Here is a 62244-nt window from a genome sequence, read left to right as displayed (position 1 = left end):
CGGAGCAAGTAAGCCTTGGTCGTGGGGGGAAACTGAGGCAGGGCGGGGGGCGGCACCTGCGGCAGGGATCTGAGAGCAGGCTGCTATCCAGGTTGGAGGGCCATCTCTGGTGTCCCGGTCCTCATGACCACAGTGTCTGTGTGTGTGTGTGGGGGGGCGGGGGGGGGGCTGGTGCACATGGTCCATTTCCCTAAGATAAGACTAGCTTCTCTTTTGATGGTACTTCACAGTTTACTTGAAATGGTATCATTTACTTTTAAGGTATTTTAAAATTTAGGTATAATTTCCATATAACAACATGCACAGATTTTAAGGACACAGTTCAGTAAGTTTTGACAAATGTATATACCTATGTTGCTATCAAAACAAGCAAAATATTTCCTCTACCTTAGAAATCCCCCTTCTACCCTTTCCAAGTCAATCTTCAGTTATCATTTGCCCCCCTCTCAACAAAAAACCAGAGGTTTTTATTTCTATCACCATAGATTAATTTTGCCTGTTCTAGAATTTCACAAAAATGGAATATTACAGATGTACTCTTGTGTCTGGCTTTCTTTTGCTGACTGACCATAATATTTTTGAAATGCATTCATGTTATTTAATCGTCAAAGCCAGTTATAGATTGTATTTGCCTGCACCCATTTAACAGATGAGAAGACTGAGGCTCAGAAAATGTAGGGATTTGGAGCACTGTCACTCGGCTAGTGAATTGCTGCCCTGGGACTGGATTGAAGTGATGGACATGCTGAGTGTAATGGTTTTCACTGCATCACAGCCAACACCTAGAAATCGTTTCAATGTGTGCCTTCCAGGGTCTTGCTAGTCGGTGTGGTCCATGGACCAGCAGCATTGGTGTCCCCCCCCCAGTGGTTCGAAGTTTAAGAAGTTAAACACTGAAGTTTCAGAAGCCCTGGTCCGGGGCATGATTCCACCTTTCGACAGACTGAACAATGTGTTAAAACGAGCTATTAAAAAGAAAAGGATACTCAGCAATTTGTCAACATTTTTCCAAGTTCTAAATGCGTGTGCTCTTAGACTGAGCAGAGTCATTTCCATCAAGGAATTTACTACGATAGCCCAGCAGGTGTCAAGGGGCACGCCTACCAGGATATTCACTGCGGTGGGATCTGCAGTGGCAAAAGCCTGGAACCAACCTACATGCTGATTAATAATGGGAGACAGGTTACACAGTTGTGCTTTGTTCATACAATGGGATACTATGCAATTGTAAAAGAACAAGAATAGTGTGTTATTAGCATTTATTTAAGAAAGGGGTGAAGAGTAGAGGTTTTCTGCTTGCACAAGGAAAAAGAGGACACAAGCACACACAAACAAGCTAATGACACTGGGGCGAATGTCGGACTTTTACTAGGTGTTCTAGTTATTGTCTTTCAGTATCTGACGACAGTATAAATTGTTTTGATAAGTTCACCCTCCCTCATAGTAATGGACATACTAAGCTGCCGGCTGGTTGGTTTCTGATATGTAGGGTAACTATTCATATATCCCTTATGCATTATTCAAGCACCAGGGGGTCTTGCTTCCTTAGGACGACTGACAGAAGATAGAGACCTTCACCCCAATTAAAAATAATTATTAACAAATAGAAAGGGGAGGGAAATGTTAGGCCTATAGGGCAATACAATCCTTAACAGCCACTTGCACGCTTCCCACCAGAGGAGAACAAAAAACCAGGAAAAGCTTGTTGGACACCAGGAGTCAGACCATACAAGGGATGAAAACGGTCCTGAAGGCACCTGATCATACACCTGCATCCCACCCCATTATGAGCTCACCAGCTCAGCCCCCGACCCACTGACAACAAAAGCTTCCCATATAAGGGAAACTCCCGCTCCTGGGTGCTGCCATCATCCACCCAGTGTCCCCTTGGCTTGGTGCTGTGCAGCCCTTCCTTTTGGATATATGACCCCCCACTGTGTTCCTTAAATAAATTCAATTTTCTGTAATCACTGTAGGAGATGGCTATTTAGCCTACCTGTGGGCATCATCCACCATGTTCACCTTTTAAGTTCCACATTCTCAGTCTGAGTCTTGGGTAGGTTATTCACTGCTGTGTACTGAGCATATTTATCAGGTCAAATAATTGATTTCATTTCAATCAGTCGTTCTGGTTTTTTAAAAATATTTTTTATTGGTTTCAGAGAGGAAGGCAGAGAGACAGGGGGGGGGGGACATCAATAATGAGAGAGAATAGAGAGAGAGAGAGAGGAGAGAGAAACATCAATGATGAGAGAGAATCATCGATTGGCTGCTTCCTGCATGTCCCCTACTGGGGGGTCGAACCCTTAATATGGACATGTGCCCTGACCAGGAATCAAACTGTGACTCCTGGTTCATAGGTCAATGCTCAACCACTGAGCCACGCCAGACAGGCAGTCCCTCTTGGGTTTTATTTGTTTGTGGTTTTTTTTTTTTTTAATTTTGATCCAGAGGCTTGGAGAGGGTCCTTGGGTGGCAGGACTTGAACTCAGGTTTTCTTGCCCTGAGTCCATATGCTTTCTAGAACATTGTCTTGGAGAGAAGTTACTCTTGGACTCCTATGGAGTGAGGTCCAGTAATAAGACCTAGACCTCATTCAAATGAAGATCATGTTCTCTAGAGCAAAGAGAAGTGTACGCTGGTTCAAACACCCAGCTCCATGGGCCAGCAGGATCCCCTTGATCCCCAAATGGTCACCACATAGACCACAGTCTACTGTGACTCCCTTGAGCCCTCAGTGAACAAATGATCATATTGAGTTTTCCTGATTTCACTTGGTTCTGGTTATGTCTGCATCATGGAGCAGTTCCTTCAGATTCTGTGATTTCTTCAATAATTCCCCTTAATTTATTCCCTCTCATTGCCCTGTTGGAGAAGTTTTGATATTCTGGCTGGGGTAGTGGGAGTTTAAAATTATTATAAAAATCATAACCATCCACATGCATTTGTATACACACACTAAGTTTGGTTTCACATTCCAGAGGGGACTTGATGGTTAGCCAAAGCAGATAAAAATAATGCAGGCATGCGAAGGAATATGCAGCCTTGTTAGGCATATTTTTTATTTGGATAGTTGAATAATTTCAAAATCAGTTCTTTCACATGTCAAACAAAGACTAAATATAATAAAATGAAATAAAAACAAATGAAACCATCAAAATACAATGGTGAACATAGTCAATTATCCAAACTGCTGAAAACCAAAACAGTTGTATAAAACAATTGGATAATTAAAGCCAGTGTATTTTCATTTTATGAATTCACTTATATATTCACTTATATGAATATATATAAATATATCTTGAATTTCTTATCTTGAATTTTTATAATGAAGATAGTTGTCTTTAATATAATATCTAGACTTTTCTATAGCATGAAAGTCACATTAATATGTTGTTTATCCAACCTGTTTTTAAGCTATAGAAATTCTTAAGATGTTTTTAGCAGGAAAAAGCAATGAGAAAATTAGATTTTTGTTAACAGTTTTATTCTCAAAGTTAATTAACCATTAAAAAATAATTTCCGACTCCATTACAGCCACACACAAAAGAAACTGCTAAATGTTGACGTCTTGGCGTGAAATGTAAAACTTGTGCAACCGTGTTTTAATTAGATTTCATGCCTCTCTTAGTTTGGAGTCTCCTAGGAGCGGAGCCTGAGACAGGGACTTGAGGGCAAGTAGCTTATTTGGGAGGTGACCTCAGGGAGCACAGGTTGGGGAGTGAGGAAAGGCAGAAAGGGAAGACAGCTAACACAGAGTGCATTATTCAGCAAGATCCCACCATGGCAACTGGGACTAACCTGTGGGGTGGAGAACACACCTCACTTGTCCCAGCTGAGGGAAAGAGCTGGGGTGTTTATGCACCCACTCACCTTCCTGCCGGGGTCACCCTCTGGCCCATCCAGCCTGTAGGTTGGGGAGTGAGGAAAGGCAGAAAGGGAAGACAGCTAACACAGAGTGCATTATTCAGCAAGATCCCACCATGGCAACTGGGACTAACCTGTGGGGTGGAGAACACACCTCACTTGTCCCAGCTGAGGGAAAGAGCTGGGGTGTTTATGCACCCACTCACCTTCCTGCCAGGGTCACCCTCTGGCCAATCCAGCCTGCTCACTGGCTCAGAGCAGGTCTTTGGTATCAGGGATGATGCCACAAGGATTGCCCTGCCCTATAGGTAGACCATAAAACGTTATTTCTGGTGACAACTCTTATTTTGTGCAAGGCCCCTCATTTAAATTCTTTAAGGATGAGGTAAAAGTTTCCTGTGTGCCCACAGGGTCTTGATTGCCTTTAGCTCAAAATAATTCACATGCCAGAATGGCACATTTTGGGGAACCTTTTAGTGGTAAGAATACGTCTTTCTTTCAGGGTTTTGTGAGGGTTAAATGGCATAATCCAGAGACACCGACACATGTTGGTAAATACCAGAGTGTAGGAAATCTACACAAGGTCAGGTCAATGGCGTTGTCAGGCAGGGCAGATTCCCAGGCTCTGTGCCACTGTTGGATTCCAGGTGTGCTGAGGTGTCATTCTTTCATCCTTGGTGGCTGGGAGGGACATGCTGGGGGACTGGGACTGGGCCTCCAGACGGGAAGACTCTTGGGCCATTTACTGCTCCCAGTTAGCCCAGGTGCGATGCCCATGTCAGCACTTCCTGTGTGTGGCAGGGTGTGAAAGAGGTTGGGAAGCAGTGGGCTTGGAGAGGCAGCATCAGCTTCTGCTTTAAAATTAGGGACCTCTTCTAAAAGAGAGGGCATAATACTCAGATCGGATTAAATGTAATGCTGATTGTGTGATCAACTCTGTGGAATCGTAGAAGCTGCTCAACTTTTACTTATGTGTGCAATTTGCAGGTATGAGAATGAATGTGAATGTCAAGTGCTGCTAAAAGAAACGCTTCAGCGGCTTAACAAGGTGAGCTGAGCACATCCTTGGGTTTGAGTAGATTAATGACAGGACTGAACTAAATGGCTGCGATGAGTGTTACCCACACTCCTCTTTGTGGTATTTCAAGGTTCACCTATTTCTTTTGCTGTCACTTTACTTCTTGACTTCGTAATTTCAACTAAATCTTTGTGTGAACTCACACGCCCAAACACATACTCCTCTACCACAGGATACAGGATCTTGAGAGAGAACCTGGCAGGTGAAGGCTGGACCTTCAGGTTCTCTATCCATTAAGATCGTCAAGTGGGAAGAAGGAGGTGAAATGGAAGAGTATAATTCACATCCTGTTGGCTGGTCATATCAATGATTTTGGTTGACAAATCTTTGAATGTGTACACATATTAGATCAATAAGGTTTTGGCTATCAACTGAGTCTCAATGCCCATTTCCTTTTGTTTCGGTAAAGGGATTCATCCCTGGGTGTGGCCATGGAAAATGGGAGTTTAGGAGGAGGCTGGGAAGAGGAGGAGTGAGGAGGAATGTGGAGGGGAGAGGGCAGAGTCAGGAAATGAGGCAGTGGGAAGAGAGAGGATGGAGAGTTGTCAACATGCCCAGCCCCTCTCTCCAGGCCAGTCTGAGGACCAGGAAGGAAAGTGACCGAAAAATTTTTGGAATGTTTTTTTGACATCCAGAATCAAAGTAGGTGTTTTTTTGTTTTTTTGTTTTGTTTTTGTTTTTTTGTAAACCTAATTAACTAGAAATCTTAACGAACTTGAATGCTCATTCTTTAGCAGTTTTGTGTGTGTGTGTGTGTGTGTGTGTGTGTGTGTGTGTGTGTGTGTGTTAATTAGGCTGCTCAGAGGTTGGATTTGGTGCTTGGTATAGATACAGACAGCAGGATTTTTAATGACCTTCTATGAGGGGGTTGGCAAGGCTGATTTCTCAAGGATTCATCAGATTCTAGTTATTCTTCCAGTGCCTTTCTCAGAAGTGGCCCAGATCAGTGAGTGGCTCTGAAACGTCTGTGTGCATTGGCAGCACCTGGAGTTCATGTTAAAATGCAGATTCCTGGGCCCAGCACCGAGGCCTTCTCACCCAGTAGGTCTGGGATCTGCCAAATATTTAACATTTCTAGTTATTTCTCAGGTGGCGTGGTCCAGGGACCACACTTTGAGAACCACTGACCTAGATCTAAAGCACACACCATATCAGGGTTGGAATGCTTCCCAAAACTAGATTATTGACCCAGAGTCTCTGTTCGGAAACATCTCGACGTTTCTGCTGGGGGAGCTTTGGAAAGGGCAGCTGACAGAATCCAAAGCACAATAAAAACACAAGCGTCTACACATTTCTGAGTTCCGGTACAAACAAAAGAAAACACTTCCAAACAAATTCTCAACATGCCAGCAATTGCATATTCCAGTGGCACCTCCTCACCTTTGGGAGTTTTCTGGGGCAATTTATCAGGTGATTGTCTTCCAAGGGGGAGAACGTGCTTGTGAAGCACCTGATTAATCTCTCCTTTATGGACAAATGTTGGCTGGGCGTTTTAAAGGGCTGGCTGATGGGACCTAAGAGTGGTGGTTTTGGCATGATCCTAAGAGGGAGGTAGGGGAAGAATGACTGTTGAGGTTGGGGTGGGGCAGAGTTCTCAAACATCTTAATTTAGACCAAAAATTCATCCATAATTGATACACAATTACTGGAGCTGAAGAACTGGAAGTTGGGTTTCAAGGACTATGTGCTATTGCTAATAAAGGGACCAAACACTCAATTTTAGAAATAGGAGGAACCCTAGAAATTATTGATTCTCAAACTATTTATTTATTTATATTTTTATTGATTTCAGAGAGGAAGGGAGAGGGAGAGATAGAAACATTAATGATGAGAGAGAATCATTGACTGGCTGCCTCCTACATGCCCCCTACTGGGGATGGAGTCCCAAACCTGGGCATGTGCTCTGACTGGCAATTGAACCATGACCTCCTGGTTCATATGTCGACGCTCAACCACTAAGCCACGTTGGCCAGCAATTCTCAAACTTTTTAAAGCCACATCCTTTAAACAAAATATTCAAGAGAAGCCAATGTATGGAGCCAAAGCAGAGATCTCTTTTAAGGACATGATGGTGGGACAGGCACCCCATCCACCTAGCAGCCCTCCTCCCCCAGAGCCCTTTCAAGCAACTCCATGGAACCTGAGGGCTCTGCCAAATGCAGCTTGGAAACTAGTCTGCCCCACAGATGGGAAGGCTGAGGCCAGACTGATCCAGTGGGTCATGCAGCTAGTTAATGAAAGTTAATAGAAGACAAGGGGACTAGAATCTGTCTTGGGCTTCTCTCTGCTTCTCAAGAGTTGAGTGCTGAGTTCTCATTTCACCCTCTGAGACTGAGGAACTCACCTCTGAACTGTTGCTATGGGGGGTGGGCCAGCTGAGGGACTCATTCATTTTCTCCTGTCCCTCAGTGGCCCAGGGTCGCTCCTGGGGTGCTAACACCCACACTTCTGGACTGTGCCTCCAGTCCATAGAGATACAGGACACCATCAGTGTGCTCAGCATATCTGTGTGACCTTGGGGGTGGCCCAGGGTGCCAGGGCTGGCTGACTGGCAGACCCTGAGTGATGGATGAATACATTACTCTGACACACATTTCTGTGAAAGAGAGGCTAAGGGACTGTTTTGCTTTAGGAGCAAACAGCCCTGTTCACCTGCCTCCTTAGGCTTTTATTGTAACCACAGCTTGAACTAAAATTAACCTCAAGATACAATCTGCAGGGTAAGTATCCTTGAGAAAGCACCTGTATCTGTAGTGTCTTTCATACAAGGACGTTTTGAAGTCTAAACATAAAGATTCTAGTAAAACCCCCCGGGGGGTCAGACTTGTTTGAAAAAGTCAAGGCAGGGGCTGCCACCTTCAGCAAGGTCCCCTAGAGGCCTCCGACCTTTCAGAGATCCTCCTTACAGACTTTCCAACCAAGTCCCATGCCTCCCCACACCAGGGGAGATGGATGGGGCACCAATATCAAGTGTGAAGGGGCCATCTTTACCCAGAGACACTGGCTTTGTGTCTGTCTCCTGGGAGACAGATTCCCTGGTTGTCTTTGGGAGGTGGAGAATGAGCCATGGACCCAAAGACCCTACTCCTGCCTATACTTGCCACAGAAAGGCTCGGGTCTGTGGTCCTTCCTTCCTTCTGTCTTGTCACCCACTGTTGGTGTTCCTGATACAAAGCAAGGGATTTCAGAGTCTTCAGAGGAAAGAATTAGGGATGAGGAAATTAGTGTATAGAGAGACTAGGGGATTCACCTTGGAGCAGAAACCAGGAGGACTCACTGAGGAAGAATGAGATGCTCCACTGTGCCTAAGATTAATTCTGGTGAGCTGTGTCGTCCAGCCTGGGAGTCACTGGCTAGGCATGGCTGGGAGCAACTGAAATGCAGATGACTCAAATTGCAATGTGTTATTCAAATTTTCTAAACACTGTTAGCAAACTAGGAATAAATGAGATTTCTCTTAATTTCATAATAGATATTTATCCCAGATGCAGAGCAAACATCATAACCAATGCTGAAAAACTAAAATATTGTCTTTCAAATCAGGAACAAGACAAGCATAACTGCTCTATGTTTTTATCCAACATTATATTGATGTCATGAGTTATTCAAAATGTTAAGAAAAATAAATTAAATGTATAAGGATAGTTAAGGAAATAATAAAGTTATCATTGTTCAAAATCTAATTTTCTACATAGAAAATCTAAGAGAATATACACATAAGCAATCAGAGCTCATAAGCATTTTCGACAACAAACCTGCTGGATATAAAATAAAAATTGGAAATAAAATGGCATTTCTGTAAAAAAAAATTGCAATGTGTTATAAGTATAAAATATACACCAGGTTTCAAAGACCTAGCCTAAGGGGAAGCATGTAAACTATCATTAATAACTTTTAAAAATATTGGTTACATGATGAAATGACAATATCTGGAGTATATTTGGTGAAAGAAAATGTTAAAATTACTTTTACCCATTTATTTTTATTTTATTTAATAGGGCTACTAGAAAGACTTTAAAATCATGCCTGAGGCTTGCTGTATTGGAATAACTTAGTGTTTACTTGCATAAGTCTATGCAAAAAGGAATGCTTTAAGATACATTGCTAATGATTGCTAATTAACTGATCTGATCTTGTAGAACTCTTTAGTTCTTTAAGATAAACTAAAAGGTTGGTTTTTTGTAGATAAAATAGCTTCAGAAGTTTGAGTTGGTTGAGGGTTGGCCACTCCCCTACAATCTTGCGACATTTCAGACCAGATTCACACAAGGCATATATTTTCATTTCTTTTCTTTTCTTTTCTTTTCTTTTCTTTTCTTTTCTTTTCTTTTCTTTTTTCTTTTCTTTTTCTTTTCTTTTCTTTCCTTTCCTTTTCTTTTCTTTTATTTTCTTTTGTTTTCTTTCTTTTCTTTTCTTTTCTAAAAATATTTTTATTGATTTCAGAGAGGAAGGGAGAGGGAGAGAGGTAGAAACATCCAATGATGAGAGACAGTCATTGATCAGCTGCCTCCTGCATGGCTCCTACTGGGGATTGAGCTTGCAACCCAGCATGTGCCCTGACCAGGAATCAAACCACGACCTCCTGGTTCATAGATTGATGCTCAGCCACTGAGCCATGCTGGCCAGTCTATTTCTTTCTTTCTTTTTTTTAAGTTTATTTTTTATTGTTGACATATATTTCTTAGTAACATTTATTTTGCTGCAGACCCCCAAAAGTTCATACAACCTGTTTTCTAGGTTCCATGAAGTCCTGGCTCTCTGATGTTTTAGGAACTAAGGCAACACTTTGCATGAAAAATTCATTCAAGGCAGGTAATCCAACAGGGTCAGAATCCTGGTATCCTTATTGTCAGCACCAGACATTCTCATATCTTCCTTCTCCAGTGGTCTTTTACAGGAACAATTAAGGAACCAGGGGTCTTTCCTAAGAGAGCAGACCAGAGGCCTTCCCAGAACCTAAGCCCATTAGTGCAATGGTGGGAGTGTCTCAGAATATCTTATCCCCGTGGTCAGCAAACTGCGGCTCTCGAGCCACATGCGGCTCTTTGGCCCCTTGAGTGTGGCTCTTCCTAAGCCTTAGGAGTACCCTAATTAAGTTAATAACAATGTACCTACCTATATAGTTTAAGTTTAAAAAATTTGGCTCTCAAAAGAAATTTCAATTGTTGTACTGCTGATATTTGGCTCTGTTGACTAATGAGTTTGCCAACCACTGTCTTAACCAGTCCACATACCTGACTCTCTTAACCCTGTTCATGCAAGAGTGGAGAGTGTCTTAAATATTTTAGCCAAACCACACATCTTCCTTTATTAATGAGAGCCCATTGCTGACATGCATCATGCTTTTTTAACAAGTCATTAATAAGTCAGTAAAAATTCACTTAGCGAGGCCCCAGGTATTGGCAGGCGTGCATGGCCGAGATGTCTTGAGGAGTCCAGGTAATGTTCACCTGTAATGTTGCACTGGACAACTGAAGTGTTTAAGTCAATTCCAGTTGTCATGGCACTATCTCATTAAGAGCCCAAACAGCTCTTCAACCTAGTTGGTTCATTTAAACAAGATCAATGAGAGAAAAATCGGTGAATTCTCAAAAAGTTTGGTGAGAACATTCAACCTCCTGTCATAAATGTTATTTCCAACTTTAAAGGAATGAATGCCGCTCACCACAGCAGTCATTGTAAAATGCATGCTGCATTAGGGATATGTAGCCTCAGGGAGGTGAGCAACAGACCTTGGGAGAAATGGTTAAATTGAAGGTTTCAGTGTTAAGCGAAAACTATTTCTTAGTCTTAGAAACTTAACTCACTGATGATGAGATATAGGACAAATATAGGTGTAACTTAAATTTTAAGGTTGTTGGTTGGTAAATATACCCTAACATTGTCTTTGATCTGTCTGGATCAAGGTTTTTCAGCCCCGGCACTAATGCCATTTTGGACTAGATGATTGTTGTGTGGGGCTGTCCTGTGTATGTAGGATATTTAGCAGCATCCCTGGCCTCTACCCACTAGATGCCAGTAGTAACATCCCACCACCCAAGTGGCGACAATAAAATGTCTTCAGACATTGCCAAATGTCCCCTTGAGGGTGAAAATCACTCCCATTGAGAACTTGAATGTGTACACATATTAGCTATTCCAGACCAGGTCCAATGGGCTAACCCTGTGGTCGGCAAACTGCGGCTCGTGAGCCACACGCGGCTCTTTGGCCCCTTGAGTGTGGCTCTTCCTAAGCCTTAGGAGTATCCTAATTGAGTTAATAACAATGTACCTACCTATATAGTTTAAGTTTAAAAAATTTGGCTCTCAAAAGAAATATCAATCCTTGTACTATTTATATTTGGTTCTGTTGACTAATGAGTTTGCCGACCACTGGGCTAACTCAATGCCTTGCTAGAAATGCAGAATCGTAGACCCCTCCCAGACCCACAAACAACAATCTGCGTTGTAGTAAAACTCCAAGGGGTCTGTGGGTACACGCACCTGGCCAATTCCACACCCATCTCTGTGCCCCACAGAGTCGGATGTGTGATGCTCTCTCATTGCAGGAAGCTGATGAAGCCTTACTGCGCAATCTGCACCTTCAGATTGAGGCCCAGTTTCTGCAGGACGATATCAGTGCAGCAAAGGACAGGTACAAAAAGGTAACCACAGCCCTTCTGATGCTCTTCTCCCAGGAAGTCCAGGGCACTCGTGGCTGAAAAGTGAGACTGCTAGACTGGGTTACTTTTGTGTGCATTGCTCCAGAATCAAGTGGGAGATGGGTTGGTTGCTAGACAGTTCTTAGTGAGCCAGACATGTGTAGAGGAGGAGGCAAAAGTGTGTGTGTGTGTGTTGGTTGGGGTGTTGGGAACTAGTACATTACAGTTCACAGAGAGATTTTACATAGATATGTCTTGGATAAACTACAGCCTATAAATTGTTTCAGCTCAGAAAATGCAATATATATGTTTTAACTCTTCTTCTGAGCCAATTAATCGAGGCATTCAGGGGCCTCCTCTCATGTAATGCTCTTCTCTGCCCCCTAACCCACCAGCTTCTTAAAGGCCCGACTTTGGGGGGGCCTTGATGAACTGGAAAAATCAAATCCTGGAGCTGTGTGATCATGGACAAGTAGCCTAACCTCTCTGAGCTTTTTTATCTTTAAAATGCAAATGACAGCCCTAGTGGATTTGGTTCCGTGGATAGAGCATCGGCCTGAGGACTGAAGGGTCCCGGATTTGATTCTGGTCAAGGGCCCCTACCTCTGTTACAGGCTTGATTCCTGGACCTGGTCCAGGTGAGTGCGGGAGGCAACCAATTGGTGTATCTCTCTCATATCGATGTTTCTCTCCCTTCCACTCTAAAAGTCAGTGGAGACATATCCTTGGATGAGGAAAACAACAACGAAAAAACAAAACAAAAAAACATGACAGTAATGGACTCTCCTTCCTACAAGGCTGTGTGGTTTACTCCGTGTAGCTGACCTGTGGCCATGACCCTGTGGGCTGACCTCTGCAGTGAGCTCTGGCCTCCCTCTAACTGCCAATAGCGGCAGCCCTGCCTCCCTACTTTCTACCGGCAGCAAGAGCTGCTCTGCCTCGTGGGAAGTGTTGGGAAATGAATGCCCTGGAGCAGCCTTAGCCAGTGATGGATGTGAGTTGCTGGATATGTCCCCAGCTATCTCTTACCTGCTGTTCTGCACCGGCCTCCAGAGATCCCCACTGGGCCTCAGCTCCCAGTGCTCATAGTGGTAACTTACCTGGTAAAACACCCCTTTTTGGCTGCCTTGCCCTTCCTATCTCACCTCCTCACTCTACTACTTACATTTTCTGGCATCTTTGTCTGAGTAAACTATTTGCACTCAGACCGTTTTCTTTCTTTTTAAAAAATATATTTTTATTGATTTCAGAGAAAGGGAGTGGGAGAGATAGAATCTTCAATGATGAGAGAGAATCATTCATCGGCTGCCCCCTGCACACCCCACATTGGGGGATCGAGCGTGAAACCTGGGCATGTGCCCTGACCGGGAATCAAACCATAACCTCCTGGTTCATCGGTCAGTTCTCAACCACTGGGCCACGCTGGTGGGGCTGCACTCAGACCGTTTTCTTAGGATCTGTTGATGTCAGCTTGAGTTGCTATAAAAAAATACCACAGATCGGGTGTCTTATAAACAACAGAAATTTATTTCTCACAGTTCTGGAGGCTGGGACACCAAGATTAGGGGGCCAGCCTGGTAAGATTCTGGTGAGGGCCCTCTTCCTGTCTTCTCCCTGTGTGCTCACCTGGCCCTTCCCAGGAGCATGTGCTTGAAGAGAGAGAGAGAAAGAGAGAACCAGCTCTCAAGCCTCTTCTTATGAGGGCACCAATCCCACCCCAGGGCCCCACCCTTATGACCACATCTAAATCTAATTATTTCTCAAAGGCCCAACCTCCAGATACCATCTTACTGGGGGTGAGGACTTCCACATGTGAATTGGGAGGGACACAACATTCAATGTATAATAGTCTTCTTCTGGGGAAACCCAAACTGAGGCTCCATGATAATGCAGGTGAAGCACCTGGTGTAACCTGGACCTTGGCCAGTGCTCAGCAAGCATTAGATCCTCTTCCTGCCTCAGTGTGTACCTGCTTCATCACAAAGGCAGTCCTGCTGCTGTGCACTGAAGGGATGTTCCCTCCCGTTGGCTTCCTCCAACTTTCCATCAGGCCCAGCCTGGTTCCTCCTCTTCTCCTGCCCTCCTGACTCTGCTGTACTTTTCTGGAATCCTGGGAGCAGTACCTGGGGGCAGTTTCTAAGCAGCTCAAAACATTCTTCAAGGCAATTTACAATAATTCTATATAATAAAAGCCTAATATGCTAAGTGTCTGGTTGTCTGGTTGGCTGTTCAACTAATCAAAGTGTAACATGCTAATGATATGCTAAGGCCGCTCAACCGCTCACTATGATGTGCACTGACCACCAGGGGGCATATGCTCTGACCAGTAGGTTAGCATGCTGCTGGGGTCCAGTTGATCGGGACTGAGTGAGACGGGCCAGACATGCCCTGGAGCCCTCCCACGGTCCCTCCCTGGCTGGCAAACCTCCCACATCTCTTCCCTCCCTGGCCCCAATTGTGCACTGGTGGGGTCCCTCTGCCTGGCCTGCACACCCTCGCAATCTGGGACCCCTTGGGGATGTTGGAGAGCCGGTTTCGGCCCCACGGTGGAACGACCGGTTGCTATGACACGCACTGACTACTAGGGGTGGACGCTCAATGCAGGAGCTGCCCCTTGGTGGTCAGTGCGCTCCCACAGAGGGAGCACTGCTCAGCCAGAAGCTGGGCTAATGGCTGGAGAGTGCAGTGGCAGTGGCAGTGGCAGGAGTCTCTACTGCCTCCGTGGCAGCACTAAGGATGTCCAACTGATGGCTTAGGCCCGCTTCATCAGTCAGACATCCCCTAGGGCTCCTGGACTGTGAGAGGGTGCAGGCTGGGCGGAGGGGAACCCCCACCCCCAGTGCACAAATTTTGTGCACCAGGCCTCTAGTAATAATAATGATAATAATAATAATGGTGAACGCTCACACTATGACACTTCTGTGCATTATCTCATTGGATCCCAACAACAGCCTCTTAAGATAGTGTCTTAGGTCAGGCTCCCTGTCAGCAGAGCCTAAGGTGGTGATTTTAAAAAAAATATATATTTATTGATTTTTTACAGAGAGGAAGGGAGAGGGATAGAGAGTTAGAAACATCGATGAGAGAGAAACATCGATCAGCTGCCTCTTGCATACCCCTGACGAGGGCCACAATGGGTTCTTAAACTGGACTGGAGGGCCGGAACAAAAGCATGGATGGAGTGTTTGTGTGAACTAATATAAATTCAAAGTAAACATCATTACATAAAAGGGTACGGTCTTTTTTTTTTTTTAGTTTTATTCATTTCAAACGGCCGGATCCGGCCCGCGGGCCGTAGTTTGCCCACGGCTGACCTAGGAGAAAGGGAGGGAGGAAGCGGAGCATAGGGGTGGGAACTGGGCTGGCCCCGGTTCAGCTGGAGCCTCAGTCTGATCCCACCTCTGGGTTGGGGGCTCTGGGTCATGAGTCTCACCCCACTAGGCTGTTCCCACCTGAGGTAAGAGGGCTGGTTTTTTCTACTCCTGTGCCATCTAGTCACTGGCCTGGGTTGGGTGGGACTGGATTGGGAGGAGTTGAGCTCCTTCCTGGACAAGATAACCATTGCCTGGAGGGGGCACAGCTGTGAGACGTGTCATCAGTCCTCACGCACGGAGCTGGGCACAGTGCTCTTCAGCTTGTGATCCCACTTTTATAGAAGAGCCTGAGTTTTAGGAGCTATTAATAGCTTGCCCGCGGCCACACGCAGCTAGCAAGTGATTTTGTCTGGGACCCACGACCAAATTCTGTCCTTTGAAGCAGTGCCCAGCTCTGGGGTCAGAAAGGGCCCTTTGTACGCTCTGGGGCTTGGTCCTCCTCTGCTTCCCCCCTTAGCCCTGTCTGCAGGGCCCTGTGAAGACAGCAGCAAAGCATGCACATAGCTGATGGGGAATGAAGCAAACCGAGCCTGTTATCCATTGGCCCGTTGATCCTGTGAAGATTGGAGATGTAAAGATCGTGGCCTGTGCTCTTTGTGACAGTGGACTATGAGGAAGCCTTCATCCCGGGGTCACCTGGTCCCGGAGGGGGCCCTGTGAAGACAGCAGCAAAGCATGCACGTAGCTGATGGGGAATGAAGCAAACCGAGCCTGTTATCCATCGGCCCGTTGATCCTGTGAAGATTGGAGATGTGAAGATCGTGGCATGTGCTCTTTGTGACAGAGGACTATGAGGAAGCCTTCATCCCCGGGGTCACCTGGTCCCGGAGGAAGAAACTCGGGCAGCTCAGGTTTTAATGAGAATGTTGTCTTTCCTCTGACAGAATCTTCTGGAAATTCAGACCTACACCAGCCTCCTGCAGCAGATCATCCAAACCACTCCTCAAGCAGCCGCCATTACAGATGGGACGAGGGAGGTAAGAGCTGGGGCCCAGGCTGCAGGAAAGCGCATCTGGAGGTCCTTGTTACAGCACCTTGGGCCTAGTTCACACCCCCCCGGAAAGGGGAAAGGTGTCAGGCGGACAGACTGCGCGGAGCTGCTGCGGTGGGTTAGCTCCTCCCCACTCGGCTTTGTGTTCACATGTGAAGTTTACTCTTGTTCTCCTTCTCAGTCTGTGAACGCTGCTCTTTAGACATCTGAGGATATAAATTGTTTCCCTGACCGTTTTCTTAGGAGTTTTCTCTTGAAAATCATGGGCTGTTCTTCCTTGTATAGTTTATAGAAACTGGCAGACTGTTTCCAATGCCCTGCAGCCTTTCTGCATCCTCACCGGCAGTGTTTGGGAGTTTGTGTTGCTTTGGATCTTGGCTGCACTGGGCATGTCAGGTGTTTATTTGCTTTTGTTTGTTGCTCTTCGAATAGGAATGTTGTGCATCTCACTGTGGTTCTACCTGCCTCACCTAAGGACTAATGATGGTGAACATCTTTTCACGTCCTTATTTGCCATCTGTACATTTTCTTTGTTGGAATATCTACTCAAATCTTTTGCTCATTTTTAGATTGGGTTTTCTTATTCCTCATATGAATTTGACAATAAAATTTGAATACAGAGAGATTCAGGTAATTAGTGACTATATTTTCAAGATCCGGCTCTGCAAGTTAGTGGCTTAAAAACGATTAGGCAAGGATAGAAATGAATGAAGATGACTCTTAAAAAATGGGGATTTGGATGTAAAACATTATTCCCAATAATATTCCACATTCCTTCTCCACTTAACTCTCTAGCTGCCTCCTGCACACCCCACACTGGAGGATCGAGCTTGAAATCTGGGCATGTGCCCTGACTGGGAATCAAACCGTAACCTTCTGGTTCATAGGTCAATGCTCAACCACTGAGCCACACCGGCTTTTAAAATCATATCTTCTTTTCCCTGTAACAGAATTCTTCTGAGTTGTAAGATTATAGAGACTGTCTGGACTTACTCTGAGAGCATCAATGATCATTAGTGGATCATTAGCATCGCCAGGAACTTGTTAGAAATGCAGAATTTGCATAAAAATCTCCATTTTAGCAAGATCTCCAGGGATCCATGTGCATGTTAAAGATGGAGAAACACAGATACCACATTCTTTACTAATCTTAGCTTAAAAGCTCTACAGATGAGTTAAATGGTCACTTTCAGGTTTGTTTCATTGATTCTTGTTAATGTCTTAAAAAACATGTCTGCCACATTTGCTCAAATAAGGGTGTAATTAGCGGTTCTTATAATTACAGGAACACAGGTCAACTGGTTAACATGCCAGTAAGCATCATATCAGTGCCCTCTCACCAGAGGCCACTGGGTTCACACCTGTAGTCACATAAAGCTGAGTTCATTTTTCACTGCAGGAAGGGAGGGTGTACACGGTGGGGACTTGCAGGGTATCTGTGGGGGAGGGTCAGGTAGGCAGGGCCCTGCTCTGGGCTGGGTGCTCTCATAAGGGGCTGGTCCTATGGCTGAGTATCTTGATCATTTCTCTCAAGGGGGCAGAGAAATAGAGTGTGGCTAAAGCTGTACCTGGCAATTCAGCAGCATCACTTGTGTTATCAGGGAGAGTGGATGGTTGGCCATTTCTGTGGTTGCACAGAGGTCTTTTGGTCTGAGCTCAGGCACAGTTTCAGAGGGTCTTGTTTCTGTCTGGTTCCCCCCTGGTCCCAGAGTGACATCTTTAGATATTGGGAGTGGCATTGTTTATAAGTTTACTAGAGGCCCAATGCACAAATTCGTGCACCAGTGGGGTCCCTTGGCCTGGCCTGCAGGATTGGGCCGAACCTGGCTCTCCCACATCCCCCGAGGGGTCCCAGATTTTGAGAGGGCACAGGCTCTCCGACATCCACTGAGGGACCCCACTGGTGCACGATTGGGGCCGGGGAGGGATGCGGGAGGTTGGCCAGCCAGGGAGAGACTGCGGGAGGGCTCCAGGGCATGTCCAACCTGTCTCACTCAGTCCCAATCGGCCGGACCCCAGCAGCAAGCTAACCTACTGATTGGAGCGTCTGCCCCCTGGTGGTCAGTGCACGGCTTAGCGAGCAGTTGAGTGGCCTTAGCACAGTGGTTCTCAACCTTCCTAATGCTGCGACCCTTTAATACAGTTCCTCATGTTGTGGTGACCCCCAATTTCATTGTTACAAATTGAACATAATTAAAGCATAGTGATTAATCACAAAAACAATATGTAATTATATATGTGTTTTCCGATGGTCTTAGGCGACCCCTGTGAAAGGGTCGTTCGAACCCCAAAGGGGTCGCGACCCACAGGTTGAGAACCGCTTCCTTAGCATATCATTAGAATATTACACTTTGATTGGTTGAATGGGTGACTGGACACAGCATATTAGGCTTTTTTTATATAGGATGGTAGGGAGCATCACAGCCCGGCAGTTAGTGCCAGCTACTAGTGACAGCTGCAGGGCTGTCTTCCTTCCTCTTTAATAAGTATCCAAGGGCCAACTATGTGAGTGGCACCCTGTAGGCAGGTGTGGGGAGGGATGTGAGATGAGGAAGGTGGAGCCAGACAAGCGAGCAGGGTGCTGGAGGGAGGCAGTCTCTCCATTCCGAGGCTGCAGGTCTAGAGTTCGCAGTGTGGTATATGTCCTCCATTTCTGGTACACATGGGCATGTGGCCCCTTCTGCTCCCAGCCACCCTCTTGTCTGCATCTTTGAGGTGGAGAGGTGGGGACTGAGACACAGAGAAACAAAGATGACAGAGACAAACAAACTGAGAGCCACTGAGAGCATGCATTCCTTCATGCATCCAGAAACAGAACTGCACACCGGGAGAAGGTTCTTGTGCAGTTACATCTCAAGTCCTGCCTTCCCCGTGGGGTCAGGCCACAGGGCCACACTCTCACTTCCTCCCTTTAAGCATGTCTATCTTGCTCTAGCTGTCTCTCTGCCTGTGTGGTTGCTCCAGCCACTTTGCAGGGTGTTGGAGAGCAGGGGGCTGCCTTAAGCCTGTGGCCTTGAACATGGGTGCTCTGGGAAAATGCTTGTTTCTGATTTTGCCTGGCTGTGAGGCCACATGCCCTGCGTCAGAAGGCACTGCTCTTGACCAGCCAGGCTCTCGTGAAGTGATTTGGACGCTTCCCAATACACAGTGGAGAGGCGTGTTGGAAACGGGTGCCTGTTCTGCAGAGAGTGGAGAGGTTGCGAGATCTCCAGGACGTTCCGTGGAGCACTGATAGGTGGTGCAGCTGCCTCACCATGTCCCTGGCTTCCCTTGTGCCCTTGACCTCTGCTTTGTGAAGCAGCCATGTCTTAGCAGAGTTGATGGCTCAGGGGTCCTACTGACCCGGCTGGCTGCACAGACACAGAGAGTAGAACCCAATGAGAAACTGCCTTCCAAGTTTTCCTTTAGACAGAAGGGAAGAGGCCTTGTCCAGAATCTCTTATCCAGTTTGTGGCACAACTGGCTCTAAAGTACAGGTCTCCCGACACTGTCTCTGCACTTTACTTGCCCTCACAGCATTAATGGCTCAGATGTTGGAGACAGACTGGATGACTCAAACAACAGGCATGTATTTTTCACAGTCCTGGAGGCTTCAAGTCCAAGATCATGGGGCTGGCAGGTTTGGTTCCTGGTGCAAACTCACTTTCTGGCTTGCATATGTCACCCTCCTGCGTGCCCTCACATTGTCTTTTTAGGATGCAGCACAAAGAGAGGACAAGCTCTGGTGTCTTTTCTTATAAGGACACTAATTCCATCCTGGGGACCCCACCCTCATAACCTCACTTAAATAATGACCTCCCAAAGGTCCCACCTCCAGATGCCATCCCATGGCGGGTTAGGGCTTCAGCATATGGATTTGTAAGAGGGGGGACAAACATGCAGAACATAACGGGGTCCCATGCCTTCCTTGTCCCTTTCCTTTTTGGATTCCTTGGTACACCAAGCGTGTGTGAGTGCTGAGTCTGGCCTTCTTTGCAGGAGAAACTCCTGATGGAACGAGAGGCCACAGCCCTTCAGAGTCAGCTGGAGGAGGGCCGGGAGGTCCTGTCTCTCCTGCAGGCGCAGAGAGCCGAGCTGCAGGCCCAGGTAGGCCCTGGGTCCTCTTGTCTACTGCTTCCTGTGGGGCATTCAGCCACCTGTGTGAACCAGGGTTAACAACACGTTTATTCAGTGTCAGGTGCATGCAGAGGAGTGCACACGTATCCAGTTCAGTGATTCTAACAAACTCAACATGCCTATGTGCCCGGGGTTGCCTAGTTTAAACTTAAATTGTTTTTAAAAATAAGAAGAAATGGACACATGTTGGGATTTTTATTCTACACTTCCTCAAATGTGTGCTTCCTGTTTCTCTCCTCATGACTGCAAATTGCTCCTTTGGATTACAAACGTGGGAAAGAGTATTTGCCCTGCTTAGAATTTCTTAGTGGAAAACTCTCAATTCCACCCCCACTTTTGGGGGCTACATCTTATTTTGAAAACTAAACTCAACAGAAAAGCTCCATCCTGTTTCCATGGTACACGCTTTGGTAACTTGGTAGTGTTTGGCTTCCTCTGAGGCCCTGAGAGGGTAGACGGCAGGTGTGTGTGTGTGTATTTTGTGTGTGTGTATGTGTTCATATGTGTAATATGTACATGTATATATGTATATATAGAAGTGTGTGTATCCTATATAATAAAAGCCCATGGACCCTCCCTCAGAAAAATGTTAAATATATATACATACAATAAAGTACATATAATGAAGAAGAAACCAATGATATTGAAACAATTATCAAAATATTACCAAAGCATATCCTATATAATAATATGTGTGTTTATATTATATATACTAGTCTCCCTTAACTGTGGTTTCACTTTCCATGATTTCAGTTATCTACGGTCAACTGTGGTCTGAAAATATTAAATGGAAAATTCCAGAAATCAACAACCCATTAATTTTAAATTGAGTGCGTTTCTGAGTAATATGATGAAATCCTGTGCTGTCCCTCTCCCTCCCACCCAGGGTGTGAATCATTCCTTTGTCCAGCGTTTCCACACTATATAAGTTTTCTGCCTGTTAGTCATCTAGTAGTCATCTGGGGTTATCAGATCCACTGTTGTGGTATCACAGTGTTCAAGTAACCATTCTTTTACTTAATAATGGCCCCAAAGCACAAGAGTAGTGATGCTGGCAATTCGTATATGCCAAAGAGAAGCTGTAAAGTGCTTCCTTTAACTGGAAAAAGATGAAAGTTCGGTACTATCTTCGGTTTCAGGCATCCACTAGGGGTCCTGGGTCATATCCCCCTCGGATCAGGGGGCGACTGCTGTAACAAACTATAGCAGTAAGTCTGATGAAACACAAGTTGTGTTAGTTTTCTCTTTCTGCCACAATGAATTACCACAGAAGCAGGGGCTCAAACAGCACTCCTTTATCTCACAGTCCTGGAGGTCAGAAGTCTGGGCAGGCTGGTTCTGGGTCTCACAGGCTGAAATAAAGATGTTGGCCTGCCTGGGTACCCTCATCTGGAAGCTCCGGGGGAGAATTGCTCCCAGTGTCAATCAAGGTGTTGGCAGAATTCAATTCTGTGTGCCTGTGGGCCCGAGGACCCTGTTTCTTTGCTGGCTGTTGGCTAGAAGTTGTTCTAGAGCAGTGATGGCGAACCTATGACACGCGTGTCAGAGGTGACACGCGAACTCATTTTTTTGGTTGATTTTCTTTGTTAAATGGCATTTAAATATATAAAATAAATATCAAAAATATAAGTCTTTGTTTTACTATGGTTGCAAATATAAAAAAATTTCTATATGTGACACGGCACCAGAGTTAAGTTAGGGTTTTTCAAAATGCTGACACGCAGAGCTCAAAAGGTTCACCATCACTGTTCTAGAGGCCACCCGCATTCCTTGGTTGTGGCCCCCTCCATGTTCAAAGCCAGCCATGGTGCTGCGAATCTTTCTTGTGCATCTTATTCTGACGTCTGCTTTTAAGGTCTCACGTGATTAGAAATAACTAGAATAATCTTTGTATTTTTTAAGGTCAACTGATTAAGAACCTTAATTATAGCTGCAGAGTCCCTGTCAACATGTAACGAACACATTCATGAGTGTAACACCAAGGGGCAAAGGCCACGGGGACTGGAGTTTTGCTTAGTTAGCTTGTATTAAAATACAGATGTGGCTGGGCCTACCCAAGAGTTTCTGACTCAGTAGGTATGGCCCAAGAATTTGCATTTCTAGGTTCCCAGGTGCTGCTGCCAGTCTAGGAACCACGCTGGGGTAAGGTGGGTACCAGGTTGTGTCAGAATGTTCTACATTTGGTCCACCTGAGTCCCTGGCTCGGGTCCTTCACAGCCTTATTCAGGAGGTGTTGATGGTTGGCTTTTTGCTGATTTTAAAAGGTTTTAGTGGCTGTACAAAGTAGTAGCTAAACTGAGGCCAGCTATGACTGTGGGACTTGGTGGGGGATAGAGGAGGAAGAGCCCCTTGTGGCTTGAGGGCTCCAGCTGGGCAGGGCTGTGGCAGCTGGTTCTGCCCGTGCTTAGGACATCTGATGCTTCCAGAACCCTCCATAGCAGGGGCCTACAGGGAAGGTCTCTGAACCAGCAGCATCAGCAGCACCTGGGAACTTGACAGACCTGCACACTCATGAACCCATCCTGGACCTACCGAATCAGCAAGCTTTGTTCCAACAGGCCCTCCAGGTGTTTCCACAGGCTCAAGTTCCAGGATACTAATCCACAGGATGAGAGACACAGCACCCATCCCTTTGGGGGTGGCACTTCTTATAGGAGGTTGCCTAAATTGCATTGACTGAGAATTTCTGTGACAGGAAAGTGAAAAAATGTATTGGAAAGTGTAAAGCTACCAACAATTATGATATTCTCATTGAAGTCACTTAGCACCACCTGGTGGTAGGTTTGGGTAAGACTGTGTAGTCAGTGAAAGACTTGATTTCTTGTTTCCTTTAAAAAAAAAAAATCTTTACCAAGGATATGATTTTATTGATTTTTAGAGAAAGGAAGGGAGAGAAAGAAAGAGAGATAGAGGAAGGAAGAGAGAGAAACATCTGTCAGTTGCACCCTGTACGCGCCCCTGACCAGGAATTGAACCCACAACCTTTTGGTGCATGGGATGATGCTCCACCCAACTGAGCCACCCGGCCAAGGCCATTTCCTTTTTAAAAAAGACCCCTTGGATCCAAAGGAGTCTGGGGGCCTAAGAGGACTGAAGCAGGAGGTCACCCTTCAGATGGGGTTCACTGTGAGGCATTGTCCTGGGTCCCTATCTATCCCTGCTGTGCAAAGGCAAGCCCACAGCTGTGCTTGAACACTTACTCTTTCATTCAACCTTTACTGCCAAGCTCAGGAAGTTCAAGTTGCCGCATGGCACACACCTTCCGCCTGCCTCTCTCCACTGTCCACTTGGCTGCTTTCCTCCAAGAAGCCCTGGACTGGCTGTGGGCTGCTGTCTCTTCTCCTGTGGTCCTGTGGCTCCTGGCACCTGCCCCTTTGCTCATCACTTCTCTTTCTGGGAGTCCCTTTTCTCTTCAGGACCTGTCCCACTATCCCCTGGAAGTCTTCTCTGTCACCCTTTAGCACCAGAGGGCCTCTCTGTGTGCTCCGTGGTGCCCGGGGCATGTCTTTGTGACCAGGCTGCCTTCCCCACGGAACTGTGGGCTCCTAGACAGAGGGTCTGTGTCTAGTTCTCCGACAGCCAGGCTGGTGCTGGACAGCGCCCTACGCCTGTGCTGAGGTAGCTCACCCAGAGACATCGCGTGAGCCTCTTGGAGCTGGTGAAGGTGGGCCTCTTATTATTTTTCCTGAACACCCCTCCTTTGATGAATAGTTTAAATGATTGAGCTGTAAGGGCCACATAGATGTGGATATAAGTCCAGTTTTATAAACCTGGTCAGCATTTCACTGGACTTTGGAATCTTGGTTTCTCAGGCAGAACCACATGGAGCATCAGTGCCAGTCATAGGTTGCGACTCATCCACGGAGCCTCCTGCCCTGGGCAGGTAGGTGGTCCTCCCACAGACTCTACCACAGGACAGCCACCAACCACCCACCAACTCATGAGATATAAGAAAGATCATGCTTGCCCTGGAGGTCCAAAGAATACAGATGACATTTTCCTAGTGAGAACACACTTGGGGGGGGTGGTTGCTGATGGGGCTCACACCGAGTCCCCTGTGTCTTGTGTCTTCTGTAAGAGTAGGCTGATACTTGCCTGTCCATCTGTGGAAATGGGGAGTTTTCCCTGGGCCTGGGAGTGTGTGTGTGTGTGCGCGTGCGCGTGCGCGTACGCATGAGTGTGCACAGTTTGTCTACAGTTGGGAGGAGGCTGAGGCAGCAGGGTCCTTAGTTCCTGAAAGTGTCTCAGCCTGCACAGGTGGGTCTGAATCCTGCTGTGGTATCTGTGGGCAAGTCACTGCCTGTGTGCCTCAGTTTCCTCATCTGTAAAGTGGGAATAACAACAGCCTAAGGTTGTGAGGCTGATGAGTTGATCCACATTAGAACTCACCAACACAGTCATTACTGTCTCACTCCAGGGTGGGGAACCCCTACCCAAAGGGGGCGATAGGTCTCTTCATACACAGTCTTTTCTTTTACTCTTTGTTCTGAACTCTTCAAACAGATAAAAGTGAGAGGACAGTCTCAGGACCCCAGGTCTCCATCCTTCCTCCCATGCCCCCTGGTGGAATTCTGAAGCAGTCCCAACACCATGTCATCTTACCCAGCAATATCTCAACATACATGTCCAGCAGGTGGAGGTTATTTTTATAGAATGCAAGACCATTAACCCACCTTTAAAATTAATAACAATCCTATAATATCACTAAGTGTCCAGTGAGGGATCACGTTTCCAAGGGTCTCATAATTTTTTAAACTGAGGTGATCTTTACATATAGTGTCACCATCTTCAGTGCACAGTACGCCTGTTTGACATGTGTATGCAATAACCCACCCACAATCAAGATTTAGGACAGTTCCCTCACCCAAAATTCCCTCAGCTGTGGTCAACCCCTTCCCCACCTCCTGCTTGCCGCTGGCAACCACTGAATCTGTTTCTGGTTTTGTAAATGGCTCTTTGTACAATGTCAGAAGCTCTAAAAGTGAATATAAGGCCACTTTTTCTATTTTCCCACCTTAATTTTGACTTCCCTTGAATTAATATGTAAATAGTATTTCCCTGAAGTTATTTTATGTAGACACGAATGTGCACACACATGCAAACACACGTGCACACATGCACACACATTTTGGCTACCAAAACATATAATCAGGGGAAAGTTAAAGCACCATAGTGACTAAATAAGAACAACGGCACACTCTCCCCCCTGAATTATTTCAGTAAAATTGGCATCTTATCTGTTTAGTATCTGTTCTTTTTACTTATTTTTTGGCTATCAGATTTATGCCAATGCATTAAAGTATGAAGATTATCCTTTATTTGAGTTGTACATTTTATTCCATGGACAGCAGTCTTCTTATTTCCTGAGGTTGTCATCTTCAGACTGCCTTTGGGGGGGCTACGTAGAGGGCTGACTTCAGTGGGTGCTGTGCAGGTGTGAGGAGAGGGAGCTCAGTTTTCACATTCCTCTTGGGCTTAAGGATTCCAAAATGATTCCATCGCTGATGAGAAATAAACAAAACTTGACATGCTGAGTCCAGATTTTCCCTGTCAAGTCTGGGTCTTAAGGGAGAGGATGGGATGGGTTTCCTTACAACTGTGTCTTTGCCCACAGACAGCGACCCTGGAACAAGCTATTAAGGACGCCCATGAGTGTTACGATGACGAGATTCAGCTTTATAATGAACAGATTGAAACCCTGCGGAAGGAGATTGAAGAGACTGAGAGGAGCCTGGAGAAGTCTTCCTATGACTGCCGGCAGCTGGTGGTCGCCCAGCAAACCCTGAAGAACGAGCTGCACCGCTATCATCGGATCATTGAGAACGAAGGCAGCAGGTGTGGTCACAGAGGGACAGTGAGGGAGTGCCTGTCTCTCCATGCTGCTCACTCACTCATTCCACAGATCCTTGTTGAGTGCATTCTGTGTGCCAGCTCTAGGCAGTGGGCAGGTGGCAGGGAGTGAAACACAAAATTCCATGATCTCATGGGCCTTGAATCCTAGTGGTGGTGGCAGATGATGAATGACTGTGTAACAGAGGGAGTATGACCTCTGACAAGTGCTGTGGAGAAGATTATAGCAGGGAAGAGGGGAATGGAGATGAGGCTGATGGTGGGAATGCTTCAAATTTTGAGTTGGGCAGTCAGAAAAGGCCTCATGGAGAAGGCTACTATTTGCTCCACGGGCCTCTGGGGACATAACTGTCTTAGCAGATGGAATGATCAGGAGTATTTAAGGAGATGCTGCAGGTGAGGTTCCTAGCACAGTGCCTGGTACCACAAGTACTTCGAGTGATTGGTGTTATTACTGCTACTGCCAGCATGATTTGTACCACCTGGTTGGGTCTTAAGGTGGCCATCAATATGCTAGCTGGTCTTGTTTGTAATGGAGCTGTGACTTGAGCGCCACTCACTTCAAGCTGGGAAATAAATCTCAGTCTCTGTCTCTATCTCATCTACATCTACACCTTTACCTGACCTAAATCTACATCTTCTGTTCTACATCATCTATGTCCACACTTAAACCTACATCTACATTTACATCTGTATCTACACCATCTACATGTATGTGCACATCTACGCCTACATCTACATTACCTACATCATCTACATCTCTACCTATATCATCTATATCTATGCCTACACTTAAACTTACATGTGCACAATCTACATACAGTATATATCATCTATACTTTTACCTACATTTATTTTATCTACAACTACACACTACATTATCTACATCTGTATTATCTGTATCATCTATATCGTCTACAATCACACCATCTAAGTCTATACTTATACCTACACCTACATCTACATTTACTGGTATATCATCTATATCCATACCTATATTTATATTATATACATTATATACATCTATACTTACACTTACAACTACATCAATATCATCTCTACCCACTCCTAACTTACCCCTACATCTGTGTTATCTGTATCTTTATCTATAGCTACATCTACATCTATGGCTGTATGGATATTCATATCAAATTTTATCATCGGAAAGCAGATTGGAGACCACTGCTTCATATAAGGATTCTGATTCTCTATTTAGTTGTGATTCTTTGATTCATTCTTGCTGCTATTTGAGGTTTAGATTGAATTAAAATAGAAGCGCCCAGAAGTATCCCACAAAGAGCAGTTCTTTCTTTTCTCTGAGTGCTCTGTCTTAGCAGCAATTACTTAGGTGTTTAACAGGGAAAGTAAGATTTTTTCCCTCTCGTTACGGTCAATGTATCATGCATAATTCCAAATTATATTTATGTCACAGTGAACATTTTATGCACACATTTATGAAAATAAGTCTTAATATACTAATTTCAAATTGATAGAAATGTTATAAGCATTGAACAAGCAACTCCTGAATGCTTTTTACACGGATTCACCAGTTGGTTATGTTTTGTCTCAACTGCTTTTTTCCTCTCTCTCTCTCTCTCTCTCTCTCTCTCTCTCTCTCTCTCTATATATATATATATATATATATATATGGCATATTATTTTAAAAATAACAAATTGGAGATATTAAACCCTGGTAACCCTAAATACTTCAGCCTGGGATGGGCATTGTTTTATTAAAAAACAAAACAACAACTGCCCAGCTGACATGGCTCAGTGATTGAGCATCGACTTATGAACCAGGACAGCATGGTTCGATTCCCGGACAGGGCATGTGCTCGGATTGTGGGCTCGATCCCCAGTGTGGGGCATGCAGGAGGCAGCCAATCAACGATTCTCTCTCGTCATCGGTGTTTCTATCTCTCCCTCTTTCTTCCTCTCTCAAATCAATAAAAATATATTAACAAAAAACTCCCCAAACAACAACAAAAAACCCCTGTTCAACATAGTAGTGGCATTGTGAGATTATAAGCAATTTCCACTTTACAATGTTTCTGTGTTTCACGGTTTGTGACTTGAGCTCAAAGCAATGATTATTTCCTTTACATTCTCATCCAGTGTGCAAATGTTTATGTGGTTCGTGAGAAGTTTGATCTAGGGAATGCTTTTGTTATTTTTGCTCATAATTAGTGGGTCACTTTTACCCCCTGACCATCTGTGTGGCTTGATGAATTGGAGATGGTGACTACCTCTTTCTGGTCTTTCTGCCAGGCTGAGCTCCACCCTCTTTGAAGTGCCTGTCACTCTATTCCCCATGGGCCGTGGAGCCTCTCTCAGCCCTCGACCCAGCGGGAAAGGTAATGCTCCCCAACCCTGACTTCTGCTGTCTTCTGCCCTCAAAAAAATGGAAAAAATTAAGTGGCTTTATTGTTGAACTTAACATTCACACTTCCTTCTAATCTATCAGGAAATTAAACTCTTTTAGGGGAGGTCTCCTTCTCTCCCTCTCTGATGAACTCCCACAGGTGCTAAGGGACTGAGCCAGAAAGGTCACAGGAGAAAAATCAGACTGGGGGATAGACCACTTTGGAGACATATTTAATGGGGGGATACAATTCAATATTCTGAGTATTGAATCGCACCCTTCCCACCCTAATTAAATGAACTATTCTATACAAAAGTGTCTGGAGTAGAGAACATGCTCAATTATTGCTCATTTTTTCTTCTCTTCACAACTGAGAAGAAGTAGATTGGTTGGCAAGCATGGCTTCTGCCTTCAACATTCGGTCCTTTGGGGAAGGTTTCTTACGCCTGTGAGAGGTCACCTCTCAGCTAACCCTCCCCCGTCCTGGACGAGCAAATAGAGTTTTGGGAGAAGAGAAGATGGTAACGTCACATCCCCTTCAAACTCCCGTGTCTCGGACAGCTTAGAGGGGTTTGTGGAAATGGGGTTCTGGGGTCAGAACACTGTTGGAAGGGGCAGCAGGTCCCAATCACCAAACACCCAGGGCCAGCCCCAGGGCTGTGGCCCATGCACGAGGGACCCTGTACTGCGCTTATGCTCTGCTATCAGTGTCTTGACATTGTTTTTCTGTTTGTTCTTTTTTTTTTTTTTTTCTCACCCAAGGATATTTTTTCATTGATTTTTTAGGGACAGTAGAAGGGAGGGGAAGAGACACAGAGAGAAACATTGATGTGAGAGAGACACATCGATTGGTTGCTTCCCACCTACAACTGAGGTATGTGCCCTTGACCAGAATCAAACAGGGACCCTTCCTTCCTCTGGCTGACGCTCTATCCATTGAGCCAAACCAGCTAGGGCTCTACGTTCTTAATCATTTCGCACAGGGGGAACTGCCCTTTTCTTTTGCACTGGGCTCTGAAACTGGGTGCTTGTAACTGGTTCTGCAAGCACCCCCTTCTTGCATATCTGCTCCCCACTGGTTCCTTTGACATGCCCCTCTCTGCCTCCCCTCCTTCCTTATGGCTCCATGGCCTTTCCTGGCACTCCGCTCTTACACCGTGGGTCATGCTAGATGCCCTTGCTTAGCCCTCTGGTTAACAGAGGGAGGGGATGCAAAAGTCCTTTGGGATGAAAAGGTTAAAAAAATCACCATGTGAGTGAAGCAGAAAAGCCTCACGGATGAGGCAGGGTTATATTTTGTGTGTTTTCTTAAAGTTTTAGTTTTTCCTTTTAGCTAGTCTGAAGAAATAAATATGGCCTCGGGAACAGGGGATTCCTTTGAGTTCTGAGTTTAATTAGCATCGCTTCCCCTCACCCAGCAGGAAGGGGATGCTGATCAAAGGGTGGTCATGTTTACTTAGCTTGGGATGCACGTGCAACAAGGGAGCAACCTTGTGGAGTCATACGATTCCCATGCCTGAAGCCACTCTGCCCATGTCAGAGGCCCAAGCAGCGCTGCCCACTCTCCTTTGGGGAAGTCCAAGGTGGGAATGACTTTGTGGAATGGATTTCCTTCATCTAGTCTATGGATCCAAGTAGCTGCTATGAGCTCAGCAGGTGGGACAGGAGGTGTTGCTCCTATCAAGTGTTATTGCAATAGAATTGTGCATCTCAGTAAGTTGTACCCAGTGGGATGGGAACTGTGAGAGTCAGAATAGCAGTGTCTTCCCTCTGCAAGCCCAGAGGGGTCAAGTGACTTGTATAAAGTTGCACCATTGGAGGGTCCTTAACATGGGCCATGGATGCTGCAGATCTAGACCTCTTTCCCCGTTGATTTGCCCCATAAATAGTAAACCCACCCCAGCGCTAGGCATTGGTCTCTAAAACAGATAGCATAATTTTCAATGAATGCATTTTCTTCCTCTTTCATTGACAGTTATATTTGATTTGTTGCCCATTTACTTTTTAATTTTATTTTTAAGATTTTGCCAGAGCTGTGCAGGATATAACAACAGCAAAACCAAGACAAAAAGGCCTCCCTAAGACCATTCCAAGGAAAAAGGAGATTATAGCTAAAGACAGAGGAGATGAAAATTTGGAAGACACACCGCTGAAAGGCCTGGAAGACACAAAGCTGGTGCAGGTGGTAGTTAAAGAAGGGGAATCTAAGCTTGAGTCGGGGGGTGAGGAAGCTAGTCCCCCAACCCTAGAAGGAGGTCCAGAGGACATGCCAGATGGAGGGCAGATAAGCAAAGCCTTTGGAAAACTCTGCAAGATGGTCAAGGAGAAAGTGAGAAGCCCCGAGGAGCCTGAGCCCCCAGTTGACCTCTACCCCAAAGGGCGGTACGTGCTGGTCTCCGGGGATGCCAGTTACGTGGACCCTGAGTTCTGTTCTGTGTCTATCCCAGCCAGGGGTGGAGTGGTTGTTTCCACTGAGGACGGCTCTCTGCATCGGGATCGTGCTATGGAGCCCTCTCCTGAGCAGCCCCCACCCCCTCGGGAGAATGGACAGGGATATCCGCAGGGGAGGGAAGGTGTATACCCACCCAGCCAGCATACTGCAGGCAAGGAGGATGAGGGAGATACCGAAGAACTGAAAGGTCCGGGGGAGAGGCAGGATGGCCAGAAGGAGGATGAAGGGCCCAAGAGGCCCTGTCTCGTGGTCACACCTGGTCCACAGGGTCCGGCTGCACCCCCGCCCCAAAGGCCTGGGGCCAGTCAGGGTGGGTCTGAGGGGCAGGGGAAGAGGAGTGGCAGCCTGAAGGCGAGGAGCTCTCCCGGGACCATGGCTTATGAGAGGGTGGAAGTGATGGAATCCACGGAGAAGTTTTCAACTGAGAGCATTCAGACATATGAAGAAACCGCTGTTATTGTGGAGACCGTGATTGGAAAGACAAAGGCAAACAAGAAGAAACTGGGAGACAAGGGCTCTCACAACCTCTAGGCTCTGGAGGAATGCCCCGGGGCCACTGTAGGGTTGTGCTTTGATGGGTAGAACAAATGATAAAGAGTAGGGGTTCCTGTTTGGATTAGACTTTAGTTGGCCTGTCTGGCATTGCCAAGGAAGCCTAATTAAAAAGGTTTGTTTTGCTTGCACCTTGTTTGTCTAATTAACAGGGGCCTTGGGAATGTAGGTGCCTCAGCCACACGGAGGACACACTCTGTTAAATGGTCACCAAACCGTGGTTGTTTAGGAGAGAGACATGCCCTTCGTAGTGGTGCTTTGAGACTTGGTAGAGTGTCCAGATTTCACACAGGAAATGCTGGTTGATGGCCTTGGCTCATTTCCATTGCATTTCAAGCACAAGCACAAGCTCACATGGAGGAGTGTTTTGTTAGAGTAAAATGATTAAAGGTATCTGTCTTAGTTTGGGTTCCCCCAGAAGCTGATCCCAAAGCAAGGCTTTAAATGTAGTTTCTTTCTTTCTTTTTTTTTTTTATAATTTAAAAAAAAATTAATTTTTTTTTTTTTTTTTTTTTTAGAGAGAAAGAGAAACATCAATGTGAGAGAGAAACATCCATTGGTTGCCTCTATACCCACCCCTACTGGGGACCGAACCTGCAGCCTGGGTATGTGCCCTGACCAGGAATCAAACCCATCACCTTTTGGTTTATGGCAGCGGTTCTCAACCTGTGGGTCGTGACCCCTTTGGCGGTCGAACGACCCTTTCACAGGGGTCGCCTAAGACCATCCTGCATATCAGATATTTACATTACGATTCATAACAGTAGCAACATTACAGTTATGAAGTAGCAACGAAAATAAACTTACGGTTGGATCACAACATGAGGAACTGTATTTAAAGGGCCAGAAGGTTGAGAACCACTGGTTTATGGGCTGACATTCCAACCAACCAAGCCATGTGGGCCACGGCTGAATGTAGTGTTTTAGGGATGTGATCTCAGGAAGCACCAGTAGGGCAGTGGAGAGAGAGACAGGCATAGAGGCAGCCACTAAGAGGTGTGCTGCCAGGCTGGTTAGCACTGTGGGCAGCTGGAGCTCAATCCCCGCCCCCCCTCCAGGGACTCTGGGAGATGGACTAGAACATGTGCACAGAGTTATCCTGCCTTAGGGGCGAGGGAGCAGGGTTTTCATCCACCACCTCCTATCAGCCAGTGGGGAGGGCTGCTCCCGGGGCATTAACATGGAAGTACATGGAAATGGTAAAGGTCATGGGGATATAAGTGGGACACCAATGCCGTCTGCCGTAGGTCAGGTTTCAAAAAGCCAAATCAAATGTCACCTCATAGTTTCTTGTTTAGGAGTTAATTCGTCCAACAAGCATTTGTTGAGTGTATACTATGTGCCAGAACAGTGTGCTATGCTGACAAGGGGAGGCTTGCAGATTTATTAATAGTCACTGTAGTATAATAAGCTGTAACATACCTGTGTGTGCATTATCTTGTGCACACATGCACACATACATGCACATGTATACACAGGTACCTACTTTAAACTAGAAACTTCACAGAAATTTTTATGTTGCCTCTAGGCATCTATTTTTCTCCTAACAGTCCCAAAGTGATTTTTTATTTGTACTGATTAAGAAAGTCCCCCTTCCCTGTGTAGGTGCTCCAAAATACAAAACACAGAGTAAACATGCTCACACGGATTAGCGCATCTGCCTGAACAAAAGCATCTGGCAAGACAACCACACACCCTTACAAGAAAATTGATGGAGTCATAAGTTACATTCTCTTATTTCCTTGTTATGGATAATAGAAAGAATATTAAATGGAGTCAGCTTTCTATTTAGAGCTTTAAAAAACCTTGTTCTGAACTTATTTGAGGTTTTGATTTCAATAAAGAAAAGTGCTTTTGTGTTGTTCTTTCTAAAAGATGAATGGAGAACCTACTCCATTGCACAGTTTAAAAATATTTATGATTTAAAAGCTTAAGAGAGAATGATGGAAACCATTAGCTAGTGCCCAGAATGTACTAGGAATTTGGGCCAGTATATAGGTTTTATGTAGCATAAACCACTGAAAACCTTTTTGTTTTCCCCATAAAGTCTTTTTTTTTTTGGACTAAGTGTTCAGTTAATATTCTTATTTTAAAAGGCAAGGGTATCTTTTTGGGAAGAAAGGTCATTTTTATATTCAATTGATAATAAAAAATGGATGCCCGGCCAGTGTAGCTCACGGGTTAGAGCATTGACCCTCCCACTAATGGGTCTCGAGTTTGATTTCCCATCAAGAGGGAGAAGGGACCTGCTCCATCCTGCTTGTTCCCATCGCCCCAGCAGCACTCCATCACCCTGGCGGGGGCAGCACTTCCTGCAGCAGCTGCTGGATTCAGTTTTCAGTTTTTCCAACATTTGCAGAACCATGATCACCTCCTCTGATGATCACCAGCCAGTTGAGTCCCTCCACAGAGGTCTGTGTCTTCCAGGGGCCTGCCATGTGCACTCACTCTGCACCCATGGGCAGGGAGGGCGAGTCAGGCGCGTGGTGCCACTCCCCAGCAAGCCCCTGGCTCCTGCCTGTGTTAGACTGCGTGGTCCTTGTGAGAGTTGAATTCTCTTTTGCCTTCCTAATTAAGCAGTTAATATTTTGTTATATGACTCAGCTGAGGGTGCTTTATATTCAGTTCTCTCTGTTAACATCCCTGCTGGAGTTTCTGTCTCCCAAGAAGGGGCATGAGACAGGAAAGGGAGGCGCCAACACAGGCAGCATTAACCTGCTGCCACTGCTTTGGGCAACTGGGGTTCCATCCCCCCTGGGGACTGAAGAGACCAGGTAGCACATCTTCAAATGGCCTCAACAGGAGGCCAGGAAGCTGGGATCTTTCTGCACCAGCTCCCTCCCTTCCTCAGGTGAGGTGGCCCTGGGGCATTGATCCCCTGTCACTTCTGCCTGTAGCACACCAGGTCTGGCGCATCTCTGCAGCCAGAGAACACCTGGTAGGGAGAGAGCTCCTTGGCATGTACAACACTGTCTATAGGTGACCTCTGGGGTGGGCCTAGGAGATAGCTAGAGGGCAGAGGTTGGCAAACGTTTTCTATAAAAGGCCCAATTACAGGCTGTACAGCCTCCGTTATAACTACTCAACTCTGCCATTGTAGCATGGAAACAGCCACAGTCAATAAAAAATAGGCATGGTTATTTCCAATAAAACTAATTCCCAAAGCAGGCAGCGTGCTGGGTTGGGCCCCTGGGCTGTAGTTTGCTGACCCCTGATATAGGGCATGCACCAGCAGGGTCTAATGGAAAATTCAGGTTACATAACAGGAGACACTGCTAACCTGGCATCTCTTCTTTCTTTCCTCTTTCATGTTGCAAAATTCCACTGAGGTTTCTCCTAAAATTGTTGTATCATAGGTTTGTAGTTGGGATGTTGCTGGTGAAGGAAGTCACTTCAAACTCATATGGCACTTGGCCCGTTGATAATGAAGGACATCATTCAGATGCCTTGATTAGTGTAAATGCTTGACTCCAACTTCTCATGCTTGGATAAAAGCAAATAGATGCCACAAAACCCAAATTGACTTAAGTTTTATTAAAAGAAATAGGGCTTTTGAAATGAGATGTATATTTTCCATGAAGGTATATCCTTGGCCAATAACTTCACTGTGCTGGTGCAATTACTAGTCACAACTGCCCCTTCACCTACATCAGTGATGGCGAACCTATGACACGCGTGTCAGAGGTGACAGGCGAACTCATTTTTTTGGTTGATTTTTCTTTGTTAAATGGCATTTAAATATATAAAAGAAATATCAAAAATATAAGTCTTTGTTTTACTATGGTTGCAAATATCAAAAAATTTCTATATGTGACACGGCACCAGAGTTAAGTTAGGGTTTTCAAAATGCTGACACGCCGAGCTCAAAAGGTTTGCCATCACTGACCTACATGCTTGTGTCCTTATGACCAGGTGCTTACCAGGTGGCTTATCTGTCACCTGTGGTTGGTCAGTGGTTCCAGGACAGAGGCCCAAAGAGAAAAAAACAGGTTGCAGTGTCTGTCTTTTGTCTAGCTTGGGGCAGCCCATTGGTGTCCTCTTTGGTGTAGAGGGACATCTTTGAGCGTGCTATGAGATGGGACAACCCACCCTGGGATGGTCAGGATGGGTTGGCCTGAAGCCTCCGTGGTGGAAATAGGTGATGGTTAACATTAGACCTAGGGAATTCCCAGCCTCATTTGGCTGTTCTGGCATCTCAAACTCTGTGAACTGAAATCTCTAATTGTCCCCATTCCACCCCAAACCATGCAGGACTGAACATTAGGAATTTATAAAGACAGAGTCTTCATCTTTGGGCCAATTGCATTTCTTATGGGTCAGTTCATTCTGTTCCCAGGTTCACACACAGTGAGTCTCTCCTAAGTTTTAAAGAGAAAAATGAAGCTGACAAGCTGGCTTGGAAAACTTGCCTCAGATCAGACCTCCATTCCTGGTACCTTGTAAATCCAAAACCAAATTCCATCACATTTTTTTTGAACCCAAGGGAAGGGATTCTTGGCAATGAAATGCACAAGAGACTATTGGAAGAACTCAAGTACTAAGTTGATTAATTTGCAATGCAAAGAGAGGGGCCATCTTTCCTGGAGATGCCATGCCAGTACTCCTTATGCTGATTACTCTTCTGGTGTTACTGTCCTTGGGAGGCCAAATAAAGCAACAGGAGGTTGTGGGTGGGCATAGAATTAGACCATTGGCAGGAGAATGGTGCTTCAAGGCACTGTCTGGGGACGGCTTCCCCAGGGTATTGGGTTCTCTCCTCAACAGACTTCAGCTCTTCAGAGACTGGAATTTCCCTTTACACCAGTCTCTGTGTTTCCCTACGGCCGAACAACGCTGGATACTGTCTGCCTGCATTCACCCCCGACTCTCCATTTTCCTAACTCCCATGAGCTGAGAGCAGGCTCCTCCTAGCACCCTTTTTGTTGACAGAGAACCACCCAGCTGGCTACAATCAAATCACCTTCGCTGGCCCAGGACACATTCTGTGCTGATGTTACTTCAAACTCCCAGAATTTTTAGAACCTCTTATTTTCTCCCCCAAACTCTGTTTCTATTCGTGGCTTTTTGATTTTTAGAAATTTCTATCAAATTAAACTTTTTGTATCCAAGAACTTACGTTGGCTGTGAGGGTACCAGTTCCCCTAATTCAGCATTTTTCTGTCGAAATATAAAATTCTTGCCTATGTTTCCTAAAGGTTTTGTAGTGTGTGGTTTTCATGTGATCACTCCAACTAATGAAGGCATAGATCACACGAAAACCACTGCTATTAATTTATGTGACAGTCACAATAACATGTAGTGGTAACTCTATAAGAATTATGTTTGTTAACTTAATCTTTTAGAAATCAATCTTTGAACTTAAGTATCGAAAAGGAGTTTGTCACAAGATTGGACTTTGGACCGTAACACCTTTCAATGTCTGCTTTTAGCCATAGGCTCTCTTAAGATTTTGCTAATTGGGTATGGTAAGTATTATATCATAGGACACATTTGAAAATGGTTTTTTACAATGAAATATAAATATATTAACACTTTATCAACTATTAAGATTTGCCAGAATAGCATGTGGTCACATGGGCTACAGCTAGTTTATAATACTGTTCATGGTACAATCCTCGCAGAGGGGTTGCCGTGTAAATCAGTACTTAAGAATATGTTTTAAGGGCACGTCAAGCTCTTTTTGTGGGAGAGTCTCTAATACTTATCAACCATCTGTTACTTGTCCCAGGTGCTTACATTTAGGCAGGGTTAGTGACCAGTGCTGGCCGATGCTCTGTAGCTGAAGTGACCTGTGTGTCTCCGTCAGGCTGAACATAAAAAAGTGGGTAAGAGTCCTCCACAGGTTCTCTTCTGCATGGATTGTAGCCACCTGTGTTATGATTGCAAACCATAAGATTGAAGATTGAAGCAGCCTGAATCTCTGAGCCACTGCATGGGAATCTATGGCGTTGGGGAGTCACTGAATCCTAAGTAGGATTTGTGTAAATAAAAAATAAAGCTTCATTGTGTTAAACCACCGAGATTCTTGGGCTGTTCGTTACTACAGTACAACGTAGTTTGGCCTGATGAATATATTCTAGAATAGATCTTGACCATGACCCATGACCCACAATGAGAAATGCATTTTATATTGTGAGCCACTTCACACACTTAGACACATGCACACATCCCTGAAAAATACATTTCAGAAAACAATGCTTATCATTAACATGCATGGTCTATTTTACTCTATTACAAAATGGTGGTCTTGTCTTCCTAAATTTACTTTATGGCCACCTACTGGGATGTAACCTGAGTACTGTATTAAAAATGCTGCTGTAGGTGTTTGATTTATTTGTGTATGATTGATTTGCTAATTATAAATCTTTCATGTATATTAATGAAAGCAGGCTTTTTAGATCTCTCTTTGGCAACATTTTATTATCTGCTTCTAGAATGGCTGGCAGTGTTTTTATGTAATGCATATCACATCCCACAATTTCTGGAAAATAATGTTTTCTTGTTAAGTTTCCTAATTTACATGACTTTTTAAATTTGTTTAGAACATTTTGTAATAGGGAGCAACAATGTTATCCTGATTAATCATGATTTACTTATTTTCATTTAAAAAAATAAATGACTAAATGTCTCTTCCATTAGGATCAGGGATATCATAAAAACTTCACTAGCTAGACATATTTTAGTGTTAATACTGGTGCAAAAAATGAAATAGAGACCAAATATTTTTATATAGCACTATATATTTTTATATACTGTATACTCATATCAAAACTTGCCATTTTTATTAAGAAGCTGATAAGTTACTCTCTAATTTCATAAATTATACCACAACTGTGAAAATATGGACACTATTTTATATTTTTGCTGCCATATAAGACATTTAATGTTTATACAGAGAGCTGCAAAATTACAGAGGTGATGCAATGGGAATCAATGAACATTTTCACCTGAATTTCCACTGGCTTTTCTCTTCAGCCAGTATCACCTTGATATTCTCTGAATATTCTTTTAAAGATGAACATGGTGTCTATTTCTCCAATAAATATGCATACACACATTTTAGGTATATGTGTGTATATACATTTATACAAATGTATATATATACATATATACACATGTGTATAGTCTACATATGTATATATATATTTCTGTGTGCACTTATACACACATAATGTCCTTTGGTTTATTTTCAGACAGTTAATGGGAAATGAATTTTTTGATGATTCCATTTATTTTTTTCTTAAAATCTAAACTGGTTTAAAAAGACCTTCGCAATAAGTAATAAATTTCTTTTAAAAATCATAAATTTTGTTACATTTTAAAGCATTAAATAGAGAAGGTCATATGGTGTTAGAGAAGACAAATTCATGCCAACATGGGGAAAAAAGAAAGAAAATGGGTTTTCCAGACTTCTTTCTTAAAGTTGTAACCTTCAGGGAATGGAAACTGGTGCTCTGGTGTTTGAGGAAGGGAACTCCAGGCTTAGCTACGTACTCCCAGGGGAAGGGAGAAATATAGCCAGAGTAGTTTATCAGTTCTTGGAAATCAACTCAAACAAATGAGTCATTTCTTGGGAATGTGTGGGCATTGGGATTGGGGATGAGGAGTCCATCCTTGAGTAGGAAAACAGGTCAGAAAGCATTTCTACCTGGTAATGAAATGGTGTGGTGTCTTTTGGGGTAGACATGGGAGAAGAATGTATCAGCTTTAGATGACCTGTTAAACACCATCATGGGCTGCTTAGTTGCCAAGATGGTACCTGTGCTTTCCCTACTAAGGGCTTCTCTTGCTTCCTTCAGGCTCAAGTTGCAGGGGATGAGTTGGCATTCCCCACTTTGGCAGAAAAGGCTCCATACAAATGAAGGTCCATGTGAAGATGGCGGCTCACATCTTCAGACATGCCCACTTCACCCTCCATACACCTGTGCCTGAACAGAGGCCATTGCCCTAACACATCAAAGAAATCACAACGTGAAGGAGTAAGATATTGCCTGCCAAACACATGTTTTGGAACTCAAAGCCCAAGTTCATACGTGCAAAGCTGTAAAAAATACTCACCTGGCCTCTTGCTTCCATCAGATTAAGAAGTTCCCAAATGAATTAGGAAAAGGAATGTTTCTGGGTTAAAAACTACTATGGTGTGTTGCCAGACCTGCCTTGCATTTCCCCCTTTTGGATAGTTATGTGAGAAACCCCAGAAAGTTGGGGCTGAAATGAATTCTGTGCAAACTGAGAGTAATTTGGACTTCTCTAGAATATTTTACCGTAACTCAGAGCAATAGCTGGTGAAAGGACAGCCACGCTACTTAGGTTTTATATTTGTCATGCTGGCTGAGTAGGAAAAGTTATGGTGTTGGTATTGGTGGTAAGATTTCCAATGCCCATGCTGTTTTACTCTCCCCCCTCCAGTAATTAGAGTTCTCATGGATGGCATCTTTCAAATCATGCCACCTTCAACTATGTCATTGAAAAATCGTGCTCAGTTCATTTTTTTTTTTAATCTAACAGGTCAGTTGAGACCATGAATAGACATTCTTGGAGTCACTGTGTGTAGCTTTTGACATGCATTCTCTTCTCTTCTCAGATCTGAAAAAAATTGAGGGGAAAGTTGTCCAAGTTTTCCTTTGCACGATATCACCTATTTGAGTGACACAAATAAAGAACCTAGAGTCACAAATAGAACGTAGATGTTGGTGGGAGCACTGTATTTGGGGCATAGAATAAAAAAGATTATTTCCATTGTAAAGAAAATAATCATTGACAGTGAACGAAGCTTCAGATCAAGAAGTTGGAATTGCTAGGTGCCTGACAAAGAATGGAGCAAGGACAGAGAGGCAGAGATAGGGGAGGGAGGGAGGCGCCGGAGCCAGGGTGCAGCACTAGTTCTTGTGCAGGATGCTTTTCAGGCTTCTCTCCACAGCTTCATCCAGCTCTTCCTCTAGCTCCTCCTTCTTGGACATGGCCAGCTTGGACTGGTAATCCCTCACGACCTGGTCAATGTAAGGGGCACTCTGCGTGCCATGCAGCATCAGGGTCCACTCCTTCAACACCCCCTTCTGAGGTGCGCTCCCGACAAACCCCAGCTCCAGGGTCCAGGTTCCTCGGGCGTCTTCCCCCCAAGTGTGGGTGGTCATGAAAGGCCACTTGTCAAAGCCCACCTTGGAGTCATCATCCCTTGGACGCCGGCTCAGCAAAATGGACTTGGTGCCCATAGGGGAAGTCATGTTGATGTTCAGGTCTCCTCTCCTGGTTGCATTGACTGTGATGACAGCTTGGACGTGCTCAAGGTAGCGGACGAAATTTTCCTTCCCTTCACACGCATCGGTGGTGAGGGTCAGCACCAACTTGCCAGTGGATGGTATTTTCCTGAGGGCAGAGCAATGAGGGGATATGGTAAGGAATGCGCATATTACGTGAGGGGTTTCTGAAGACAGCTTCAGGTTGCAGAAAGAGCAAGAGCTTTGAGGTTAATCAGACAGACCTGGGTTAATTCCGACCTGAGTTGGATGAGCATGAGTAAGTTACCTATTCTCTCTGAACCTTCTGTGGGGAAAGGGAATGTGGCAGATATGTTGATGCCTTTCCCATTTCTCCTGTCACCTCCAAGTTCCTCTTCAGCTGCGGCTCCCATGTACCCTGACTGCTTCCTACCTCCGGTATCAGCATCTCCCAGCATCTCTCCTGGAGCTTTTCCATGTTCTGTGGGAGTTTGCTCAGGACAGCCTACTAGTGACAGGGATTTAATTCCTCAGGGACAATCCTCTACCAGAGACTGACAGAAGGTGGTGAATAAATATACCCTAACTTCTCCATTCTTCAGTGAGACAACTCAGTGTCCCCAGTGGGACTGAGCCTAGTTGCCAACAGTGGACAACTAGTTGCTCATCAATGTACTCTTTATTGGCTTTTATTCCTCTTCCCTGTCTCACATCTCCACTTCCCCACTTGTATTTCCTGGAATCAAATTGTTAGCACCCAAGTCCCATCTCAGGGTCTACTTTTGGGACAACCCAAACTGAGACAGGAGCTCATAATGCTTTTCTTTTAAAGTGCTAAGTTCCTTATTATTGCTAATGTTAGTGTTATTAATATAATAAAAAAGCTGAAATTGAGTTAATTAATCCTAGTGAAGAACAGTCCTTTGAAAGATCAGAGAAATTTGGCAATCTCTTTGATCATAGAGTTAGAATCGAAAGAAGGGTCAATCTCAGCATTTCAGCTATCTTTCCATAGAATCAAGGTTGAGAATTGCTAAAATAGAGGGCCAGAGAGGTCAAAGTATTGTCCAATTTGGTGGAATTAAGATTTGAATGCAGGTCTGGGTAACTGACTACAGAAGCTGCAGGTCCTTTTCCAGGACCAAAGGGGAATGGAGGGGAGGACTTATTGTGAGAGGGTTCTGACTCTGACCAGGCTCAGGTCACCAACAGAAATAAGGCTGGGGTGGGATGGGATGGTTAGAGATGGATTTACCACCATTGAAATGCCATTATCCCAGAGGTGTACCCTCATAATGGAATATGACACAGCGATGGGAGTGAATGAGATATTACTGCACATAATAACTTGGATTGATATCACAAACATAATGTTTAGTAAAAGAAACTGGATACCAAAGTGTCCATACAACGTGATTTAGTCAGAGAAAGCCCAAGGACTGTAAAGCTAATCTTTGGGGGCAGGAATGAAAACAATGGCTGTCCAGGGATGTGGGGATTAACTGGAAGGGGGAATGAGGAATCTTTCTGGGATAATGGAATGCTCCAGTGCTTGATTAGATGGTGGTTACTCAGGTATATACACTTACCAAAATTCAAATAACACACTTAAGTTCTGTGCATTTCGTTGTATGTACACACAACCTTCATTAAAAATAACAATGATAAAAACTTCTATTTCTAGTTTACTGATGGACCAATGAGGAAAGGAATTAAATAAAGAGGACCCTATTGTCCAATCCTCTTGCCATAATGAGAAGTAGGTTCATGTGACCAGCGCAGTGCTTTCTGGGTAAGGAACTTCTCACTTAAATCCTTTCATGTCTATCCACATCACTTGGAATAAAATCAAATGCTTACCTTGTCCCACAAGTAGAATGAATAAACTAATTGTATTATAGTCACACAAAGAAACATTATTCAACAATGAGAATAAATGAGCTACGAGTACACACTAAACATGCTTGAATTTCATAACATAATTCTGAGCAAAACAATCTAGACACAAAGGAGAACACCGTGTATTATTCCATTTATATTAAGTATGAACTAGGCAAAGTAATCTATGGAGTTAGAAGAATAGTGGGGAAATTATGGTGGAAGAGGATTCAGGATTTTCTGGGATATTGGTTGTGTTTTGTTCTTTGATCTGGGAGGTGGTTACACTGGTTGGTTTTTGCAATGAAAAATAATGGCATAAGGCACCCAAAAAGTTAATGCTCACACCTAAAAATATGAGATCTGAGTCACACAGCTGTGTTCTATGTAAATTCCCCCCTCCCCAGGAGTTGTGCATTGCTATAGTTCTCTCTGCAAGCTAGTTGTCCCTAAGTCAAATCCAGCACATCTCCCTGACAGAGAGGGAATCTGATATTGTCGCTAATGCCATGGCACCATCTCTGGGACATTTCCACATGCAGCAGAAGAACCATGGCACCCACTTACTCAGGGTCCTGCACGGAGCCGCCCACACAGTGGAATCTCTCCGGCACCGTTTTCCAGTCTTTAGCCATCTTCACCATGGCGCCTGCGTCAAGGACCCCGTAGCCAAAGAGGTGATTAAACTCCAGGCCGACCCCATTCCGCCGCCACTGATGAACCTCATCATGAAGCTGGTTTCGTTTGGAGGTGAGCACAGTCAGATGCTGCATGTCTCTCCAGGTGAGACCCAGACTGGATGCCGGAAGCCGTTGGGAAACAAGAGAAAAGGGGAGGGCGAGAGAGGAAGAAAGACACAATGACTAAGACAGGACAAAAACCCCTTGTAAGATTTTGGAATATCTATGAACCCCAAGTCAAGGGAGAATTCCCATGCACTATTTAGAACCATTTTATATTTGTCAATTAAAAAACCCCCCACACTTGTCTTTCTTACTTAAATGCATCTCAAATGTGCATTCTAACACACACACTGGAATGGCTAAAATGGTAAGACTGACAATACTAAGTATCGACAAAGATGTGGAGCAGCTGGAACTCATGTACTTTGCTGATAGGAGTTTAAATTATTGCAACCACTTTGGAAAACTTTTTGGCTGTATCTTCTAATGTTATCCATATACTTAAGCTATGGCCCAGAATTTCCATCCTTAGGTATGTATCCAACAAAAATGTGTGTATACATTCACCAGACATATGTACAAGAATGTTCACAGGCCCAAACTGTGAAGCTCTCAAATGCCCATCCAGAGTAAAATGAATAGACTAGTTGAGGTGTATTTATAGAATGTGGAATACTATAAAGCAACAAGAATGACTGATCTATAGCTACTCTGAATAATATGGATGAATCTCACAAATAGAATGTTAACCTATGGAAGCTACACACTGAGAAGAACATGTTGTATTATTCCACTTGCTTAAAGTATAAAAACAGGCAACATTAATCTATGCTGTTAGAAGTCACATCTTGATTGGGGAGGGGACATAAAGGGCTTCTGGGTGCTGGTAGTGCTATTTCTTGATCTGGGTGTTGGCTACATGTGTGTGTTTCATTTGTGAAAATGAAGCTATCAGTTCTTCAAGGGCAGATACAATGTCTTCTGCACATTTTTTCCCTCAGTATCCAGGTCACAGGACACAGAACTGCCATTGGCACACTGTCCAGAGAATAAACAAGTCCACTTGAAAATGCTATTGGTTTTGGAAATTAGTGTCTGATGTTACTCAGTGTTTGTGTTTTTTAAACTGCAAGTCATGACCTATTTGTGGCTAGGAAATCAACTTATTGCACATGTTGCCTCACTGGGATGCACATAACAGTCTTCTGGTGGGGAATTTAAAATCCCACTGCTCAGACCACACCTCAGAACAATTAAATCAGGCTCTGCAGGAGTGGGACCCAGGTATTGTAAATTGTTAACATTTCCCCAGTCATTCCAATAGGTAGTTAAATTTGAGAACTAATGATTTAATGGATGGGACTATTGTTAAAAAAATGAATGGCATAGAATAGAAAAGAAGAACAGTATACATTTCATATAATATGGAAAACTGTTTTTTTTTTCATGGAACTTTTAGTGTGTGTGTGTATTGAGTAACAATGAAAAAATTATTTCTCACTGAGAGTCATGGTCAAAAAAGTTGGAAAATCCATGCACTATGGTTCTCTTCAGAAGTCAAATAATTCAAAGGACTAGGAACAACATAACTCATTTGATAAACTTTTAACACATGTAGTGTTCATTGGTTCAAAGCTTTGAATCAGAATCAAAAGATACTAATGATTCATATGCTCTTGAAATGTAGATCTTTAGCTTTTAAGGAGAAAGTTGCAAGGAAGGTCAATGGTTATTTGAGAAAATTAAGAACATATCTTGGACATATGATCCCCAGGACGCAGGTAAAGGTGTGAAACTTCCCGAAGTTGATTATGACCAAAAGTTCAGTGTTTTGCCAGAATGGGATTCTGAATTCATAAAACCCAGAATGGTTTATGGTTGATAAGTGAAGGATCTGGTGATTTTGAGGTGACCTGAGGGCTTGGCAGGTGGAGTATCTCTTATCTTTGCTAGGGGTCTGCCACAAAATGTGCTATGCTTCCTGACATTCGGAGAAGGACCCTCTCGGCGTTTCTCCAGGGACTTATTTTCAGGAGAAGATGAGAGGGAGGATGTGTCAGAACAAGGATCTTACTTCTGAAATGAACCAGAACATAGTACACATTCCAATGTAACTGAGTTTGTTTGGCCAGCCATTTGCATATGTCAGAAAAATAAAACTGCATCCTTTGTAGTTCTCTCTTTTGAACAATTTCAGAATTAACAGAATACACTGTTTTGTAAAGCAGTATTTTATCAACCTGTTTTTAGTTTTAATCCTATCATAGCAGCTCAAGCATCTTAGGTAATACCTACTAAATAATAAAAAATAAATTTGCAGAGTTTCTACAATATAAAGGCCATTGTGGTGTAGGACAAGTAATGTGACCTGTTCTTCCCTGGTCTCAAATAGTTTATATAACAGTTGGGAAAATAAGACACATATGTAGAAAAGTACAGCACAGTGAAGTGACTCCATGAATGTCTATTCAGTGTCCACCATGTCCAGGCACTGTGCTTGTTCTGGACACATTGTAGGAAGGTCCAAGCCTTGACATTTAAAAAGGGACAAAACCACAATGAGATATCACTCACATCTGTTAGAATGGTTATTATAAAAAAGACTAGAAGCCCGATGCACGAGATTCATGCAAGAGTAGGCCTTCCTTCCCCCAACTGCCAGCACTGGCTTCCTTCTGGCACCTGGGACCCGGGCTTCCCTCACAGCCCTGGCTTCGTCTGGAAGGTCATCCGGAAGGACATCAGGAAGGACGTCTGGTCTAATTAGCATATTATCCTTTTATTATTATAGATGAGATAACAAATTCTGACAAGAATGTGGGGAAAAGGAACCCTGCGCACTGTTGGTGGGAATGTAAATTGGTGCAGCCACTATGGAAAAAAACATGGATGATCTTTAAAAAATTAAAAATAGAACTACCATGTGATCCAGCAATTCTACTTCTGGAATATATACAAAGGAAACAAAAACACTTGTTTGAAAAGATATCTGCATCCCCCATGTTCATAGCAGCATTATTTATAATAGCCAAGACTGGAAACAATCTAGGTGTCCATTTATAGATGCATGGATAAAGATGTTTATCCATTATGTATAAAATGGAATATTATTCAGTCATGAAAAATAAGGGAATCCTGCCACTTGTGACAACATAGATGGACCTTGAGCATATTAATCTAACTGATATGTTGGACATAGAAAGACAAATACTATGTAATCTCACTCATATGCAAAATCTAAAACAAACAAACAAACAAACAAACAAAACAAAACCCGGATAGAAAAAGAGATAAAATTTGTTGTTACCAGAGATGGGGGTGGGGCATTAGAGGAAGGTGATCAAAAGGTACAAACATTCAGGTATAAATAAGGACTAGGGATATAATACACAACTTGATGACTATAGTTAGCACTGCTAGTGATACATAGGAAAGTTGTTAACAGAGTAGATCCTAAGTTCTCATCAAAAGGAAACATTTTTTTCTTTTTCCTTTTACTGTATTTTTATGAGATCATGCATGTTAACTAAACATATTGTGTTAATCATTTCAAAATATATGTAAGTCAAACCATCATGCTGTACACCTTCACATTATACTGTAGAGTGCTGTATGTCAATTATATCTCAATAAAACTGAAAAAAAATAGAGGGAGGGCTATCATGAAAGGGAAGCTAGGATGCCGAGGAAGCCAACAGTGGACCCTTTGTTATTCCATCAAGGGGACTCAGACTGTGGTCCTCAAGCCCCTGTGTCAGAAGCACGTGGAGGATACTGACAAAAAGCAGATTCCTGGCCTCAATCCCAGCTCTCCTGAATCGGCCTCTGGGAGGTTGTGAGCCTGAGAATTTGCACTTAAGACAACATGATGATTCTTCTGCACACAAATGTCTGAGAACATTGGTCTAAGATGGCAGTTCTCAACCTTGGCTGCATGTGAATCAAATGTCAAAAAAATAATGATGTTAGACAGGCCCCAGGGATGTTGATTCCATGGGCTTGTCCAATTTGCAGCCAAAAGCTTAAGCAAAGCTGATCCAGGGGAGTGGTTCCTACCTTCCTGGGCAGCACTTGGGTATTTTCTCAGGAGAGTCTGAGTCGTGGACCTGACATGGCTTTGGATATATTTTTAACAAGCACTTCAGGGATTCTGATGATCAGAAAATTTGAGAAACTTTGGTCTAGGGGGTCATCAAGCATCTCTTAGGAAGTAGCATTTTAAGCCAAGGTCAAGGGGACGAGTAGGAGTGACTGAGTGAAAAGACAGGGAAGGGGAGGGCTCTAGGGGAGAGAAGGTTCTGGAACGAAGGATTTAGAGGCGGGAGAAAGCAAGCATTGTGCAGGTGATATGCTTGAGAAAACACAGGAAGGCATGAGCCCCAAGTATGACAGGAAGCGAGAGCCAGGAATTGTAAGACAGAGGCCATTCACCCACATCAGAACACTGGGACTTTATCTCAGGCACAGCCAGTAGTGGCAGAGTTGAGATGTGATCTGATCTTTATCAACAATTCCATGGAGAATGGAATCAAGAAGTGTGGGACTGGAGCCGTGGCCAGTTTTCCTAGTGGTTAGAGCATCGGCCCTCGGACAGAAGAGTCTCAGGTTTGATTCCCAGTCAAGAGCACGTACCTTGGTTGTAGGTTCAATCCCTGGCCCCAGTCAGGGTGTGAGCGGGAGGCAGCCAAACGATGTGTCTCTCTCACATCGATGTTTCTCTCTCTCTCTCTCTCTCTCTCTCTCTCTCTCTCTCCTTTCTCTCTTTCTTTCTCTCTCTCTCTTTCTCTCCTCTCCCTCCCTTCCACCTATAAAACTCAATGGGAAAAATATCCTTGGGTGAGGAATAAAAAAAGAAAAAATGTGGGACTGGAAAGCAGGCCCACACTAATGAGAGGTTGCTGCAGGGGTCTGGCTAGGTATGACCATAAGGGACAAAGCTGGGAGCTGTCACAAGGCCATGCATGAGTAAGTCCCAGGCGAATTATCAATAAAAACTGTTGCACTTGTGCAACTGGCTTCAGTCACTTATAGGATCCTGCAATGCTCCAGGGATAAACACACATTTGCTAGTAGATCGGTCCTAGGCCACTCAGGGTAGACCAGCTGGCTCTTGGTTTAGAGTAAGCACCCACAGAGAGCAAAGTGGAACCCAGGGCTTCTCGAGGAGACAGTGGATGGTTACATTTTCACTTGGAGAGGCCAGGGCTCCAAAGAAAGAGGTCACTTGGGACACTGTGGAGAAAATCTTGTACAGACGTGGCAGAGGTCTTAAGCAGGAGAGCGTGGGGGTCCTGGAAAAGCCAGTTGGAAGCCCAGGAAGAGATGGGCCTCTTGTGGCTGAAAGAGAAGTCTGGCCTCAGGGAGACTCAGGAAGGGCTGTTTCTTAAAACACTCAAAGCTGGTTCTGAAAAGTGAATCATATGCTTGAGATTGTTCGCCTGTATATAATCAGCAGAACTGGGTCTCTCACAGAGCCCTGCACTCGCCCAAACTTAGAGCTGGTTTACCAACTTCCCGCTAGGAAGAGTAAAGTACAAAATACTGACTTTTTTTTTTTAGTTCTCTGTGAGGATTGCCCCTCACCATTGTTTTTCAGAATTCCTCTATTTATGGTATCAAATTATCCTGGACCTGACTGCCCCCTGATGATCAAGGCAGCAAAGGGGATTCAGGAGAGAACAGGCATCTTTGGAGGACTTGCACACTGAAATGTTTTCAAGAGGTTGCAGTGTTAAGGTTGGAGGAATGAACTCTGCTAACATGCGGTAAATCCTAGAAGCCAACAGAATTTTAATCCCTCTACATATTGATCTTTATCTAAAGAGAGAAAGGTGTATGAATCTGAGCAGGTAGCTTCATTCCTCTGGGCGTCATTCTTTTTGTGCAGAAGAAGAGATATTTGGAGTAGTGAAAGATATGCTTGTTTTCTTTTAGCTTTAAATTTCAGTTTATTCTCTAAACTCTGACAGGATTAAAAACCAATGTCAAAGGTCTAGATTATTTCCAGTCTGAGAAAAATGATGCATTCATAAGTCAAGTTGGTATTTTCTCCACAGTCTGTTTGCCTAACTCCTATGACCTGTGAGAGAAAAATCAGTTTACATGTGCCCTTGTGTAGCTGTGCTATGTAAAACCTCATCTTGAAGAAATCAAAACCCAATTTTATGTACAACTTTTGAGGAAGAATCAATTCATTCACTTCAGCCTATTGCCTTGGGCAGAATGCATGGTGATACCCTGGACCCAGAAGGTGGCTCTTCCACATCCCATAGTTGGGCCAAGAGAAGACCCTAAGTTGGAGCCCAGGATCCATCCCTAGGGTTTAAATTTCAAGCCTGTTATTTTCCAATCATGTGAATTTAGATAAGCTACTTTAACAATCTGAGGCTCAGAGTTCTCATCTATAAAATGGGGATAAGGCCCGGCCAGCATGGCTCAGTGGTTGAGCATTGACCTATGAACCAGGAGGTCACGGATTGATTCTCAGTCAGGGCACATGACTGGGTTGCAGGCTCCATTCCTAGTGTGGGGTGTGCAGGAGGCAGCCGATCAATGATTCTCTCTCATCATTGATGTTCTCTCTCTCCCTCTCCCTTCCTCTCTGAAAATAAACATATTATATTTGAAAAAAATCTATCATCTATCTATCTATCTATCTATCTATCTATCTATCTATCTATCTAAAAGCCTAAGCAACCAGTCTACTGGTTGCTATGATGTGCACTGACCACCAAGGAGCAGACACTCAATGCAGGAGCTGCCCCCCGGTGGTCATTGTGCTCCCACAGCGGGATCGCCACTCAGCTGACTGGGATGAGTGGGGCTGGGATGAGTGGGAGCGGCTCCTCCCTGAATCCCCGAAGGACACGCCAAGGGACCCTATCGGTGCACGAATCTGTGCACCGGGCCTCTAGTATATATATAAAATGAGGATAAGGCCTTAGAGGTTTTTTGTAGGGTATAAAGGTAGATCACCATGTAAAATTAACTAGCATGATACTGAGCACTCAATAAAGAGTTTATTAATATTATTAATATTAACATATATCTCATATATTGAGCATCAGTGTAAGTTTGAAGAGAATAGATACTATTTCCCATATATATTGGTCACAATATTTAAAAGTAAATGGAAAGTTTTTCAGTTTTAAGGTATATTCGACCCTCAAATAAACACATATCCAATTAAAAAAGGCACTTTCCGAGAGGCATGGTATCTTTGAAGTAGACCTATAATATACCAGGAAGTCATGAAGACCTGTTCATGATCTAACTTTCTATTTTTCAGATAAGACAATAGAGATCCATAGGAAGTGAGTGATTGCCCACTTAGTTGCTGGAAGACACTAGCAATTCTAGCATATCTATCCTTCTAGTTTATTAAGAAAACCCAATTTTATTCAGAACAGCAATGTTATCAGCTATAAAACTACATTTCCCAGTCTCTCTTGCAGTCTGGGGTGGTCATATGACAGTTTGGCCAATGAGAAATAAGCAGAAGCCACTGGGCAGAGTTTTTTGGAAAAACCTTTAAATGGGGCTGACTTAGCTGGTGGATTTATTTTTTCCTTTTGCTCCTCCCTTTTTTCTGCCTGAAATGTAAACACAATGGTTGGAGCTCCAGAAGCACCTATAGAACACGAAGGTGGAAGAGGAGAAATCCAGAAAAAGCTGGATTGCCTCATTCCTGGTGGCAGCCCCCATACTTGCCTGGACTCCCTACCTCTGTATTATCTTTCACATGACAGGATAATAAACCCTTTTTTATTTATCTATTGTTATTCAAATTTCCTGTTTTCAATCTTCATCTAATACCAGCACCTAATCAGAGGCTGAGTCTAGATATTCAAATTCTGCACAACAACCCTGGTTCATAGAGCCATTGCCTTACTGGGTGCCACCTCCCCCCCCCACCCGCCCCCAGTCCACAGTACAGCAATGGCCTGGCTGCTTATGTAGCCCCTTGAGTGGGGTTGAAAAGACAAATTCCTGGGCCATTCATTCCCAGGGATTTGTGTTCAGTGACTCTTGGCAGAGAGTTGGGAATCTATTATTTTCCAACTCCACCTCGTGCTCAACTTCACTAGTTATCAGGGAAATGCAAATTAAAACTACAATGCAATTCCACTGCACACCCATAAGCATGGCTAAAGTGTAGAAGACTGACAATACCCAATGTTGGCAGGGATGCGGGACAACTCTAACTCTCATACACTGCTGGAGGAAGTGCCAGTGGGTAAATTCACTTTGGAAAACTACTTGGCAGTATCCACTAGAGCTGCACATATGTATACCCCTGGCTCAGCATTTTGACTCCCTAGAACAGTGATGGCGAACCTATGACATGCGTGTCAGAGGTGACAGGCGAACTCATTTTTTTGGTTGATTTTTCTTTGTTAAATGGCATTTAAATATATAAAAGAAATATCAAAAATATAAGTCTTTGTTTTACTATGGTTGCAAATATCAAAAAATTTCTATATGTGACACGGCACCAGAGTTAAATTAGGGGGTTTCAAAATGCTGACATGCCGAGCTCAAAAGGTTCACCATCACTGCCCTAGAAAATACCCAACAGAAATGTGTCCTTAGCTTCATCAAAAGACATGTACAAGAATGTTCATAGAAATATTACTCATAATAGCCCCAAAGTGGAAACAACTCAAGTACCCATTTATAATGGAGTAATATTCTACAATGAATATGAACGACTTATAACCAGAAACAACAGCATGGAGGAATCTCTCAGACTTTCAGAGTAAAAGAGACTGGTACTTAGATGTAGGTAACAGTCTTTTTCTTGATTTGGGTGCTGGTTACATGGGTCTGCTAACCTTGTAAGAAGTCATTGAGTTATACCTAATATCTGTACACTTTTCTCAGTGTCTATTATACTTTGATAAAGAGTTTACATGTAAAAATCCATGCCCTGGAAGGTCAGTTTTGGAAACATTGTTCTAGACCAAGCATCTCAAACTCGCAGCCTGTGGGCCGCATGCCTCTTTTATTTGGCCCGTGTTAGCCTTTGAGTTTGACATGCTTGTGCTAGTGGGCCATTTTACTATGGATGCTTCTTTGGAGCCAAAAAGTTGCCTCTTTATGACATCTGCTCCTCAAACCTAGCTCAGTCTGAACAACACAGACGGTCACGGAAGAACCCAAAATATTTGAAGGTAGCAGTTATCCCTCCCTCCTCTGTCCACATGTTCCCATTAAAGAAATTCTTTGAAATTTCCTCTAATGGTCACACGGGGACATGTGAACAATCTTCCTGTGACTCAATAAGCCACTTTCAAGCATTTGGCAAAAAAGCACTTTATAATATTGGAAAACAGTGGTGATTGGGCAGGACAAAGGAAGGGTTTCCCTTTCCCCCCTGGAATCATGGGGTGGTTGTTCTCCCTCTTTCACAGTCCCGAGGGGTATTCAGTGAGACAGGATAATTTGTTTTCTGCATTCACATTGCTTTGTAAAAGTGTTTTATTGGGCCTCTGTGAGGGAAAGAGCCCTTGATTGCTGTCACATGTGTCACCGTCACCGAGGACTCCCAGTTGTCTTGTCTCAGGCAGAAGAGAGCAGTAGGAACTGTTCCTGGAGAGTCTTCCCCTCCTCATCCCTCTGGGCTCTTTTTGGGGATATTTCATGCTGACCAGTGGTTTTCACTGCTGGCTACTGGGGCCCCTTTGCCCACAGGTGCATAAAGCCAGACATGCTCCCAGGCATGGCTCTTAGCACAAGAACAGGCAGCCCAGCTCCCTCACCTCGAGGGAAAACAACCTCTGAGGCATAAACATTTATACTCCAGAGTTCCCCATGGAATCAAGCTGAGGCCAGAACTCCTCAAACTGCATACTTGCTTGGCTTCTCCCTGTCCCTAACCTGCTTTCTCTACTTCCTTCTGGCCTCTTCCTTTAGAAACCACTTGCAGGAAACTCATCTCCGAGTGTGCTTCCAACTCAGGCAGTTGGTATTCTGAGGGATTTTAGGACTGGCTCCCAGGATGGGCTTGAACCACCTACTTCCAGCTGTCATTCTTCGCTGCTTCATGGCAATAGAGAGCATTAAATTCATGACCATTGCTCTAAAACAGAGTGTGCCTAAGTGGTGACTGCACTCTCTTCTGGAAGGATATCTACAAGTGTGTGCTCAAGAAAGCTGGTGCAGAACCCATGAATCCAGTAGCCTTGCTCCATCAATTTGCATTGTTCCTTTGCATGACTTTGAGTATGGGCAAATGGTTTTTGCTTGCCAAAGTCCAAGGAGACTTTGAGTCAAGTTCTGCCCTCTTAGATTTAAAGGGAGACCAGAAACCCCTTCTTGCTTTTGGAGTTCTCCTGCTCCCTGTTCTCTGCCAGGCTCAGTGGCAGGCAGCAGGCTCCCCTGCTTGTCTGCTCCCAGCTGGAGTGAGCAAAGCCAGCTCAGGCTCCAGGGCACAACAAGCTCTGAGATGCACAGTTTCATCTGCAGGAAATGCATATAATCTGTGAGTAGGTTTTGGTCTCTGCGCTTAATAGAAACTCTTTGACTGGTGTCTATCCCTCGGTGTCCTAAAATTTCCACCTGACTTTTGTTAGAAGAATTGAAGTTTGGCTTGGTCCAAGAAGAGGAGTCACTCTCAATTTGGGGCCTTAACTGTAAAAGGAGGATGTTTATGCCTTTTCAGCTTGAAGGCAGAGGGCTGGACTAGATAATCTTTCAAAGTCTCTTCCTATTCTAGGAATCAACTCTTGCCCCTTTTGCAAGTCAAAAAATGCGTTTGTGGAGAGAGACAAGCAGGGCTGCCTTGAGATTGATGCTCAAAGCTCCAGTTGCCTAGCAACAGCTGAGGAGGGGTGGGAGGTAGAGACTCAACTCTGCTTCCCCAGGAACATGAATCCAACTTCTCACAAGTGGCTGGTGCAGCAGTTTCAGACAACTTCCTACATGGTGGGCATTTGCACTCACACCGAGTGCATGGCGCCCGAAGCCCACATGTTCACCGTTCAAAAACAAGGCTAGTCTCTGGTTTGCACCAAGAGAATATAGAGTAGCAGGTTGTCAAGTACCTCAGCTGATACTTATATCGAAAGTGTGCCCAGCAGTAGGGATATGTGGCCTCTCTGTGGAATGGTGAGAACAGAGAGGATGGTCTCCTCTTACCTGTAGCATGGAAGGTTTCCCAGTAAAGCCCATTTCTTGGTCGATACTGTATGACTTTGCCCACCTTGTCTCAGTGTTAAAAGTGAATTCACCTTATAAGTTAACAAATCTTGAGTCGGAGCACCCTGTTTGACACATGTTCTGAATACCTTGCTAGATACCCAGCTTGAAAATGGTTTTATTTCATTTAGCTGATGGTGAGTATTATTGGAATAAAATAGCCACGGGATCATCCAGAGGATAAAGAGAAGTTTTTATGAAGAAGAGACGACCTACCTGCCCCTATTTGGTATATGAGCAAGTAGCTGATATGTGTGGTGGGGTGTCAGTGTCCTGTACTCTCCTAGGGTGATTGCATCAGCATTTCTTTTCTGTTCAGGAAGGCGAGGCACTCCCAAAGAGGGAAGAATAAACAGGCTCAGCTCAAGCTTGCCTAAAAGGACAAGCCATTAAAAAAAAATGTTTCTCGTCCTAGCCAGTTTGGCTCAGTGGATAGAGCATTGGCCCACAGACTGAAGGGTCCTGGTTTCTATTCCGGTCAAGGGCATGTACCTGGGTTGTGGGCTCGCTCCCTGGCCCTGGTCAGGGCACGTGCAGGAGGCAACCAATTGATGTGTCTCTTTCACATCAATGTTTTTCTCTCTCTATCTCTCCCCCTCCCTTTCACTCTCTCGAAAAGTCAATGGAAAAATATCCTCGGGTGAGGATTAACAAGTAAATAAACAAAAAATGTTACCCTACATCAAAAACTCATGGAGAGATTCTGAGACATGTTGAGTTATATAATGGATATGTGTGATCACCTGCATAACTTTTCTTAAGTGGGAGACCTTAATGATGATCTGAGTTTCAAAGAACTTTCACAATGAGAAAAACCTCACTTTCAATGTTTATGAGAGCCAGGTTTTCAATAAAACCATGTCTGAACCACAGGAATTCTTCCTCTGTCTGCAGGATTCTCAGTGGGCCTATTGTAGTTTTGTGGTGTGTGTGTGTGTGTGTGTGTGTGTGTGTGTGTGACTTAGGACCCATGGTTCATTTAGAAATGCCCACCAGAGTTCATTGACCCTGACTGTTGGCAGGCTCTTACATCCACTTTTGCCTCCATGGACACCTAGTGTTGGGTGGAGAGACACATGTTAGTCCACCTTACAGAGCTAACCCTCAGCCCAAGCTGGAAACATACTTAGCCTCTAAAGCCAGAGCAAACACTCCAGCGGCCTCTGGAGCTGCTGCAGATGTCCCAGAATGCCTCAGAGTGCAGTTGCCATACAAGTCTGTGGTTGCCTGAAAGGGAAGATATTGAGCAATGAGTCACACTATTTTAAATCCCAAAACAATATGGAGCAGAGAATTATCTATTTTTTTTTAAAAAAATTTAAACTCTTCCTTGTTCTGAAGAAGATTAAGATGAAGGTAAAGCTAAATTTAGCACCCATATATCTATTTGAACCATGCATTTTATCTGAGTTTCCTAGTAGCCTATGCAAAAAGAGACACACAATCAATTAGAGTTACAGTGTCCACAAGATAAAAGCAAGCTAGTTGCTCCGAGAAGCACTATCTGCAGCTATTCCAGAGACTAGGGAGACATTTTCTGGATTCTACAATGAGACATGATAGGTGGAGAGGCACAAGCCAAGAGTTTTATTGCACTGGGGTCATCTTTCAGAAAGCCCAAGGGCTACTGCATTAACATTTCTTTTCCATTCAGGCACTATCCCAAAGAGGGAAGACTACTCCGGCTCAGCTGAGGCTGGCCTAAAAGGACAGGCCATTAAAAAGAAAATGTTTCTCTCCCTCTGAAATTCATGGGAAGATTCTGAGACATTTGGAGCCAAGATAACGGATACGTGAGTGGTCACCTCCACAACTCTTCTTAAGGGGGAGATCTTCTCAATGATCAACCGAGTTTTAAAGAACTTTCACAAAGAGAAAAACCTCACTTTCAATGTTTGGGAGGGCCATATTTTCATTAAAATCATGTATGAACCACAGGAATTCTCCTTCTTCCTCTGTTTGTCTGTAGGGGAGCGTGTAACTAACTCAGTGGGTCTATTGAACCACCTCCCAAATTCTTGGCTTGGAGGTCCGAGGAAAGGCTGATCTGTGAGTGAACTATCCAGAGAGAGGAAGAGATCCAAAAAGGTTCATTATACTCTATAGAGATTTATTTCCAAGGGGTTTGGAAAATTTACCATTTTCCCTAGTTGCCCAGGAAGGAAGAGTTGCTCAGAAAAGTGCAATCAATAATCTAAGTCTGGCCCTGGCCGATGTGGCTTGGTTGGTTGGGTGTTGTCCTGTGCAAGGAAAGGTTGCTGGTTCTATTCCCAGTCTGTCAGGGCACATGCCTGGGTTTTGGGCTTGGTCCCCAATAGGGGGCGTAGAGCACGGATCTATGTTTTGCTTTCATATCAATGTTTGTCTATCCCCCTCTCCCTCCCTCTCTCTCTAAAAATCAATTAAAATATTAAAAAAAATCTGCCCTAACTGGTTTGGCTCAGTGGATAGAGCGTTGGCCTGCGGACTCAAGGGTCCCAGGTTTGATTCTGTTCAAGGGCACATACCTTGGTTGTGGACACATACCCAGTAGGGAGTGTGCAGGAGGCAGCTGATCGATGTTTCTCTCTCATCAATGTTTCTAACTCTCTATCCCTCTCCCTTCCTCTCTGTAAAAAATCAATAAAATGTATTTTTTTAAAAATCTAAGTTTGTGATTCTTAATATTTTGTTTTCTCAATCACTGACCTATGATGAAAACTACTACTCTTTCCCTGAGAAAATACACATGTACCTGATTTGGGGAGGTTTATAGACCTAGAAAAGTCCATCCTTGGATTTAAAAAAAATTACTGTAATACTTGGCTCAGGTGGGTGGTGATGTGGTGACCCAGTTCTTTATATTAGTTTTCCTTATAAGTGATCTGGCGGGGCAACTTTTTGATAAAGCGGACTTTGTCATCACTTGCAAATCAAACAATAAACTTCAAGAAAGACAATCTGTGGAAAATGAGCTGCAAGGGGGTCATCACGTCCTTGCTTTCAAAAACATCCCCCTAGGTGAAATCATTATTATCCATTTTTTATGCATCCTTTCAGTCAGTTTTAAACAAAAATGTAAGTATACATATATATTTATACTTAGCTATATAAGATAGAAAAAATATTTATATCTTTTATAAATATTTCCATGTCTTACATTTCTCTACCTTGATAACAAAGCATTATTAGGCCTGGAGGAGAATGGATCTCCTCTCAGAACCTGTGCTGACTTTTTAGGGAAGTGGGTAACTCCCTTTCCTCCCATGACACCACGGTGTCTGTGCATGACGTCATAGTACCTTGCATTCCACAACCTCACAGAAGGCTAGTGGCCTCACTCACCACTCCAGCCTCGGGGTTCCTCTTTCTGCCGTTGCTGAAGGTGGAGGCCAAGGTGGAGGAGCAGCTCTCGTCGTACAAGGCCGTCCTACCGTCGTTGATGGCTGAGTTGATGGAGATGGTCCACATGCTTGAGGCATAGCCATCGCAGTTGCAGTCGTCGTAGCTGCCGCCGTCCCCAGAGGCCCACACATAGATGCTGCCTTTGCCGCCTCGGCCCTGGGGGAGGACAGAAGAGATGCTGCCAACGCCCACGCCCGCGGGAACCAGGGGGTCCTGCTAGGTGTTGGGGGTTCCCGATCCGGGGGGACTGCACTTGAGCTTCCTCAGCAGCTCAACCAAGTGACTGGATTCGGTTCTGTCTGCCCATGAAAACCACTACCCTCTAGTGAGGCACCAAGAATATTTTTCCCCGGTAAGGATTCAGTATATAAAGCATCCGAACTTACAATTTAAGCTGGGAATAAGGTGATGAGAAAAAAACGGGAAGAATCTCGGTAACATTTACAAATGAACTGCTTTTAAAAAGTCAAAATATATGAAAAGGAAAATTAAAAATCCCCCTAGGTGAAATCATTATTATCCAATTCTTATGCATCCTTTCAGTCATTTTTCAACAAAAATGTAAGTATACATATATACTTATACTTAGCTATATAAGGTAGAAAAAATATATCTGTTATTTTATATATAGTTACATATTGTTTATATAAAATTTACATATATGTAGATATGATAATAAAATACACATCTTATGCTAAAATGTATAAATATTACAAATCATATATGTGCATACACACATATGTACATGTACTACATGCATATATACAAATATAGGTATATATGTATACATATATATATACATGTATATATATGCCTACATACATGTATATTTTTTTTACCCAATTGGATCATACCAAAAATTTTAAACATGATATAATATGACATTTTACTTATGCCGGAAACACAGAATATAAGAGGGAGGTCTAATATGATCACGTAAAACAGAGCAAAAATAACTTTAAATACATAATGATATGCACAATGTTATTACCATATGCTCCTTAGTTATAAATGCCAAGCCTAGTCATGAATATTGGTTAGTGTTGCTTTCCTGGCGTGAACAGAACTTTCGCCGTTCCCTATTTCTAGGAGTATTTTCTCCACTCCCACCCCTCAGGAGTGGCCATTCCTTCTGGTTTCCCGTATTCGGATCCAGGGTGAGGGCTGGGCTGCTCTGTTTTCCACGTGGGCTGAATGGAGGAGGGGAGCGCAGCGATGCCGTGTGGGAGGGGAGCAGCAGTGTACAGCCTCCCCCTTCTCCTTAGCCTGGCCCAGGCCACCAGGTAACCCTCTTCAGGGATGGCAGTTCTGACAAATAGGGGCGAGAAGACAAATAGAAGCCATGGCAGAGGAAGACTGTTCTTGCCTGGCCCCAGGGATCCACAGTCCTGACTCGGTGGTTTTTAAGGGCAGAGATGCCAGAAAGGGGAGAAGATGACTGGACTACCTCCAAGCTCTCTCCACCTCCTTTCTGACCATGAGAAATGACATTTCGATTGCTTCTAACAGGACTTGGAGTTAATTAGCCTGTGATTGATTGAGTCGATACGTTAACAAAGATTTATTCAACCACTAGCTGAGAACTGTCCTCAGAGTCTTTGGTAAATCTAGACTGGAAAACGCCACCAAAGTAAGCAACTGCTCTCAGGAACCAGGACGGAGAGAGAAATGGATCATTCTGACAGCTGGTGTAGGGAATCACACTCCCAAACAGACGCAGATGTGGGCTCACTGTCAAGAAATGGCAGCCTGTGAAAGTGAAACATATGCAAACGAGGGTAATGGATCTTTCCCCTGAACCAGTTCCCAGGTGGGCTGCTGGTGAGACAAGCAACCTTTGCTGAAAGGAAATCAATGCTGAGAGCGTTCTCGCCTTGGTGTGGGGAGAGTGTTAGATGGATTGTGACTCATTTTTCAGGGGTTCCCTTTATGACTTTGCAGTCCTGCCCACCGAGAGGAGGGGTCCACTCCCCACCCTTGATTCTGGCTGGCCTGTCGTCTCGCTTTGGCTGACGGACTGTGGTGGGGAGTGGTGCTGTGTCAGTTCTGAGCATAGGTCTCAAGAAGCCCTATACACCTCTGCTCTCTCAGAACTCTGTCTGCACTATGGGGACAAATCCGAGGTTACCTGCGGTTGATGACAGACATAGCCCAGTCAAATTCACTGCCCCTGCTGACAGCCAGACTTGCGAGGGAGGCCATTCTAGACCAGTCTGTAGCTCCCCCTCTAGCTGACCACAGATGCATAAGCGAGGCCAGCTGAGATTCGCTGAGGCTGTTCCAGGTCTGCAGAACAACCCAGCCAACCTGTAGACTGTAAGCAAACTTAAATGGTTGTTATTAAGCTACTAAGTTTTGGGGCAGTTTGTTATGTGGCTTAGCTCACGGATACACAGAGAGCAACTGTTTCTGCAGAGTAAACAGCAAATGTTATTGGTATTGTATTGGAGTATGCTATTTGCCCACAGGAATACGTTGATTCCTAGGAATATTAAGCTTCGTTTTCTAAGCAAGAGAGAACACATAAGGCAATAATAATTATATCCTTGTTTCTAATGATTGGGTATTAGAACCAAATAGTTCCAGGGTAAGACAGGCCAGTGAGACTGCTGGTGGGAATGCAGACTGGTGCAGCCACTGTGGAAAAACAATATGGCGTTTCCTCAAAAAATTAAAAATGGAACTTCCATTTGACCCAGTAATCCATTAATCCCAGCAACTTAGTTTACTAACGGTCATTTGACATTGGAAATGTTACTTAAACTCTCTGTGTCATGGATTTTCACCTGTAAAATATGAAAAGAGTATTTCTCAATTGATAACCTAGCTGTGAAATAGCAACAAATTAATACATGAAAAATAGTTTGAAGAGCCTGACCTGTACAAAAAACATAAGCTAACACACATTTTTTTTTGTTTACATTTGGAAGATTGCTGAGAACCTCACGCCATTGGAAGTTCCGTGTGCCTGCTATCTAAAAGGCGCATGTGTAAATCTTTTTGCATTTAGTAGATGCTGTGGGCTTGATTTCTTGTTCCTTTCACCACTGAACATCCTGTGAATGGCAGTGTCTCCCACTCACTTAGCTTATTGTCAAGTCCATCATTCTGACTCTGAATCGTGGGTCCTTGCTGGGCTCTGCTAACAGCTTCCATCAGTTTAATGTCATATAGTTTAGACCAGTGATGGCGAGCCTATGACACGCGTGTCAGAGGTGACACGTGAACTCATTTTTTTGGTTGATTTTTCTTTGTTAAATGGCATTTAAATATATAAAATAAATATCAAAAATATAAGCCTTTGTTTTACTATGGTTGCAAATATCAAAAAATTTCTATATGTGACACGGCACCAGAGGTAAGTTAGGGTTTTTCAAAATGCTGACATGCCGAGCTCAAAAGGTTCGCCATCACTGTGCTAGGGGGTGGGGGTGGCCGGGGAGAGGTCAATGGGAAAAAAGGAGATGCATGTAACACTTTAAACAATAAAGAATTAAAAAAAAGATAGACCAGTGAGGATAAAACCCTAGTTCTGGAGCAGATGAGTGGGGATAGGGCATCTCTAAGAGGACTGAGAACTGAGTATGGGACAGGTCTGTTATTGGCACGCTGCACTTTCCTGTTGTAAAAGTAACTTAAGCAGAGCCACTTTCCAATGGGGTCAGAACTGCCTTGCCCCTCGCACCATTAGAATGTGAAAACAGGGCACTAACCTTCAGACTGGGCCTACAGCAACATTATATCTCAAACAACTGTTTGCAAAAAAAATGAGGAGAAAGCAGATACTATGACTTCGGACTGAAAATAAAGAAAATTCTTTAGAAGTAGCATCATTATGTTGCCCTTCCTTCCTTCTATTGATGTAAATGTTGCCCTTCCGTTTCTCATAAATATCCCTTGCCTTAGTCTCCTAACCACAACCCTTGGGATTTCTCTTGTTGCCTCTCACGTTGGCCTTTTCTTTTTAGGTTAACACTGTTAACATGATGCCCTAAGGTCCAGTTCTGCCCCGGCTTCACCTGAACAGCAACTGGGCAGCAATCGAGACACAACTACTATGACCCACATTTAAACAACAGTCAGTTGGAGGACAGTCATAGCGAGCACTTCTATGGCACTTCCTGTATGTGTCAGGGGTCAGTCTACTAGTAAGTACTTTATATGTTGACCTATCACATCCTCACAGCAATCTTATGTGGCAGCACCATTTACACTAGCTACACGAAGGATAAAATACTCTGGAAGAAACTCAACAAATTGGAAAAAAGACCAAATAAAACTTTGAAACTCTATAGGAGCACTGCTCTGGCCACGTAGCTCAGTTGGTTAGAGCATCATCCTGACACAACAGGCTGAGGGTTTGATCCCCGGTCAGGGTGTACATAAGGAGCAACCAATGGATGCATGAATAAGTGGAACAACAAATGGATTTTTGTTCTCTCTCTCTCTCTGTTTCTCTCTCTCTCTCTAAAAACCCAAAAAATAAATAAATAAAAAGAAAAGAAACTCCGTGGGAGGACAGATGGCTTGACCTACTGGAAAGACACAACAACACATCATGTTCTTGGATAGAAAGACAGCAGCACAGCGATGTCAATT

The 62244-nt window shown here is 44.1% G+C and overlaps 2 protein-coding genes across 2 annotated transcripts in view; one reads left to right on the top strand and one right to left on the bottom strand.

The window, feature by feature from the left end:
- The first annotated feature begins 4247 nt into the window (after nucleotides 1-4247).
- On the top strand, nucleotides 4248-31414 carry BFSP1 (beaded filament structural protein 1, filensin). Its single transcript, XM_014535076.1, has 8 exons — nucleotides 4248-4252; nucleotides 4855-4915; nucleotides 11494-11589; nucleotides 15845-15937; nucleotides 19930-20037; nucleotides 25682-25902; nucleotides 28186-28271; nucleotides 30301-31414. Exons 1-8 carry the CDS (start codon nucleotides 4248-4250, stop codon nucleotides 31260-31262), a joined length of 1632 nt encoding a protein of 543 aa, XP_014390562.1. The 3' UTR covers nucleotides 31263-31414.
- A 6589-nt stretch (nucleotides 31415-38003) lies between these two features.
- PCSK2 (proprotein convertase subtilisin/kexin type 2) overlaps nucleotides 38004-62244 on the bottom strand; it is a 271929-nt gene continuing 247688 nt past the window's right edge. Inside the window, exons 9-12 of the mRNA XM_005860583.2 lie at nucleotides 57586-57801; nucleotides 55388-55488; nucleotides 42947-43174; nucleotides 38004-40649 (exon numbers count right to left, since the gene is read on the bottom strand). Coding sequence (XP_005860645.1) covers nucleotides 40163-40649; nucleotides 42947-43174; nucleotides 55388-55488; nucleotides 57586-57801 — 1032 coding nt within the window. The 3' untranslated portion in view covers nucleotides 38004-40162. The remainder of the gene's footprint in view (nucleotides 40650-42946; nucleotides 43175-55387; nucleotides 55489-57585; nucleotides 57802-62244) is intronic.

The sequence above is a fragment of the Myotis brandtii genome, unplaced genomic scaffold, assembly GCF_000412655.1.
Source record: "Myotis brandtii unplaced genomic scaffold, ASM41265v1 scaffold137, whole genome shotgun sequence".
NCBI lineage: Eukaryota > Metazoa > Chordata > Mammalia > Chiroptera > Vespertilionidae > Myotis > Myotis brandtii.
The sequence above is the reverse complement of the archived record's forward strand: the minus strand, read 5'-3'. Positions and strand labels throughout refer to the sequence as shown.

What these genes read in the sequence shown, in the direction of transcription:
- BFSP1 (XM_014535076.1), top strand. An exon ending in CAAAGGACAGGTACAAAAAG is followed by an intron (nt 11,590 to 15,844) that starts GTAACCACAGCC and finishes TTCCTCTGACAG; the next exon opens with AATCTTCTGGAAATTCAGAC. An exon ending in GAGCCGAGCTGCAGGCCCAG is followed by an intron (nt 20,038 to 25,681) that starts GTAGGCCCTGGG and finishes CTTTGCCCACAG; the next exon opens with ACAGCGACCCTGGAACAAGC.